The 72,089-nt window shown below is 36.1% G+C and overlaps 5 protein-coding genes across 6 annotated transcripts; 3 read left to right on the top strand and 2 right to left on the bottom strand.

The window, feature by feature from the left end:
* Nucleotides 1-4,514: 4,514 nt before the first annotated feature.
* Nucleotides 4,515-6,983, bottom strand: LOC131595822 (large ribosomal subunit protein uL4-like). The gene is made up of 2 exons (XM_058868306.1): nt 5,812-6,983; nt 4,515-4,832 (listed from the first exon to the last, which is right to left on the bottom strand). Exons 1-2 carry the CDS (start codon nt 6,910-6,912, stop codon nt 4,719-4,721), a joined length of 1,215 nt encoding a protein of 404 aa, XP_058724289.1. The 5' UTR covers nt 6,913-6,983; the 3' UTR covers nt 4,515-4,718.
* A 659-nt stretch (nt 6,984-7,642) lies between these two features.
* On the bottom strand, nt 7,643-9,543 carry LOC131600208 (plasmodesmata-located protein 2-like). Of its 2 annotated transcripts, XM_058872403.1 has the most exons (3): nt 8,608-9,540; nt 8,335-8,442; nt 7,643-8,219 (listed from the first exon to the last, which is right to left on the bottom strand). In XM_058872403.1, the coding sequence occupies exons 1-3, from the start codon at nt 9,365-9,367 to the stop codon at nt 8,212-8,214; spliced, it is 876 nt and encodes a 291-aa protein (XP_058728386.1). In that variant the 5' UTR covers nt 9,368-9,540; the 3' UTR covers nt 7,643-8,211. The 2 variants fall into 2 exon arrangements, with proteins under 2 accessions (XP_058728386.1, XP_058728385.1); XM_058872402.1 differs by lacking the exon at nt 7,643-8,219 and having other exon boundaries at nt 8,312-8,442; nt 8,608-9,543.
* A 17,640-nt stretch (nt 9,544-27,183) lies between these two features.
* Nucleotides 27,184-30,048, top strand: LOC131600206 (amino acid permease 2-like). Its single transcript, XM_058872401.1, has 6 exons — nt 27,184-27,262; nt 27,352-27,585; nt 27,670-27,763; nt 29,280-29,504; nt 29,593-29,717; nt 29,810-30,048. The coding sequence occupies exons 1-6, from the start codon at nt 27,184-27,186 to the stop codon at nt 30,046-30,048; spliced, it is 996 nt and encodes a 331-aa protein (XP_058728384.1).
* Nucleotides 30,049-32,482: 2,434 nt separating this feature from the next.
* On the top strand, nt 32,483-35,000 carry LOC131600205 (small ribosomal subunit protein uS3x). The gene is made up of 6 exons (XM_058872400.1): nt 32,483-32,634; nt 32,713-32,860; nt 33,115-33,286; nt 34,284-34,338; nt 34,426-34,557; nt 34,673-35,000. Exons 1-6 carry the CDS (start codon nt 32,605-32,607, stop codon nt 34,853-34,855), a joined length of 720 nt encoding a protein of 239 aa, XP_058728383.1. The 5' UTR covers nt 32,483-32,604; the 3' UTR covers nt 34,856-35,000.
* A 5,902-nt stretch (nt 35,001-40,902) lies between these two features.
* Nucleotides 40,903-48,513, top strand: LOC131598274 (uncharacterized). The gene is made up of 2 exons (XM_058870890.1): nt 40,903-41,251; nt 48,170-48,513. Exons 1-2 carry the CDS (start codon nt 40,903-40,905, stop codon nt 48,511-48,513), a joined length of 693 nt encoding a protein of 230 aa, XP_058726873.1.
* Nucleotides 48,514-72,089: the final 23,576 nt, after the last annotated feature.

Genomic DNA, 72,089 nt, shown 5'->3' with positions numbered 1-72,089 from the left:
TCCACAAAGCATGCAACGCCTACCACATGCATGTACCAGCACCGGAGAGCGCAGCCGCGGTGATACTGTGTGAATAGCTCGTCACCCTCCTGCTCGGCATCGGCCGCCGCGTCCAAGTGGTGCTCAAAATAAGTGCTCAGTGTGGTGAACCGGACATGAGGCCCAGATGTCGTGACGCACTCAAAGTGAGCAACCTCGTGCTCCATGCCCAAATAGAGCGTCATCCACTCAATGGCCTCGACCCTATGGATCCGGGAGTGGTGCAACAGTGGCCCCCTAATAGGCAGGTGGAGAAGACACTGCACGTCGTGCAAGGTGATCGTCATCTCCCCAACCGGCAGGTGGAAAGAGGACGTCTCCTTGTGTCAGCGCTCCACAAATGCCCCCTGCATGCCGGTGCTGATGGTGGTGTAACCCGTCATGCAGAGCCCGCAAAGCCCTGAACCTCGCACATGGTCGTTAAACCACTCAGCTGTTGGTTTAAACAGACTAAATATCTTCCGAGCGTGGTTCACCATTTTCAACGGCTCTCGCTCTTGTTGAAAAAAAAAACAAATAAACGACATATATTAAATAAGCGACATATATTAAATAAGCGATAAATAAACGGTTAAACTATAAAAAATGGTGACAATTAAACGGTTAAATTAAAAAAAAAAATACCTCTCCCTCCCAGATCCGCCGAGCGACGTGATCGTGGTAGTGAATCAGCACAGAGGTGTCAAAGGGCCCTCCCGGATAGTTGTCCTCCTGCTCATCCTCCTCCCCGGCTGGAGGGTCAACATCCGGTACCCCCTCCGGCTCGTGGTAAGTCACTGTCGCCACCTCCTCCTCCTCCTCCTCCTCTCGCTGGCGGGAAGAAGATGCCCGAGCCAGCCGACTCCTAGATCCTGAACCAGATGTACCCTCTCCCAAGTCCACGGGAACTCGCACACGGCGTCCCCGCCCTGCCCCCGTCCCTGGGTCGACGCCAGTTGCGCCGCCGCCCGCTCGCGTCTAGCCGACGCAGTCTGGGACTCTCTCCCCTGTCTGATGCGTGCTGGTTGGTTGCCTGACATGTTCCTGTAAACAATCGAAATCGATTAATATGCGAGGCAAATGAAAAAACAAAAAAAAATGAACTTCTGGTAAAGTTCGGAAGTTCATTTCCGAAAACTGGGATGGAGGTGTTTTCGGAAATGAACTTCCGAAACACCCCTGCGCAGACCTTCAATACAGCCTCCAATGGCAGACCCAAAAAACCTAAACCAAAACTACTTTTATGCCTACTAAACATCCTAATATCAGTACTAACCTATCTTAATGTGATTTTTTCAGTTTCTAAACACCCTATTAGAGTTTATTCAAATAGATCTAAAACTTGAAAAAACAATGATAAACTTACCAATTAGTGTTTGATGATGAGTTTGGTTGAGTTTGGAAGAAGAGTTTGGCTACTTCACACTTGCTTTTGCAGATTTTTTGCAGAGAGTTTGAGTTTGGAAGTGTTTGATGATGATTAGGGTAAATGATTAGGGGGAGGGGGGCTGTTTTGCTTAATCTGCAAAACGCGCATTATTTCGGAAGTTCATTTCCGAAATGCTGTTTTCAGAAATGAACTTCCGAAATAAGACAATTTTTTCAAAAAAAAAGGCGCTTTCGGAGATGCATCTCAGAAAACACCTTTTTCTTGCATTTCGGAAATGCATTTCCGAAGTTAGGGGTAGTTTGGGTTTTTCACCAGAGGTGACCAAGAAGACATGGGGGTTGATAAAGAAATTTTCCTATATTTAATATGTTTCGAGTTGAATATTTTAAGACTCAAAGTGTGTTTTGTTCAATGATAAATGATGATGATTTCGCTGCAACATTTTTAAATAAGAATTGATACCGTAAAAACATCATGAATGTGTATTTGCCTTGAAAGCTTAAATGTAATTTTGTGTAACCCGTGTTACGGAGCAGGAATGATTATGTTTTTATGAAGTGTGACACCATGTTGATGTGTTTTAATTAATTTATTTGCAAATTATACATGGGGTGTGTTACAATTGGCATGACCATCACCATAAAAACTACATCTAAGAAATGGAGCTCGTTGTACCTATTTTGCCTAGGGAAATCAAGTTCTTCCTCAAATCTTAAATATTTAACATCGTTCAATGTTTGCACGCCAACATCGTCCATGGAAATTTTATTTTGTAATTTCCAATGATAGTACATACTTTATCATCACCTAGATAAACATATCCAAAATTACCTAACCTGAATGTAATGAACAATTCCCAGTGTGGCGTCATGTGGTAAGGACGACCATACTGAAAAATCCACGCATAAGTGTATTTGTGGGATGAAACATGCTACATTTCTAGTTAACTTTAAAAAATCATTGGTTTGAACCACATTATCAAAACGGCATTGTTTTGTGTGATCGGATCTTAAGATACTGCATTGATTGACATGTTATTGTAAATCAGATTTTTTTCGCATCTCCATATCGTATAATCGTTACTCTCTAATTTGTATCAACCTTCCTTTTGTTTCGTTAGGTTTAAGATATGATATATCACCTCATTTGACACATATAATGAAATCAATCTTGTGACATTCTCTTTTATATATGCCTAATTAGTATCATATGCATCATTCAGTTTTTTCGAGAACAATACCTTTTGTAAACTTTGTTGAACCAATAGATCTTTAAGTTAGAACTGTGCAAGTTGGAACAGTGCAAGTACTGTATACTTGAAAAACAATGTCGTGTTCGGTTCAAGACCTTTAAGGAAAGAAGATGGATGAAAACAATAACATATTAGAAACCTTTAAGGAAAGAAGATCTAAGCCATGTTTGATGCTAATGAATATGGATATATGCATGAATGATTCCATAGAAGATGGATGAAAATAATAACAGAATAGGAACCTTCAAGGAAAGAAGATCTAAGCCGATACTGCAAAGAAAATGCAAATGAAAGACATCATGTTTGATGCAGAAATCTAGAGACCTTCTCTTGTTTAGTTAACTCTAACATTCTTCTTTATCACACTCTAAGAGATAGACATGCATGTTTGATGCAGGAATATGCATAAATCTAGAGACCTTCTCATGTATAGTTAACAATATTCTTCCTCCTGATCACATTCTAGGAGATAATTTTATGTTGTGGCCAAGAAGTGGACATTTCATGGTAACAACAGAGACCTTCTCTTGCATAGTTAATGCATCTACTTTTTTTTAAGAGCCTAAGAGTTTGTTTGGTAAGGCCATAAAAAGAGCTTTTAGTTTTTAGCTTTTCAGCTCATATAAATAAAAAAGCTCTGTTTGATAATTGTTTTTAGCTTTTTTACTAGTTTTTGTCTTTTTTTTGAAAAGCTATTTGAAGTAGTTTTTGAGCTTGTAGCTTTTAGCTTGTGACTTTTTTTTCCATTTATACCCTTATTAATTTAGAGGTGTGTTATTGATACACCATTTTTGATTACACCGTATATTACACCGTATTTCAATAACACAACAAAATCATCTTTGCACAAAAACCAAGAAAATATAAATTATTAAAAATTAAAAGTGGTATGTTTTTCATATACAATTACGGTGTAGTGTCAAATAGTAGTGTAAAAATAGTTTTTTCCTTTATTTTAACAAAAATCTATTTTTACCCTTCAATATATATTATGATTTAATGTTTAATGTTTTTTTAATCATTAATGTTTTTAATAACATCTAAAGTATACAATAAATTTTGGAATAGTGTTGATAATTCTCAAGTTAGTGAAACGTAATCGAAGAATCAATGAGATTAACCGAGACGAAGAAAATTAAAATTTTTGTTATATTTTTATGGTATAATATTAAATAATAAACTTATTTTTATCATTAATTTAAGTGAATTTAAATTTCATGTATTTCGTTAAATTTATTTATATAATTTATATACAAATTTAAAATATTTTGATGTTTTTTAAATTTTTCACATATATTAAAATTGTTTTGTAAGTTTGTATTAATATATTTATTTTTATCAAATATAAATTAATTTAATAATATAATAATATAATATGATAAGATAAATAAATTACAAATTTTTTAATAAAAATGTCCTTTTGTACAGCTAATTTACCAAACACTCAAATTTACCAAACACTCAAATTATGTATTACACCAGTTAATGCATCTGCTTTGCAGGTGCTGATAGAATGTCTCATGTAATTCGGTTTCATATGGCTATAACATGATGAAAATTGTGACAAATAGTAGGATAATTTAAAATGTGAGATGTAGTTCTTAATGTAGGCTTGATGTGCGGTGAATTTATTTGAGGGATATGATAAGGGAAGTGCTTATATAGCAGAACTATGCAAAGTTTAGCTTGATCTTAAATTGGCCCTTGAAAGACAGCTTTTATTGGTAGAGGTATGCATTATGCAACTAGTTGTGAAAATACTGGACCACTAAAACATTGCCTTTGTGGGTGCTCAACACTAAAGCATGGCCACAACAATTTTGATATTGGATAAAAGCAGAGTTGATTACTACATAAGAAAAAACACAATTACTAGATTATTCAGCTTCAAAAAAGTGACAAAACAGTTTGTACTTAAATAAGATAAACAAAAATGTAATGATGTCTGCAAAATATGTGATAACCTCAATTTGCAAAACAATGAAGACCCAAAAATAACCCGCTCAGGTAACCAACTTCCAAAACAAAAAACTAACACTAAAATATAAATGATGGCCATCACTGTGAAACACCCAACCACTTGGAGAAGTTGTCGAATTCGGTATAATCAGAATCTGAGACCATGGTGTTGTACCATGCTTTTCCTGCTGCCTTAATGGCAGAAGCTTCCTCCTGAAAGGATCAAGGAAAAAAAATGTCAATTTAAAACAATGAACAATATTGAGAGTTTGAGGACAAATGCTTTTTATTAAGCATAGATTTCGAAGTGTACAGCATAGCAAAGGCAACAATGAACAATACTGGTAGTTTGGGACATATGCTTAATTATAAAACAGATTTCAAAACAGACAGTACAACAAAGGCACATAGAATGATTAGCAAAGGGCGATTCATATTCCCAAACTGACCTGTCCATTATATAAATACACAATTGACTCTACATAATAGAAAAACTAAAGCACATTTATGTATTAACTGGAATTTAAAAGAGTTTAAACAAAAGTAGAGAACCACTTGCAATCAGGGAAGCACAATTCAAATTTACTTAAAGTTGCCATTAACTTAGCTCTATAACTATTAACTAAATAGATACTGAGGCTGATATTCAAAACTGCAATGTTAATTGAGTAAGACAGGACACAAAATACCAAATAACACAATTATCAAGCATAGTTAATTTCATTAGAGTCAAGTGGTTATCAATAACTAGCTACAGAGAAAAAAAACATAGATTGAATTGCACAATGATGGCAGTATGAAATATAGACGCTATGTGGGCATACTGAATATCCTAAATTGAATACTGCATGATCAACATCATTAACACTCAGATAATGGCAATTAAAAACAAGTCAATTTCAACATAACAACATTAGACTATAAGAGGAGTAGATAGAAACTAGCAAAGCACAATCCAAATCATATGACAAATACAATCGCAATTAGAACATACTTAAAATTTCAACACAATACTAAGAACAACCTGCATAAAGAATTTAAACACCCTAGCCCAAAAAATGGAACAACAAAATTGATAGATCAATAATAAAAGCATAGTAAAATAACATTCACAAAAAAACAAAAGATTTATCACCAAGGCAATGTAGCAATATTTAAGCAAAATATACAACAATTGACATAAAAGTATCACCTTAGATACGGTCTTCCTCTTCTTATCAAGCTTCTCCTTCTTAGATTTAAGACGCTGAGCCTCAGCAAGCAAAGCCATCCTTTTAGCAGTCTTGGCATAAGGATTAAGTCTAAGCATAACATTAAGATTCTTAAGAGGATTCTTCTTAAGAGTGGCTCTCTTAACATCCTTCTTAATAGGTCTCACAACAGATTGAACTTCATCAGAATTAATAATCCTAGTCAAATCAGAATTAGTCATCTTAGCCCTAGGTAAAACATAACCCTTTTTCTTCTCAGAAGGCTTATCAAAAGACCCATAAATAGAATCAAGTTTCTCAAATGCAGACTTAGTCCAAACAACAAATCTACCTAAATGCCCACCCGGTGCAAGCTTCAAGAGATTAAGTCTCTCAACATTGGCAATCTCAACACCAGGAATGTTCCTAAAAGCTTTAACAGCTTTGGCTCCTTCGGTACTGTAAACAATCAAAGGTCCCTTACGAGAGATATATCGACGATTACGCATTTTACCTTTTCCGGGACGAATTCCGTGACTATCCTTAGCTTTCTCAGCATCAGGAAAAGCTCCGATCTTTTTCAAAACCTTGATCGCTTCCTTTGTTTTCTCAACTCCTTCAGCGGAATCACCAACAACCAGAGGAAATTCAGGAACTGCCTCAATCCTGTGGCCACGAGCGAGAACAAGTGAAGGAACAGCGGAAGCAGCTATGGCTGAAACAACAGCGTAACGCTTCTGGTTGACATTGATCTTACGGTGCCATCGGCGCCAGATCCTGGTGGGAGCAAACATACGACCACCACGACACATGTTTCCGAAGGCAGCTTGACCTGCACGGTGGGTTCCACCACCGGCAACACGGGGAATACGGGAGACAGCACGACCGGTTCCCCATGATTCGGCGGAGGTTTGGTGACCGGCTTTGCGGCTGACGGCGTAGGGTTGGCGGCTGTTGTTGGAAATGTTGGAGTGGACGAAATTGACGATGTCAGGGCGGATTGAGGCGCGCATTACGTCGGGAATGGGTAGGGTGGTTGGGGAATCAGTGGCTATGTCGGAGTCCAGTGCCTGGACGGTGACAAGGGGTCTTGCGGCTGCCATTTCTGGGGAAGGAAATGGACGAAGCTGAAGTTAGGGTTTTGGTTACAGGCTGAAAGTGTTTTTAATAGTGAAAATGGTTTATATATGTTAGGGTTTTGTGGGAATTGGGCTTCGGGCTTATTCCTAACATTCTAACTAAAACTTTATCCTATACCCCCTACATTTATTCTCCTCATCCTACGTTATATTTTCTTTTTACCAAAATACCATCATATAAAGATTTTACTTATTTTATTTTTTCACCTTTTTTTCATTTAGCAAACTGGAAATGAATGAGTAAGTTAGTTACGAATTTTTTTCTCTTTTTTTCTTTGCATTCTTTCATTCCCTAACTTCTCTCCTTTTCTCTAATTTTCTCTTGTCCCCATCCTTTATGTGTTTCTTCCTCTTTATCATACCAAACAGATATTATGAAAGATTGATCTGGAGTAATGTGATCGGTTTCCTTGTCCTATTGCTTACAAGTTACTTCCTCCGTCCCAAAATAAGTGTCACATTTACTTTTTAGGTTCATTGAATATTTAATGTATCTAGTCTGTATACAGACTAGATACATTAAATATTCAATGAACCTAAAAAGTAAATGTGACACTTATTTTGAGACAGAGAGAGTACATATATGGAACAAAAAACCTATAATGCGTTATGTTATGCGAGTCCCCACTGAGTCAATATTTATTTTGGAGCTTCACGTTTGTTTCAATAATAGTAGTTTATGCTTTACAACTGTCCCAAACTGTTAATGCCAGCATTTGTACTTGTAAAAATGTCAAACATACAGTGTAACAAGTATCGCCAAAATTCCATTTTGTGTAGTAACATAGGCATTATATTGTTTCTTCATTCAAATATTTACCACGGGAATGTTAAAACCGAAGTATATTATAAATAATAACATAGACATTAATAATTTCTCGGGGTAAAAAGTATATATTCTTAATACAAAGTTGCTATTATATTATAGGAAATTCTGTGTATTTCAGGGTAGAAAAAAACATAAAACTAGGGAGAATGCAAGTTGCAACTTTCCAAAAGCATTGAAGTCAATGAAAAACTAGATAATGAAAAAGATAACTAACCACATGGCTCAACAACAAATATGATATGGCCCAAAATTTTCATCCGCTAATGATGACAAATAATACTAACCCTTCTAAACATTTATTACAATAATCATTACTATTTTGGAACACCTCATATGATTTTCCTACTAAATCAATCAAATTATTCACCATAAATATGTAAGAAAAAATTCATCAGAAGATAACTTTGCCTTCTCAGAGTCATTTTCTGCTTCTGTCAATAATCTGTGCAAGATACAATGAAATTGTAAAATGAGTAAATAAGAATCAAAACATGAAAGAATAAAATATAAACTTAGGACCTCATAATTAAACAATTATTGCAGCATATAACTCATACCACTGTGTTTCTTTCTCAAATTCCTAGCAAATAACAAGAATATAACTATAAAAGCCACTCCAGCAATTCCTCCTAGTATTATAGCAGCTGTTTTCCCTGGATTTTGCCCTGTCATTTGCATCAAATCAATAATCAATGTATATTGAATCACCAACCGACACAGACACTTGACACAATACTAACACTGACATGTTGATACATATAATAATTCAAAAAATTCAAAAAAATTAAACCTAATTATACGAGTCAAAAATCAGATACACTAAAATTAACCTGAAGAAAATGAGGAGTATGAAGATTGAGACGATCTAGATGGAACTCCATTAGGATAATAGCTAAAACTAACAAAACACTTATGCAAAAACACTTGTCCTGAAATTGATGAACCACATTCAACTTGAGCTCTCTGAACAGCATTTTTCACACACTGTCCACAATCAGAGTCACCAACATCACCTTCACACTGTCCCAAAACATAAAAAGCCATATAGCTAGTTGTATAAAAACCATGACCACTAGCCACACCATTTTCCATCACAGAAAAAGCAGCATCTCTTCTCTCTCCGAAACCAATTCCAGCAACATTCGTTGCACCACATGTCTTGTACAGCATCTGCATACCTGATATCTGAACATAACCAACAACTTCATAGAGTAGATAACAACCTAGTAGTTGAACTCTTGCAGCTATGGTTTTGCCGCATAGTTTGTTAGACAAAATTGGAAGCTTGTTTACACAGTTGTAGCAGTCAGAATTGGTGAGATCTCCTCTACACTGAAACAAACCTGTTATGCTGTTTTGGCCACTGCCAGAAGTGGTTTTGTAGAATTTTGTTTTGGTGGATTGTGAAACTAGTGAACCAAAGAGTGTGGAAAGTGTTTGGGAGTATATTCCACTTGGATCTGTGAAAGTTTCTTTTGAACAACCTTTGTAGATCAATGTAGTGTAATCAGATGAAGATCCTGCAAAAAGGGGTGTGTTTAGATTTGTAAACAAAAATAGAATCAAATAAAGAATTATAGGTTTCTTCATTTTGGTTTGTGTGTATAGTACTAATGGATCAAACCATGGCAATTTCTTTGAAGTTGAAAGGATTTGTTTTGGTTTCTGTGGATATGGGTGAGTTGCATCTACTTACTATAGTGAGTAGTACTATTTATATGTCTTTTGAATGAGTACAAATAATGTACAGAAGAAGATAGAAAAGTTTAGGTTTTAGAAATGGTGTGTACTATTGCTGTAAAAAATTTGTAATGTTTTACTGTTTTGCTTTAAAAAGTACATGAATGAGTGTGGAAAAGAAAGCTAGTGGAGGAGCCTTATGAGGTGAATGTGTGGATTATTGATAGAGTTTTGAATTTGACGGTTGGCATGATGCGACACCTACAACTCATAAACATTTGTAAACCGAAACATTGGAAATAATAAAATTGTGAAGTCTGAAAGAGCTTAGAAGTGACTTTTTTTTTAAGTCTATTTTATGAGATTGAATAAGATTTAACTCAAAATTAAATAATAGTATTTGAACATGTTTAAGCTACCGCTCACTTTTTCTTGGTGTTCTTCTTTCTTTTGCTAGAACTCTTGACTCATTCACAATTGTCCTTAATTTTATAATATTTTATTGGCAAAATATTTTTTTTCCGATATGTTAATCTCAGAGTTTATTTTGATCAACTAATATGTTGGTCCTTTTCGTCTAATTAGTGACGGAAAAATTGAAAAATCAATCTCTAAATCAATCGTTAGTATAAAAAAACAAAAAATAGTATCTTTTAAAAATGTAAGAGACCAATATGAAATGTTTTGAAATTAAAATAAACCTTGAGATTAACATACATGACCAAAAAGGATATTTGGTCTATTTTATTTTAATATTTAGACATGTATTACTTGAAATACTTAAAATTTGTAATTTTATTTTAGTTCGGTTGTTTTGCACTTTCAACAAGGCTCCATAAAATAAGGACTCAATTGTCATATTAATACATACATATATATTATTTATCTTTGATTTTTGTAAACAACTGTTAGTCTTTCGAAATTAATACTTCAGTTGTTTGTAGAATCGACTAGATTGATCATAAGACATATGTGTATAAATTTTTTTTGTTGTTTTTTTAGATTTCTTGGGTACTACATGTAGTGATAATCCTAAAGAAAATGTGAGTAAATGTAAAGACTAGTTTGTAAAGATAAAAAGGCAGAGGAATATAAATTTGGCTGAAAAGTAAAGAGTTCGACTGAAAATGTAAAGGACTTTGAATGCGAATAAATTGCTTTAGTAATGAAAACGATGTTTCAAACATACATTTCTCAAAGACTCGTTTCACAACACGCTTAGATATTTTGAGTAATTTGAGTACAGTACAATATTGAACACACAAAAATCTAAATACTAAGACCTCGATTTATACTAATTTGACGATAACAGTCTTCAGTTCAAAAGATGTCGCGTTTTCGCCAAAATATTGTTATTGGCCAATTTTGAATCTCTCTGTGTCGAACTCCAAGTCCGACTGATTCAAAATCTTTTTAAGTCCTATTGCAATATAAGCTCGCCAACATGGATAGGTTTTACCAATGTCCCGTCGAAAAACATCTAAATGCTCCATCGAAGTCAGTCTCTTTTCACAAAATATTTCCTTTGTTTCTTTTGACATCATTTTCTTAGCGAGCATTGAATTTGCAGCTAATAAATTGCCCTTCAAAAATGTCTTTTTAGACCATATGAAGAAATAGGCTTTTTTAGACAGTCTTCGACGCGACTGTTCATTCACTGCTATGATGTAATGGTTATTATGACCACCTTTCTCAAACATGTCATCGAGACGTGCTACTCTATAATCATCATCATTATTCCTATTACTTAGGATGATGGAAACGGAACAGGCAACCACTTAAATGTGTATACGTGCCCCATTAACATTTCTCTTTGTTTAAAAGGAGAAACGAGAACGAATCTTCCCTCTCTATATAGTCTTCATCTTTAATCATTCAAAATTTTCCAAACTCCGAGCTTCAAAACTCTACTTTCTCTCACGATTCTTACCCAGAAAAAACAAAACCTAGCAAATTCTTTCTTCTAAACTCCACAATTTCAACAATGGCGCCTTCAAAAACCAAGAACACTAAAGTTGGAAAGCAACAAGAGGATCATACGACACCTGTGACCCAAATAGCAGGTCCTTTGTGCACCACCGAGGACTGGGATTTATAGAAAATTGTTCAAAGTACTCTAACGCTACAGACAAGAGGGAACATCATCATTAGCTAGCATAGAGGCAAACATCATTAACCCCAACGAAACATTACTTATTGCAATAATAATATTAAATATGCTTGCTTTTTTAGGACAGTGACATCCCATCAAAGGCTTTCATAACCCATGGAGGATGAGTAAGTTGATTTTGGCTGCCGCCAATTTCTCCGCTCATACAACGTGGCTACTATCCACCCACACCGCACAAATCCGCGTACAAAGCAATTATGTCCAACCTGACAACGACAACACAACCCTCTATCCACCACACGCGACTGCGTCGGTCCTATTTCAGTCACCATGCTGCATTTTCGCATTAGAAGTCGCACAACAGCAACACGTTTTTCTTCTACCATCACGTTTTTCCAGTTGCCTGATCTTTGTCGACGCCATTAGTTTTTTGTTGTCCTTTAATCGTATAATTACTCTCTCTGTTTCAATGCATTTTAGTCTAATCAAAAAAGACTAAGTTGTCCTCGGTTATACCATATTTTAATCCTTAGGAATCTAATACTACAAATTTATTTCGTTTTTATAATTTATAATAAAGAAAATTAAAAATTCTTATTGGAAATGAAAGATATTTGGTAATTTTTAGGAGCAACTTAATATTTGAAATGCTTACAATTTTTAGTAATTATAATTAATCTTTTTTATAATTACATGATATGATTATAGAATACATTTATGTCATAAAATGATTTTTTTTTTAACCTATACATACATTTTTAATCAACATTCGTAACTACTATTTCAAAAACTCAAAATATTTTTAAAAATTTTAATAAATTTTACTGTAAAGACTATTCTTAATTATATAATAATAAATTTATACTTATATAAACTAGTAAGATATCTGTGTGTACGGGTAAATTTATTTGATATTTATTAAAATTTAATTAGATACGTATAAATTTAAAATGAATGGTTTAATTATAAATGATAATATAAATTCAATTATATAAAATAACCATATAAAAAAATTGTAAGATGGAGATAAAAAAATGAAATTTTAACATTTAAAAATAAAAATTATCTCTCAATTAATAGTAATTGTTGATTAAAATAAAATAGATATTATTTTGCAAATGACCCGTGAAATAAAAAAAAATCTTTGATGCGATATAAAATATATTTAAATATAAATGTAAAATGAACAATAATCATATAAATTTAATTGTATTAAATAATCATTAAAAAAAGAATTGTGAGATGGACAAAAAAAATTAAAAATGAGGATATTATCACTCAAATAAAGACAATGATTAATTAAAATAAAATAGATATTGTGTTGATAGTGTCCCGTGAGAAAACAAATTTTTTAATTTTATTAAAATTAAAAAATAGGTTTTTTTAAGAATAATAGAAACAAATTAAAAATGAAAGTAAGAAAGTATGAAAAAAATGTGAGAGAAATTTGAAATTTTAATTAAGATAGAGAAAGTGTGTAATGATCGATTAAAATAAATTAAATATTGTGTTGACAGTTGTAGCAACCTGCCCTAAAAATTAAAGATTTAGAGTCGCCACCTATTCTACCAAGACGAATAGGAAACCTTACGCAGTTAAGAGATCGTGGTAAGATTATTATAATCAGGTCGAGGGAAGGTGTTAGGCACCCTCAACCCTTTCCTAAGGTTTTGTTGCAGATAAGGTTTATGGCTAAAATTATAAAGTTAATAGCTAAAGAAATGAAAAGGGTGAAAAGTGAGATTTTGGGGAAGGGGGTTCGCCTTGGTTATCCAAGTGCCTACGTATCTCCTTAGGGAGAATCAGAGTCAACGTAGTTCGGGCACAGGGTTGTACGCCTTTGAATTTGATTTTATATGGTTTGAAGGCTTTTTGAATGGCCTATCGTAGTTTTGAAATGTGAAGTTCGAAGGTATTTTAAACTACCTTGTCGTAGATTTGAAAATCGCAGTATTGAAGAGATGAAAATCTGTAGTTTCGTGGTTTAGTGTGTTTTAAGATTTGGGCGTACAACCCTGATTTGATATGTCACCGTTAGATGCGATGATCAATAGATTTGATCATTATAGTTAACAGATTATACGGGGTATTGCTGGTTACTCTGACCGATAGATTCGATCGTCGCGGGCAGCAAATAAAATGTATTTTAAATTTCATATATTTTTTTTATCTCTTGTCTAATGCGACTAATAGATTTAGTCGGGTCGAGAAGAGAATTAATTAAGGGTTAATGTTTTCTTTGCCGAATGGGCAGTGGGATTGGACAAACCCTAATGTATTGGTAACTTTTATAGGGTTTTTGTGATTATAATTAAAGATTAATCATTAAAAATAATTTACTCAATTAAGTCGAATAATCGAAATAATCAAATAATCGGGATGATCCTAAATAATTATAATCCTAAGCCTAATTTACATCTAATCCTAATTAAATAAATTAACTAAATCTAACTATAAATAATTAAATCTAATCAAAATAATTAAATAAATAAAAATGATATAAGAAACCTGGTTTTGATCCCATGTGGCTCCCTTGTGAAGGTACATGATGCACCTGCGTTTCCTGGAAGTCAGATTTGACCTTGACGATATCAGATGGCAATGGTACGAGGTGCATCGTGGGTGTAGTGCAATGAAGCCGCATAGGATCTATGAGACAAATGTGACAAATAAATCTTAAAACAAAAGGCCCCATCCAGGGATCGAGCTTGCCCCCTCATAGTCACAAACATATGCCACTTACCATCAGTGCTATTTCCTTTTGCTGTCAACGAATCAACACCCAAACAATAAATAATAAAAGGTCGTTCTGTATACCAATCGCCAGCTGGAGTCAAAATTGGGGCCCACTTGTTTCACGTACAACCAATCAAATAGAAAGAGAAAGGTGTCGTTGTTGCTGTGTGTTTCCTCAACTATTGACTTTCTCTTCCCCATCGTGTTCTTCTCCCTCATGCTCTATTCCACCTATTTTTCTGCAAATCAAAGCCACAGACCAACATAAATAATAAATCAAAAGCAATTGATGGCGAATGAGTGGGACGACGCCGAAAAACTTCCGACGATAATGGGTGGTTTGCGATGAGACGTGGCACAGGTCTCTAGCAGTTGTCGCCGGCGGTGGATCTGGCGTTTTTGTGCGTCCGGACAGGACTTCGCAGAGAGGCGCAGCCGGAGGTAGTGGACGGAGCGGTTGAGAGTGGGTCTGCCAACGGTGTTGTTACGACGAAAATCCTTTTATGGTTGCTGAATTATTTTTCAGGCTATTCTAATTTGGTGATGTGCTATCATAACATTGGGGACCGATTTTTTTGCTTGTTACAGTGGGTATTTACTATTTGTTTTTTTAAATGTAATACAATGACTACTGCAAATAAAAAAGAGATTTAGACCAACAGTGGGTAAAAATTGGTGCAACATATATACGTGAAAGTGAATTGTGGCCTCCGTGAGAGTGTTCGTGATATATAATTTTGTTGGCCTCCCCTGATTGTCTAAAATTAGTCCTATTTATATTAGTTAAACTAAGTTTTCTTTCCTAATGGGCCTAATGCCCAATTAACCTAATAGTTATTCCTAATAATAATCAACAATACTCCTAATATTAATAATCCTAATAATATAAATATAAATATTAATAGTAATAATTCTAATTATACTAATAATCTTAATAATATCAAATAATAATATAAAATTGCCATAGGTAATAACAATTAATAAAATTACAAAAATAATCAGAAAAAACAAAAATGTTAGTAAAAGCAATTATATCTAAAACGACAGAAACCCTGTAATAATTGGGTCTAATGTTTAGATCCCCAAAACACCTGCTAATTACGCCCTTATTTTAACTCAACCTGATTTATAAGAGAGCAGGTTTGACAATAGAAATTTCAAACCCCATGACTCTTAATTTTGAACCTTGATGGATTAGCAGACGTAGATTTGATCGGGCAAATTTTGGGGTATGACAGCTGCCCCTGTTCAATCTTCTTAAACCTGGAGAGTCGGATAGGCACGTCTGCTTATCATGATCTAAAGGTAGAAGATGATTGAACACTGAGAATGCCCTGAAATTTGCATTTGTTGGGGAGAAGTTCTGTGGGAGATAGGCTTAAAGATGCCATCCAAGGTAAATACCCCTCTTTTTCTTGGATGTGAAGCAGATGCTTTTGAAAGGAACCACTGTGTTTTGGTTGTAGCACGGCCTAAAAAGGCAACCTGAATTTTATGCAATGTTATGATGCATACGATGTATGATGCAGTGAGATTCTCAAAATAAATGAGAGCGATGTATGTATATGCATTATGTATGAATGAGGCATGTTAATTGAATGATGCATGATTGTTAGTTATGTTAGTTGAAGTTAGTAACTTTGGAAAAGAAAAAAAGAACCTTGTTTGTTATTGATGAAATTTTGAAGAAGATCACTGCCGAGGGACTAACGTGATAAACCCAATTGAAGAACTGTTTGAGAAACCTTGTGATTAGGGAAAATAAATCCCTATTTGCAAAGAGACGTAGCTTTATATCACTGCCAGGGGACTAACGTGATATTAATCATCGAGATGATTTGAAGGAGATCACTGCCAAGGGACTAACGTGATGAATGTTGTGTAGAAGATAATTAACTTGCTATAGTGCTAGCAAGCTTTTGCAGTTTGTAGGTAACCCACTTACTATAGTTCTAGTAAGTCGTCGCGGTTGGTATACCCACTCACTATCGTAGTTTCAGTAAGTCTGTCATAGATGGTAGGGCCCACTTACTATAGTTCTAGTAAGTCGTCGCGGTCGGCCGTACTGGCTTACTATCGTAATTGGAGCAAGTTTATGGTGTGGCCCACTTACTATAGCTCTAGTAAGTCGTCGCAGTTAGCCATACCTCCTTGCTATTGTAGTGGAGTGAGTTTATCGTAGATGGTATGACCCACTTACTATCGTGCTAGTAAGTTGTCGCGGGCGGTCATACCTACTCACTATCGTAGTTTGAGTAAGCTTATCGTAGATGGTAGGGCCCACTTACTATCATTCTAGTAAGTCGTCGCAGTTAGCCATACTTGCTTACTATCGTAGTTGGATTAATTCCAAAAGGATCACTTGCCATAGCTCTAGCAAGCTCACCTGGACCAATGGGATCCACTTGCCCCGGTGCGGACAAGTTTACCTGCATAGAAGATTGTTTGCTAAAGTTCTAGCACGTTCGCCTGCATGAGAAAGATTCACTTGTTTGGAAACTCACGACTCGAGGGTCGGAGAAAATAGCATGTCAAGTATTCACGACTCGAGGGTCGGGAAGGAAATGATGTGTTTAGAAACTCACGACTCGAGGGTCGGAAAACAAACCTATCACAACACGAGAGTTGGAAACTCATGACTCGAGGGTCAGAAAACAAACCTATCACAACACGAGGGTTGGAAACTCACGACTCGAGGGTCGGAAAGCACCTATCACAACACGAGGGTTGGAAACTCACGACTCGAGGGTCAGAAAACAAACCTATCACAACATGAGGGTTGGAAACTCGCAACTCGAGGGTCGGAAAACACCTATCACAACACGAGGGTTGGAAACTCACGACTCGAGGGTCGGAAAACACCTATCACAACACGAGGGTTGGAAACTGGGCTTTTGTAGTATGTGAATGCGCTGAATGATATGCATATTTATATGTTTTTATGAGTGAAATGATCAGTAAGGTTGCTATCATCGGTAAGGTTACCGGGATGCATCAATCAGGTGATTGGGGTGAATATTTCCGTAGGGTTGGTAATCATCGGTAAGGTTACCGGGAAGCGTCAATCAGGTGATTAGAAATAAACCAACAGTAAGGTTACTGTCATCGGTAAGGTTACCGGAAGCATCAATCAGGTGATTGGAACGAATATCTCAGTAAGGTTACTGGCATCGGTAAGGTTACCAGGATACACCAATCAGGTGATTGGGAATGAACCAACAGTAAGACTACTGTCATCGGTAATGTTATCGGGAAGCGTCAATCAGGTGATTAGGAAGAATATCTCAGTAAGGTTATTGGCATCGGTAAGGTTACCGGAAAATATTAATCAGGTGATTGGAAATAAACCAACAGTAAGGTTACCGTCATCGGTAAGGCTACCGAAAAGCAGGTGGGCAATGTAGTTTAGCGCCAAAGTTTTTTTTGATGTTTTGATGTATGGGATAATGCTTATGCTCATGCATATGTTGAGTGGAATGAAATGATGTCTTTTACAAGACTACCTGAAAAGGTTTCTGGAATGGATATGAAAATTTGTCTTAAAGAAGGCTACCTGAAAAGGTTCTTAGCAAAGGATGAGGAATGTCTTAAAGAAGACTGCCTGGAAAGGCTGAAAAATGTCTTAAAAGACTACCTAAAAAGGTTTTTGGAAAGGAAAATGAATGTCTTTAGAGAATACTACCTAGAAAGGTCCCTGAAGGAGAATGTCTTAAGGAAGACTACCTGAAAAGGTTCTTGGAAGTGACGGTGATTGTCTTAGAGAAGACTGCCTAGAAAGGTTCTTAAAAAAGAATGTCTTAAAGAAGACTACCTAAAAATGGTGTGGTGTAATGTATCAACCGATGTATGTAATGCATGATTTATACGTATTTGCATGATGCTCCAATGCTGGGTTGTTGATAACCAAAGCGTATATAGCTTGTTGGAGTTGTAAGTTTGTTGGATGCTAGCGCGATTTCCCAATACCTGCTTTTGAACTTTGAAGATCGTAGTTAGGAGAAAGATTTGTTCGAGGTTGTAAAGTATGAAGACGCCTTTTCCTTTTGTTGTGCGTCTTTTGGATTTGATATCCATTGCCCTAATATTTTTGTGGGAAAAGATGCTTATGATCTCCAAGCCATGAAGGAAGTGCCCCAAGAAATAACCTTGTTAGATGCTTCGACATTTAGATTGAAGGGTATGCTCTTGATCTCCAGGATATGGAGGGCTATCCATAGTGTTCTATCCCTTTGAATTTGAATTCTTCCCATGTTTGACATGCCCCTGTTTATTGCTTCGAGATGTGACCCAAGTCGACTGACCCTTTAGGATGAATGCCCCTAGTTAATAGGATGTTTGATTGCATGCCCCTGTGATCCTTGAAATTTTGCCCCTGTTTAGGAGAACCCCCTAGATGTGGTTCCCCCATTCCAGGGTCTTTATTAGAAATGATCGCCTTTGATTAACCAATTTCGAGATCTTCTTGATGCTAAGTGTATATTCGTAGGTGACGTTGTATCCTTCGAGAAGTAACTCTAACGCAGTGCGTACGCAAGTTTTGGAATCGAAGTCTGTTATGAATTCAGACTAGATGATTAGAAATGAAAGTTTGAAGAAGCGTAGTGATTAGAAATAGTTTTAACAAACTTGGGAGTCAGGATAACAAAATCCTGCTTAATATGCTTTCATAGTTAACCTTGCCTCAATTAGGACTTTTGAATGTTGTAACTTGGCCTTGGTTCATGGTTTAAGAAACAACAAATATAAGGCTCAAAATTTATTTAGCCCACCCCTTTCTCCTTGATGTTCTCCAAATCCTAAGAATTCGCCTAATCCAATGAATATGCTTTGTTTGTAAGAGAACCGTTGCAGTTGTGGTGTTGAGTAGAAGCCTCAGTAGAAATCCAAGCATTGATGAAAATGTTGTAAAGATCCAAGCATTGAAGTGAAGCTTTGATGATTTAGCAGTCACAAGTTTATCCTTTGTTTTTTCGCCTTTGTTTTTATCCCTTATTTTTGCATGAACCAAATCCTTTAAGTTTGATTCATCGGGATGCCCTAATTTTGCCTGAGTCATTTTGTTTTCTTTCATGGAATTTTCCATTTAGACTTAGCGGGCGCTTTCCTCCTTTTTTTTGAATGCTCCTTTTGATCCTTGGATTTTGAATGTTGTGACCATCGTATTGACTTTCATTTGCAAGCTTCGATTTTGATACGTCCTCGATCTTGAATGATATGTTGAGGGAGGAGATGTTGTGAATGTTATCTCCATTGATCCCTCATTCTTGGACGAACGCGAGGAAGAAGATATGCTTGAACCTTTGCTTGGATTGACTGATTCTCTTGACAACCAAAACACACCATTGAATTAATTGAAATCTACCCTGCCCCTGGTTGAAATCAAGGTTTATTTGAAAAGTAGAAACAAACTCCAACTCCTGGCTCGAGGGGTGACGAGGGATTAACATCCTTATATCTCCACTTTTTGGGATTGAAACAATGCCTGTACATCCTCGGCTCGGTCTTACCTTGAAAGCATACGTTTAGAGAGATTTAGTTATTTGTATTCGTCATTCTCCCTTAAGTTTGTTAATGATCCTAAAACCTGGAAAGTCATAATAGTGAGCGAAATGAATTGACTCCAAAACCTGCATGGTCATCCCATTAGAATTGCTAATCCGAAGGTACAACTTTTTATCTTGAGTAACACTTAGCGATCGTAGGGGTTGAAATTCTGAGCATGATAAACATCTATTGATCCTAGGGACAACCTCCTTTGTAGATCCATTGACCTTGTTTTACTCCTTAGTTGATGAACTTGTAGAAGTGAAGGGTAACCTCAAGTTCTCCTTGGACATGTCAAACCTGTTGGGAATAAATCGTTAGCGGTGGGTTTTCGTCGTATCGGAACTTCATGAGTTTCCTTTGACTGAACCTCTTTTGCTTTTTCTAAGGATAGTATCACACCGTTCGCAATCTTCAAAGTTTGTAGATTGATGAAGAAAAATTATGACCCCTTTGCCCCTTGGTGTGGATTTAGCATATGTCGCATTCCCTCCATCATAGTCATGCATCTTTGTTCATGACATTGCCCCAGTTGGACTGACCCTGGCCCCGAGGTTATCGTAGAACATCCTTGTAAATTTGATATGTTCTAAGACGAACCCCTTTATTACTAGATACCCCTTGAGTGTATCTATGGGGGAACTTCTTTGTTGAACTAATCCTTCCTCGGCGATAACCTTTGTTGTATTTACAATCTTGTTACGAAAAGGCATAGACATATAACTGGCATGGCGAAAGGCATCCCCCTTTTTTTGTGAGACCACGTTCATATTTTATTTCTCCTTTCTCCATAGATTGTGATCCTTTTGTTTTTCTTCAGGAGTTTCGGGAAACCGGCTAGCACGGTAAGCGTGGATGCGGGTGAAGATGCAAATGTAAATGTATGAATGCATGAAGTTGCGAATGCAAGCGTATGCGAAAGACTCCTTTTTTTGTACGCTATGACTCCTTATATGCAATGCAGACGTGTGACATATAATCCTAGGGATAACCTTAGAGGCGACATTAGACCCTCGTGAAATTCTTGCAAGATAGATGTTATGACACGCCAATGGAAATCTCTTAAATCAGGGAGTACGCAGAAGGTAGCGACTGGTGACCGTTCAAGACAGTCGCCAAATCTCATGGCCATCGAGAGGCCGTTCGACGTGTGCCAATGAAGTTGTCCCTCGTGGGAAGGTTCTCTATGCGGAACACAACCTATCTAAGGACTATATCGACGAAGTGAAATCCCTAGGCTAGGGATGAAAGATGTATAGATGGAAATCCAACCCTACAAGTTAGAGGGTACGCGGGAGCAAGCACGGAGTGACCGTTCAGGACAGTCACTAGATCTCATAGCCATCGAGAGGTCAATAGAACGTATGCTAATGAAGTTGTCCTCCGTATGAGGGATGTGATTTTTTAGAAATAGAATCCCTACAGACTAGAGGATACGTAGATGTAAGCACGGGGTGACCATTCAAGATAGTCACTGAATCGCATGGTCATTGAGAGGCCAATTGACGTATGCTAACAAAGATGTCCTTCGTACGAAGGATGCGATTTTAGAAATATAATCCCTACAGGCTAGAGAACGCGTAGATGTAAGCACATGGTGACTGTTCAAAATAGTCACTGGATCTCATGGCCATCGAGAGGCCAATTGACGTGCGTAAACGAAAATGTCCTTCGTGGGAAGGACACATAGTTGTAAGAGTACAAAGATATTAAAGGAAACTCCCTACGGGCTAGGGAGTGCGTAGATGCAGGTGCGGGGTGACTGTTCATGACAGTCACTAAGTCTCATGGCCATCGAGAGGCCAATCAACGTGCGTAAATGAAAGTGTCCTTCGTAGGGAGGACATGGTCTTAGAAATAGAGTTCCTGCAGGCCAGGGGACGCGTAGGTATACCTGCAAAAAATAAAATGCAAGGCATTCGCAGTATATAAATTGCACATATATAATAAGCACGTAAGCACATAAGCCCTAGGTTCATAAGTTCGACGTAACGGCTTAGGGTGCCTACCCTTCCCATTGGTATGTTCTAGAAGGTCTCATGGGGTCGTTCGTAGCCGCCGAGACTTTTTGTCTCTTTGGATTTTAGAACAACTCATTTTATCCATGAGGTTCGAGTTTTAGGGGTAGGTTCCCAGAGAGATCACCTAAACACCAAGTCCTGCCCTCAACAAAGTCAAGCTTCGTATCAGACATTTCCGGATGTTCAACCCACTCTGAGTGGAATTATAATAAGACTTGCAGGCGATGTAATTCCCCTATGGTCTTAAATATATTTCCCACGCTTAAGTTTAACGGCAAATTATATACGACCCAAAAATGCAATAAAAATAACAAATATTCAAATAATCAAATATTTAATTAAAATTGCTATAAACAAATTAAATTGTAAATAAATAAATAAATAAAATTAAACAATTTAAATATTTATATAAAAACCATGAACCCTGGAAATTGCAAATAAATATATAAATAAAAATTTAAAAATTTAAATATAAAAGGAAAGAAATAAAACCTAAACCCTAATCCAAAACCCTAATTTTGGCAAATTAGCCAAACCCTAAAAAATTCGCCAAAACCCTAAATGATTCGCCAAAACCTAAACCCTGCCAAAACCTATAGGAGCATAATAATTCACCATTTTTAGTTATCCCCAGCAGAGTCGCCAGCTGTAGCAACCTGCCCTAAAAATTAAAGATTTAGAGTCGCCACCTATTCTACCAAGGCGAATAGGAAACCTTATGCAGTTAAGAGATCGGGGTAAGATTATTATAATCAGGTCGAGGGAAGGTGTTAGGCACCCTCAACCCTTTCCTAAGGTTTTATTGCAGATAAGGTTTATGGCTAAAATTATAAAGTTAATTGCTAAAGAAATGAAAAGGGTGAAAAGTGAGATTTTGGGGAAGGGGGCTCGCCTTGGTTATCCAATTGCCTACGTATCTCCTTAGGGAGAATCAGAGTCAACGTAGTTCGGGCACAGGGTTGTACACCTTTGAATTTGATTTGATATGGTTTGAAGGCTTTTTGAATGGCCTATCGTAGTTTTGAAATGCGAAGTTCGAAGGTATTTTGAATTACCTTGTCGTAGATTTGAAAATCGCAGTATTGAAGAGATGAAAATATGTAGTTTCGTGGTTTAGTGTGTTTTAAGATTTGGGCGTACAACCCTGATTTGATATGTCACCGTTAGATGCGATGATCAATAGATTTGATAATTATAGTTAACGGATTATACGGGGTATTGCTGGTTACTCTGACCGATAGATTCGATCGTCGCGGTCAGCAAATAAAATGTATTTTAAATTTCATATATTTTTTATCTCTTGTCTAATGCGACTAAAAGATTTAGTCGGGTCGAGAAGAGAGTTAATTAAGGGTTAATGTTTTCTTTGCCAAATGGGCAGTGGGATTGGACAAACCCTAATGTATTGGTAACTTTTATAGGGTTTTTGTGATTATAATTAAAGATTAATCATTAAAAGTAATTTACTCAATTAAGTCAAATAATCGAAATATTCAAATAATCGGGATGATCCTAAATAATTATAATCCTAAGCCTAATTTACATCTAATCCTAATTAAATAAATTAACTAAATCTAACTATAAATAATTTAATCTAATCAAAATAATTAAATAAATAAAAATGATATAAGAAACCTGGTTTTGATCCCATGTGGCTCCCTTGTGAAGGTACATGATGCACCTGCGTTTCCTAGGCGTCAGATTTGACCTTGACGATATCAGATGGCAATGGTACGAGGCGCATCATGGGTGTAGTGCAATGAAGCCGCACAGGATCTATGAGACAAATAAATCTGAAAACAAAAGGCCCCATCCAGGGATCGAGCTTGCCCCCTCATAGTCACAAACATATGCCAATTACCATCTGTGTTGTTTCCTTTTGCTGTCAACGAATCAACACACAAACAATAAATAAAAAAGGTCGTTTTGTATACCAATCGCCAGCTGGAGTCAAAATTGGGGCCCACTTGTTTCACGTACAGCCAATCAAATAGAAAGAGAAGGGTGTCGTTGTTGCTGTGTGTTTCCTCAACTATTGCCTTTCTCTTCCCCATCGTGTTCTTCTCCCTCATGCTCTATTCCATCTATTTTTCTGCAAATCAAAGCCACAGACCAGCATAAATATTAAATCAAAAGCAATTGATGGCGAATGAGTGGGACGACGCCGAAAAACTTCCGACGATAATGGGTGGTTTGCGATGAGGCGTGGCACGGGTCTCTAGCAGTTGTCGCTGGCGGTGGATTTGGCGTTTGTGTGCGTCCGGACAGGACTTCGCAGAGAGGCGCAGCCGGAGGTAGTGGACGGAGCGGTTGAGAGTGGGTCTGTCAACGGTGTTGTTACGGCGAAAATCCTTTTATGGTTGCTGAATTATTTTTCAGGCTATTCTAATTTGGTGATGTGCTATCATAACATTGGGGACCGATTTTTTTGCTTGTTACAGTGGGTATTTACTGTTTGTTTTTTTTAAATGTAATACAATGACTACTGCAAATAAAAAAGAGATTTAGACCAACAGTGGGTAAAAATTGGTGCAACATATATACGTGAAAGTGAATTGTGGCCTCCGTGAGAGTGTTCGTGATATATAATTTTTTTGGCCTCCCCTGATTGTCTAAAATTAGTCCTATTTATATTAGTTAAATTAGGTTTTCTTTCCTAATGGGCCTAATGCCCAATTAACCTAATAGTTATTCCTAATAATAATCAACAATACTCCTAATATTAATAATCCTAATAATATAAATATTAATATTAATAGTAATAATTCTAATTATACTAATAATCTTAATAATATCAAATAATAATATAAAATTTCCATAGGTAATAACAATTAATAAAATTACAAAAATAATCAGAAAAAACAAAAATGTTAGTAAAAGCAATTATATCTAAAACGACAGAAACCCTGTAATAATTGGGTCTAATGTTTAGATCCCCAAAACACCTGCTAATTACGCCCTTATTTTAATTCAACCTGATTTATAAGAGAGCGGGTTTGACAATAGAAATGTCAAACCACATGACTCTTAATTTTGAACCTTGATGGATTAGCAGACGTAGATTTGATCGGGCAAATTTTGGGGTATGACAACAGTGTCCCGTGAGATAAATAAAGATTTAATTTTATTAAAACTAAAAAATAGATTATTATAATTTTTGTGATAATAAGTAAATTGAGAAAAACTAAAATGAAAGTAAGAGAGTGTGGGAAAATGAAATGTGAAAGAAATTTGAAATAAGAGTGAGAAAATGTGTGTTTGAGAGAGAAAGTTGAATCTTAAATATTGCAATTGACATTTAGCAAAATCTTTAATTTTCATTGGATAATAGAAAAGTGGTAGAGTGATTTTGTTAATTACTATTTTGTCTAATTTGTAGTATAATATTTTTTAGTGGAAATGATAATTTTGACAGTTTGGTCAATTTCTTAGTAATAGTTAGAATAGATAGAATAGAAGAATAGAAGAAGTGAGTTTACAATTTTTTATACTATGTTTAATTTCTTAATTATAAATAATTATATTTTTTTGAACTTATGAAATTACTAAAACAAAATAAAATCTTTTTAAATGAACTTTATAATGGTAATCACGATAAAAAAAAAATGATAAATGGTATTCATGAAAAAATATGTTAAATGGTATTTAAGAAAAAATAATGATAATTAGAAAAAATGTATTGATATAGAAATAATAATTAAAAATAAGTTTATGAATTTATTTAAAAAGTATAATGGACGGGAAAAATCATATTATTTATAATATTACGGCATGATATAAGCAAAAAGAAAATATTTAACTCCTTTTAATTTAATACGACTTTTTTTTATATCAAATCTATTAAATAAAAGCAAATATTATTTAATATTCAACCTAGTTTACCTTAAATGTTCAAAAAATTAATTTTTTTTAAATGAGTTATGCTATATATAACGAATAAAAAAACATTCACGAATATCACGAGCGTTTTACTTTGTTTTTTCCAATCTTTATCTATAATTCTATGATTTTGTGCCCATTGTTAAAAAAATAATTAACAAAAAATACATGATAAAGCACACAAAATTTACCGCTTAAAAAATGAAGTTCTCCATTTGCCTTGTATTAAGGGCATTAAACCAAAATCATATTCTCATTTCAATAGAAAATTGAGTAGCAAAATTAATCTCGTAGTAAGCATAAAACATCAAAATGATTCATCACTAGCATACAAAGATGATCGGAAATGACATAAGCACAACCTAATATTACAAGAGGTTATGACAAATAAAGGAAATAGAGGGGAATAAAAGGGTACTTTTCCTTACTAAACACACTTCGTAATTTTTTTCACGAATTTAGCTTCGTGACATTTATCATTTCCCTAAATATAAATAGCACAAGAAGTATTGTGAGAATACATAGTCAAACCAAACAAAACAAAGCAGACTCCTATATGTTATAATTACTACTATAAGCTATAATCAAGACTTTACTAAAAAATTGGCCAAACTACCATATATGTTCTTCTTTCCTTAAAATTTATTTACACTACGGACAACAAAGTCATTGGTCCAAAATTGTTACTTTTCTGATATCATTCAACAAGTGTTCCAATGCGTCCAAATTAACTTATTCTTTTTCCCTCCAACATAGCAAGACTTTCTTTCGTTTTTGGCTTTCAAAAAAAATCAAGGCTTTCATTCGTTCAGAAAACATTGTCCAACATTTTTCTCTCTGCTCTGTTTCCTCCGCTCAACACTTTCATCTTCACCTTGCTCCTAGGTGACTTTCATCTTCATCTTGCTCCCAGGTGACTTTCATCCTCATCTCTCTTTTCATCAAGTTTCCTCGTTTATATTTGCATCTATGTTTCTTTTCATCCTCTATTTATCAAATTATTTGTCAAACTTTCACCTCATCATGCTCTGTTAATGTTTCATTTTTCCGCGCCCATGTTAATGTTTTATTAAGCATGATACATAGATTCCAAACTGCACCTCTTTTAATGAAAGTATGATACTATGTTTTCATGCCTTTTTAAAGTTGTCTTATTATTTTTGAATTTATCTTATTATTTTTGAACATGTGTTATATGTTGTGTTATTATTTGCGTTATGACTTTTGAACTCTTGTTTCTGTTGAAAAATTGTTCTCCGTTATTTAGGGTTTCTTCATAAAAATGATAATTTTACCTCTTTTTGTGAAGCTATTACATTTGCTTTCAAACTATGCTAAATTCTCATTTTGATTATACAAATTGCTCATAGTTCCTTTTATTCATATTATATGCAGAACACTTCATGAGCTTGAACTGAATTGATTCTTGGATAAAAATGAATGGGAATAGCTCTCTTCAAATAACAAGAACTGCTTTTGGGGCTTATGATGATGATGGACATACCAATAGAACAGGTAAAAACACTTGTCTATAGTAACATAAGATTCATATGTGTATAAAGACTGCTCCAATTGAATACTAGTGATTTTTTTGTATTTTGCAGGAAATGTGAAAAGTGTAATGGCTCACATAATCACAGTTGTTATTGTCTATGGTGTTTTGTCTTTGGCATGGAGTATTTCTTACTTAGGATGGATTGTAGGGCCACTTGCTCTACTTTGTTGCGCAACAGCTACATGCATTTCTTCATCCATGTTATCTGATTGCTATAGAAATCTTGATCTTGTGACCGGGAAAAGAAACCACTCTTACATCGATGCTGTTAGAGTCAATCTTGGTAATAACACTAGACAACATAGATACAATTTTCATGAACTACCATAACAATTACAACTTCTAATTGAGTTTAATGCTGATTCAAGTACGAAAAGAACATATGTGACTGGTTTGCTTCAATTCTCGGTCTTGTATGGGACTTTGGTTGCCTATGTAATTACCGCAGCAGCCAGTTTGAGGTACCTTGATAAGATCATGGAGTTATATTAGAAAATTTAAATATTTTACTTGAAAGATGAATTTAAGTTGAAGTTTTATTTGTATTATTATTGAGCTTTTATTTATATTTGGACATTTTAGTTAATGGCCCATTAGTATCATTATATGTCTTTAACACATTTTAGGTTTTGCATCAGACTTACGATTTTTTATTTCTAAATATAAAATGAATTTTGATTAATTAATTTTAGCTTTTAACTATCATTAGTATTAACTGTATTAGTGTATCTCACTAAAATATATGTTGCAATCATTTTAACGATTATGTGTTCATTAGTATTGACTATCATTAGTAGTAATAGTATTAGTGTACCGTCACTAAAATATATGCTGCTATCATTTCTATTAACTGGTATTAACTGTCTTAGTGTCTCGTCACTAAAATATAAGTTGTTCCGCTCCTTGCACCTGTTTCGTTCCCTTTTGGGGGATGCCCGAGCGTGACTCTATCTGAGATTGATAACAAATGTAAATATGTATTTGATTTGGTGCAAGTAAAAATTGGTTTTCTATTAAACTACAAGTAAAAGCTAGAAACGTTTATGTTAAAATTGATGGATTAGGAATTACAATCAAACTAATGTTTGTAAAAAACATAGATAACTCAGAAGCCATAAATTAAAATAGCTATGAACAAAAATTACAAAAACAAAACACTCAAACTTTGTTTTTTGTGTTGCTATTGTTATTAAGCCAAGAAATATAATATCATCAAGCACATGAAATATAATTTCATCTGGTTCACCTTCAAGTAGAGTGTGTAAAGCATCTTTATGGAGACACAATTTTTTGTCTTTCACTTTAGCTTTTTCATATAGAGCTTTGCTAGCTGATGGATCTGTTATTACATCAGCTTCCCCATGCATGATCAACAATGGTAGAGATACCTAAACAATTCAATGCATGAGTAGAAGTTCTTAACAAAAGTTTATATATGTAGTATCAAATGAATGAAATGAATCTTTATTTTCTTAATTAGCCTATTTGTTTCTTATTTCTTAGCCTTTTATTAGTTTTTGTTAGAGTTCCTAATTAGCATCCTAACATACTTCTTCGGTGAACCCCTCATTAATTTTTATTATATATTGAGTGCTCTCCCTAGTGATATAAACATTCATTTGACCCCTCTTTACAAAGTTAGTCGTCTGTTGGTGTATTATGTGTCGGAGTTGTAGTGAGGTTAAAGGATGGTGATTATGGTGGAATTATTGGTGGTTTGACTTATGTTATATGTGTTGTAAGTTTATAGGAGGATGAATTTTGGGTCTAGTTTGGGTTCCTGTCATGAGTTTGATATTGTCATGACAGTATGTCTTTATGTATGGGTGTGTTCTGAATCTGTTTTGAATTGGTGTTCTTTGTGGCATCACTTATGCCCCTTAATAAACTTGACTTTACAAAAAAACATTCATTTTACCGTTACCTACCTGCCAACAATCCAATGACACATATTTATTCTACTAATTCATAATACAGGGCTATTGTGAAGTCAAATTGTTATCACAAGGAAGGACGCGATGCTCCTTGTAGTTATGATGGTAACTTATATACGGTGCTATTCGGACTTGCTCAGATTCTGATGTCATTCATACCGAATCTCCATGACATGGCATGGGTTTCAATTGTGGCTGCTATTATGTCATTTTCATACTCATTCATTAGACTAGGACTAGGCATAGCAACTGTCATGCATAAGGCTCAATTTCCATCATAAAAATATTACTAATACTATAATCCATCTCATATTTGTTATTGATAATGTTTTGATTTCACTTGCAGAAAACATAACAAGTATGGGAAGTGTGACAGGAGCACAAACTGCTAATGATACTGAGAAGGTTTGGTTCATCTTCCAGGCACTTGGCGACATTAGCTTTTCCTATCCTTACTCAACTATCCTTCTTGAGATACAGGTACCTTCAATATTTCATATTCAGATTTGATGAGTAAAGGCTGATTATATATATACATTTTAAATAAATTATTGAATTTTTGCTAAGAATAATACACTTTAGTGTCTCCTCCATCAGAGAGTCTAACCATGAAAAAGGCCTCAATGATTTCAATGGCAATTACAACATCCTTCTACCTATGTTGTGGATGTTTTGGATATACGAATTTTGGAAATGCTGCTCCGGGAAATCTGTTGACAGGGTTTTCATTTTATGAGCCTTTCTGGCTTATTAACACTGCCAATGTCTGTATCATCATTCATCTAGTTGGAGGATATGAGGTACTATCATAATCTCTTACCAATCAATTTTAGTCAGTGTTGTTAAATATCAGTTATATCGTCGATATACCAATTTTTCACATCGGAATTTGGCAGACGATATTCCATTTCAATTTCGCTACGCTCAACATATCAGACGTTTTTCGGTATACCGGTATATCGGTTTTGAATTTGATATCGAAATTATTATTATTATAATCATTTTTATAATAAATCATATTAAAAAAAAATTAAAATATAGAATGAGAAAAGGTGGAACCAAAAAGTAGGTAGTCTACGAAGCGATGCACAATAGTGATAATTATTAGTAGGCTGCGAAGAGGTGGAGTATTAAGAAAGAAATTGGAAATGTGAAGAGGTGTGTAATCTCGAAAATAGAAGAGAATGTGAAGAGGTGTAGTGTAATATTAATGAGTTGGTGGGATTATTTATAGGATGAGTTATGCTATATATAACGAATAAAAAATATTCACGAATATCACAAGCGTATTACTTTGTTTTTTCCAATCATTATCTATAATTTTATGATTTTGTGACCATTGTTAAAAAAATAATTAACAAAAAATGCTTGATAAAGCACACAAGATTTACCGCTTAAAAAATGAAGTTCTCCACTTACACTGTATTGTGGCCATTAAACCAAAATCACATTCTAATTTCAATAGAAAAATTGAGTAGCAAAATTAATCTAGTAGTAAGCATAAAACATCAAAATAATTCATCACTAGCATACAAAGATGATCCGAAATGACATAAGCACAACCTAATATTACGAGAGGTTTTGACAAATGAAAAAAAAGGAGAATAAAAGGAAACTTTTCCTTACTAAACACACTTCGTGATTTTTTCACGAATTTAGCTCTGTGACATTTATCATTTCCCTTTTTAAATGTCATTTTACTTTTAGTATTTAAAATTTCCATGGTTATTGTTATTAAATTATTTAAATTTTTCTTTTTAAAACTTTAGTAATATATTAACTATAATTAAAACTATTATTAAAATATAATAAATTATATTCAAATTTTAATTTATAAAAAATGTTAGTATTTTTTTAAGAGGAGGTTACTGATAAAACATTATTATTTATACTAAAAAATGTTATAAATATTTATTTTCGATAAAAGAACATGAGACAATTATGATAGAAAAACACATAAACTTTTTATGAAAAATATAAATTTATTATTCTTTATACATTTCTACAATGATGAATTATCATTTTATTTAATTAATACACATAACATAAAGTTCTATCACCGCATACAAAATAATTTTTGTTTATTTATAATAATATAAAAAATAAATTTTAACAGGGTATTGTCATACAGTTTATATCTGTAAAATTTATAAATTTGAAATGTGACGGAGAGCTGTCATATATTTTTGGTTTGAAAAAATGAGCTAATATATAAAATAGATTTAATAAAATTTTTGAATTAACTCATTTGGATTCAACTATGGTTTGTTAACTCATATGAATTTACGATAGATGTGAACGTATATATGAGATACCATCTTTATTTTAATGTCCATCTTTCAAATCTTTGGTTTGCTGTTGTTTAATATAATTTAAGTTAGAGAATTAGTGGTACAATATATTATAAGTACGAATCAAAACTTTAAAAGCAAATACATATTATTAGCCTATATTTATGACTATGTGAATGTTAACCAATTGAAAAATAAATTCAAAATTTACTAATGAAGTTTGATAGATGTGTAATGTGAATCCCAGATAAGACCCGTGCCGTGCGGTAGCACATGTTTCTTACTAGTTATACAAATAAAATTAACATCCTATAAATTTCAATCTTATAACTTTTATTTTATTTTTATATTTTTTATTTAAAAAATATTAATTTAAAATGTCAAATATATGTGTAAAAAAATATATTTTAAAAAATTACTTTTAAGTCTGAAATAAGCGAGTTGAACCTCACAAGATAAGCCTAACGAGTTGTACCGAGATGTTTGTGAATTTCTAACAAGTCGAGTTTGAGATGAAAAAAAGTTCGTGATGAACTCAAACTCGGCCAATTCTTAACGAGTTGAGTTTGAACTCAAAAAAAAGTTCGTCATGAACTCGAACTCAGCCAATTCTTAGCGAGTCAAACTGAGTTGAGACGAGTTCGACTCGACTCATTTCCAACCCTAAATGTAGTACAATTACAATTTGTTAATTAGCCAAGTGTCCAAATTATAGTGGTAGTGAAAAAAGTTGTAAAGGATAATTTGGGATAAATGGTGGACTATTATTTTTATGGGTAGGTAGTTGATATTTAAAAATTTAATTAAAAAAATTTAAATATTTTTTGATAACAAAATAATTAAATCTAAAAAGAATAAAATAACTTTTAATCATAAGTTAAAGTAATATCATATCATCCGTAGATTGCCCAAAACTACTGTCACCGTTGGATTGATCAAGCCATCCCATTATCTCATATAAATTCCACCCTTAACATTTTTCAGCTCTCATCAAACACTAGGGTTTTTGCGGTAGTTTTCATTTGTGCCCCTTCCCTTCGATAGCTGCGGATTGCAGTTTCCTTCCGTTTCACAATCATGGCAACTCAAATGAGCAAAAAGCGAAAAGTTAGTGTCAAGATTCGTTAATCGTATTCGAATTCATCTCTGTTAGTAAATCCTAATTTGATTTGATTTGTGTTGCAGTTCGTCGCAGACGGAGTTTTTTTCGCTGAATTGAATGAAGTTTTGACCAGAGAGTTGGCCGAGGATGGTTATTCAGGTGTTGAGGTTAGGGTTACCCCGATGCGCACTGAAATCATCATCAGAGCTACTCGTACCCAAGCTGTTCTTGGTAATTGATTTTGTCCAGCTTCGAAATTTAACTGATTTGGTTGAATCTGAATATATGATAATGATTGTAAATTTTTATTTTTGGTTTTATGTTATATGATATTATGATAATGTTGTAAATGGTTATGTGATTTCTGTTTTATGTTACATATGATATGATTTTTGTGTCGTATTGGGTTTTAATCTTCTGATATATTAGATTAAAATCTTATGATATATGGTTTTGGTTTGATTTTGGATTTTTATGATATTTAGGTGAGAAGGGAAGGAGGATTAGAGAACTAACCTCAGTGGTACAGAAGAGGTTTAAGTTTCCTGAGAACAGTGTGGAACTTTATGCCGAGAAGGTTAACAACAGAGGACTTTGTGCCATTGCTCAGGCCGAGTCTCTTCGTTACAAGCTCCTTGGTGGTCTTGCTGTCCGCAGGTATGTACAGAGAATATTACATGTGGTTTTAATTTAGTAGTTGTTTATGAAATCAATCTCTATGTGCTATATATTGATGTATTATGGCAATTTGATTATTGAAAGAGCCGATGTTGTATACTTGAATTCCAAAACACAACATAGAGAAGTTATAGGAACTGAATTTCTCCCCTCTATTTATAAATTGGTGCCACCATATTGGATTATGTTTGCCACGTGGGAAAGCTGGTTGTTTTTATGCTATGATTTATTATATAGTGGAAACCCATAATTTATGCTGTAAAAAAAATCTGCATCCAGTTAAGCTATTTTAACAGATGCAATATATAATAAGAGGCTTATGTTTCTTAGATCTTGTAATTTTGGGACTATATTAAGTCTTTAGCTTGATTTAATCTAGACTTCCTTCGAGTGGAGTCTACTCTAAACTCTTGTGGGTGTTGTTCTCATCTACGCGTGACTACTCGCTACTTTGATTAGAAATTAGGCAGGTCCTTAACCATTTTTTAGCTTGATTTTCTCTTGCTCAAAGCATTACAGACCTTCTCCATATTCCTGAAAAACATAAATGCTATACTGAACTGTTATAACGTGTTGTATGACTACTGTCTGATCTCTGACTCATGTTTTATGTTGATTTGTAAGATTGAATCCATGTTTATCTTTTTATTTCTATGTCATTTGTTGACTAATCTTATTGCACTAAATGTGCATTAGCTTCCATTAGTTTTAACATAATATTATATCAAATGACACAATTATTCTTCAACTATTGTTTAATGGTGTCTAAGTTTTAGGGGAATGTATGTGGTAGGTCCAAATCATAACTCTATCTTTCTATAACAGACACATTTCCATTTTCCTATGACCGGTGTTAATTTCAAACAGCGGCGGCTTAAAAGTTTGGCTTTTTATTTTCTTAAATGAAACAGCAAATACTATTTGTGTGTTTGTGACAACACAATGAACTGTACTAACTATTATCTATTTGCTTCAGGGCTTGCTATGGTGTTTTGAGATTCGTCATGGAGAGTGGTGCCAAGGGTTGTGAGGTATATTATACTTTAACAACTCCAAACTTCTGTTCATTTTGTTGCTTTCTATAATGACTGGTTGTAACTGTTGTTTCATTTGAGCAGGTTATTGTCAGTGGAAAATTAAGAGCCCAAAGAGCCAAGTCCATGAAGTTCAAGGATGGCTACATGATTTCATCTGGACAGCCAGTCAAGGACTACATTGACTCTGCAGTGAGACACGTGCTCCTTAGACAGGTTGGCTTATGATCTATATACCTGATTATTTTTCTTGCGCTGATAGCATCTGAAGTTGTCATTCAATTGGTTGTGGATTTATATTACTAATAATATTTTCCTTTTTGTTGTATAGGGTGTTCTCGGGATCAAGGTAAAGATCATGCTTGATTGGGATCCTAAAGGTAAACAAGGTCCTAAAACTCCCCTCCCTGATATCGTCACCATTCACACTCCAAAGGAAGAGGAAGAGTATGTCCGGCCTGCGGCTGTTGTGGCGAATGATATTGAGGTTCCTGTCCCAGTTCCTGTTGCTTAAAAAAGTTTTGATTGCTTTGAAGTTCTTAATTAGCTAAGAACATGTTTTACTCTTGTTACATTCAATGTTGTCAAAGACTCACCTCCCAATTTTTGTAGTTTCAGACTGTCTTAAGATATTGTTATACTTATTTTTAAGTATTTAAGCATTGATTGTTCTTTTTAATACCAAACAAAGGCATCTTTTCATTTTTATAGCTATGAGCCTTTTGGTGTAGTAAAAGGCTTTTGTGCGCATGAATGTTTTGATGCTAGAATATGGTTTTGCTGGTCAATAATTTCCAAACATTTAGAGCAAATTCTTGCTTTCATCTGTTATCTATTGCAACATATTTCTATCAAGGCCCAAGTGAGTTCCCGAGCATTCCAATCATATACTTTCATTCAACGGTGGATACTTTCATTCAACGGTGGGTAATACGTGGTAGGGTGCAATGGGGTTGGCCATCTAGTATGTTGTCATGTTTTGCCCAGATGTTGATTTCTTAAAAGTGTAAAAGAAAAAAGATATATGCGGTTAGTGTTAAGCATTTCACAATATCTTAACTAAAGCTTCAAATATCAAGATCTAGCATAAATTACCAATCACAAGGCCTTCGGTAATGCAATTGATCATCGATTTATTCTTTCATGTAATTTGCAAAAAAATATGTATAAATGGGAGCATACAACTTAATAGGGAGAATAACTGTTAGATCCCCTGCAACCTCGATCGATGAAACCACTTGATGTCAGAACTGGACTTGATAGGGTTCGATCCCTTGGGAGGGGCAAGCTCGATCGAGAGGTAGAGATTGAAATTCTTTAACGAAGTTATTAAAATTGAAATTTAACTTGTGAAATTATTTCTCTTGTGTATTTAAACCAAACTTAAGGTGTTTCTTTATTTGAAAAAAAAAAAACTTTAAATGATAGTATACAAATTAAATTTAGAAATGAAGGCTATAATTTAGTGATTAAAATTCTGAAACAGAGTTGTTAAAATTGAAAGTTAACTTGTGAATTTTTTTTTTTAAAACAAAGTTGTTCATTTATAAATATAACAACCTGTTTACAATTTTTTTTACATTTGAAAGAAAATACAAATAAATGTCACTCTCTCAAGTGTCAAGAATTAAACTTTGGACCAACAACTTATACAACTAGCAATTACTTGCGAAATTATTTCACTTTTGTGTTTTTAATCATACTTGGGTCTCTCACTTGTGAAATTATTTCACTTTTGTGTTTTTAATCAAACTTATTAAAGTGTTCTTTAGTGTTCAAATACATTCAAATTTATGCAAATATAAAATATTGAGTTGTTTTACCTTTTAATTAGGAATTTAATTGGTATGCACCGACAGTGTAAAGTAGTATTAGACCGTCACTGAATCGTGATCGTTAATTGCTTATTAAAATTTAGTTTTTATTTTAATTATTTATAAAATAATATTTGTGAATGGTTGTGATGTACTGACTGTGTGAATTTTACACTGACAATGCATAGTAATTAATCTCTATACTAATGTGTTATAGCTTATACTCAGAAGTGTTTATATATATATATATATATATATATATATATATATATATATATATATATATATATATATATATATTTGACTTAAATGCATTTTTGATCTTTGTAGATTGATAATTTTTAACTTCTATTTTAAAAATTAGTTTTTTGGTCCTTCAATTTTACATTTCTTAGGATTTTGTTGGTCTCCTTTAATTTAGCTGAATATAAAATTAATTTTTAATGCCGTGATATTGATGATTAGGATATAAAATTAATTTTTAATGATGTGACAATGACTGATAATTTATTACATAAAATAATATATGGTGCGAAAGCAACATTAACGATTCCTGCGAATTGTACTGAGTTCAAGAGGCTATTACTCTTTTACCCTTCATTAAATTTCTATTAACCCATAGATTAATGCTATTTAGTACGAAAGAATTTAAACAAGAAACACAAGAATGTACACTTGTCATTAATTTAGTGGATAATTTTTAATTTATTATAAATTAAATTTCATTTTTAATAGGGATCATGGGGTGGTTGTGATAAAAAATGGTTGAGATTTATTCTTGTTTTTTTTGTTTTCACTTTTTCTTACCAATAAGCATTTTCCTAACCCATATTACCATTGTATGGTAAGCATTATATCGCGTCGTCGAATTTTGTACGTCAGCATTTTATTCTCAATAGCATCACTCATTTATTAATTAATATTTTTAAAGAATAAATAGATAATTAATAACTTTAATTAATTTTTTTAAAAATTAATTAATTAAAATTTCAAAAATAAATTTTTGGGCTTCAAGCCCATTTCATTTCAGAATAAATCCAAACATAAGATAGGCATGGATGAGTAATATAAACATTAATTCTATTCGATAAAAAATTGATGGGAGACTTCAATCTTTTCCATCTTCATTAAATCATTGTTCAGTGGTTCCTGGGCCAACAATTAATACACATCCAAGAAGTTTACTAATTCTTCCACTTGCAAGTGCTGCAACAGCATCATTCTGAACATATAACCTCACAAATTTCAGGTGTTGAATAGTAAATTATTTTGGTTTGCAATATTTTGGTTTGCAAATTTCAGGTGCAACAACAACATCATTATGAAAATATATTCTTCCATTTTATGAAGAATATTATCAAATAAAGGATGGAGCTACTCAAGGATAGATAAAGCTAACGAAATTCATCACTGCAATCAATTTACACGTGAAAGAATTAATTATACCGCAAGAATGAATAATTTTCATCATGGCCGTCTTTAAAGGCGTGCAAAGCGGATTACCGCACAAGATCTCATATTTATCGAAGTTAAATTATGTTAGGATGCTAAAACTCTAAACCTAATAAAACTATAAAAAGCTATAAAACTAAGAGAAGGGTAAAATTAAGCTATCAAAATTAAACTTGATAGTAGTGCGTAGTAACATAAAGACCTAATGGCTAAAAAACCCATCTAAATAATATTTGAAATAAAGACCCAACTATGATAAATTTCTCTTTTAACTTAATAGTCTAAAAATAACTTCATATTCTATTATTACTCACACCTTCAAAAACAACATTGTCTTCAAGGTTGTACAAAATAATTGTAGAACCAAAAAGTCCCCTAAGATAACTTCAAGGGGTTCAAAAATCCTACAAGTACTCCATTTCACCAAGAGAAACTTCTCAATTTGAAAGATAAGGAGCATTTGGCATTGAAAAATGTAGCAAGCACATTTGTTAAAATCAAACACAGTGGTGCTAGCTTTATAAGAAAGATGCAGACCATTTGATCCATTTTCATCCATTAATTTGAAAACTTCTCCAAAAAAATAGTAAATCACTTGAAAGAATGGAAGCAAAAGACCATCCATGACATTTGTTGAAGAGACATTCAACAACATTTATCACCTCTTGGTGGTAAACCATTGCTATTCTTTCAAAGCCACACATCAACTTTACAATTGTTGCAGAAAAGAGACAAATCACATGTTCAAACCATTGTGCAATAGTTGGTGCAGTGAATGGACAAGTGAATGGACACGTCTCTAAAAACACAATTTTGTCGCTGAAGGAGGAGAACGACTCAAGCCAATATGCGATTGTGAGATTTATCAAAGAGAAATACAGACGATTTTTTTCCCTTTCTGCCACACCCCCCAAAATATGATCCCCAAATGCCACAATCTCAAAAATATTTCCCTGAATGCCACGGTAAAAGTCCATGTCGCTATTTGGTCTGGCGGAAGGGCCCACTTTTTTCAGAAACAAGGCCATGTCGCCAAACAGGATAGCGGAATGCCATTTTATTTTTTTTCTTCATTTTATTTATTTAAATGATTTTATTTAATATATTTATAATGTATAAATTTAATAACTAATTTTAATTGGTTAAAAATTAGTTTTAATTATTTTTAAATAATAAAAAAACAAAATAATTTTTTTAAACTTTAATATAAATAATAAATAACAAAATTCTAATTTAAAAACAAATATTACTAAACATAAATTAAACTAAATAATATTAATACAACTTAATATTTAAAGCAGGAAATAAATCGTAACTAGTTAGAAGGGCCTGCAGCATTTGGCTGATGCGAACATTTTTTGCGCATATGGGTTCCTTGAAAGATTCCACATCATCTTTTTTATGAATATGCAATGTGAATCATCTTTTTTATGAATATGCAATGTGTAGTAATATAATAAGTATGTATATCTCAATTTCATAGATTTCACAATGTTAGGATTTGTGTTGAATCAATGGAATTTTATGATTTTGTCATGTTTAATGTGTTATATGGATGACCCATAGTTATAAACATGAATAGGAACCCATAACATGTGATAAATTGCTGTTAGAATGAGTTTTGGTTAGTAAAAATCGAAGTTGGGTTGGTGTTGGGATGTGCTGAAACGCACAGTTTTTCTGTTTCAGGTGTCATTCGCCGGTCGAGCCTGTTGCTCCGCCGGGCGAGTGATTGCTTCTGAGTCTTTGCCGGACGAGACCAGCTGGCGAGATGGTGGTCAAGTTTCTGCCTTGAACGCCGGGCGAGACAATTCTTCCGTCGGACGAAAGTGTCATGTTTTGGCTAACTTCTAAACTTCATAACTTTTGATCCGTAACTCCGTTTTATATGTCATTCGAAGCATTAGGAAGCTAATGTGATTATCTATATAATAGGATTGGAATGGCTAACACTTGATGGATTAATTAAGATGTTGTTGTGCGAATGAAATATAATTATTGTTATGTGTATTTTGATTTGGTGAATTGTGTATAGCATTTGTTGGCATGCTATGTGATATGATATACATGATGTGTGTCATTATGTGTGATAATTTAATGTGTGAATTATTGTGGTATGCGGTATGTTAAGATTGTATGGATAATTGCATATGTTTGATGATAATTGTACATGCATTCATGGTGGCTTTGATCCTTGTGTGGAAACAAAAGCGGGTGGCTTTGATCCTTGTGTGGAAACATAGGCATGAGTTTGTTCCTTTGTGGTTCGGAAGCGGTGAACTAAAGGTTCATAATTTTGGAAATTATGTTTTGTGCGATAATTGTGTAACTTATTCAAATTATGAAGTGTGAAGAATGATAATGTTGTTCTATGCTATGTTCATTGTACATATATTATGTATTTATTATGATGTGAATTCTCACCCTTCTATTTGAATGATGTTCATTGTGACATCGTGCAGGTTTCAATGAGTAGTGAGCTTGTCTGAGGATTTAGCCAAGGATCTTTCAGATTATCTTTTGATTAGGTAGAGAGTCAAATGCTCTGGTCATGTAACACTTGGGGGTTTATTTGAACTCATGTTTTGCTATTTGGATATTGTTGTCTTTCTGGTATTTCAACATGATAATTTGGATATGTTTGTTGAAGGCTATGTTGCCTAGTTATTGAATCTCATATAACATAGTTTGATTATGTTACTTTGAATTGGTAGATAAATATAGTATGAGATATATTCATTGAAAATGGTTTAATTGTAATTATGATTCCGTTGCGTTTGCATATTATCGAAACATGAAGATTTCAAATGTATTATAAACATGATCATGTGCATGCTTGAAGGTTTTGTTTTGGTTTTCAATTGTTTTAGAAACGATATGTGACACCCTTTTTTTATATGCTTATTACTCTGTTATTATATATGTAATATTTGGGGTTAGAAAAGGGGTGTTACATTAGTGGTCAAGGTTATCAATGTCCTTTATTCTCATTGTATTAGATTTGTGTATCTGACACGATCAATACTATTTTGTCTGTTTTGGTTTTTGGTTGTCTTAGGACGATGGTTGCGGCCTTGCGGGAAGGAACGATTATGCCATTGCTGATGCATTGAGGACGTTGGCTGGATCTCTTGGTCAAATTCTTCAAGTGAATGCTGGTAATCAGAATGGTGATGATGATGAGTTTCGTGCTTAGGGGAAGTTCCAGAGGAACAATCCTTCTATCTCTGAGGGAGAACAAGAACCTGATAAGGCACAAGCATAGTTGAAGGCAATTGAGAAGATATTTCAAGTGATGAATTGTATTGATGCGCAGAGGGTGCAGTTTGGTACCCTTATGCTCGAGAAGGAAGTTGAGGATTGGTGGGGTAACACTGCTCAGAGGTTTGAAGAAGAGGGTATTCAAATTACTTGGGATCTTTTCCGTGATGCATTTTTGAAAAACTATTTTCCAAAATATGTCCGTGGAAAGAAAGAGGTGGAATTTCTTGAGCTGAAGCAAGGTAATGGTACCGTAGCGGAGTATGTTGTGAAATTCCAAAAGTTGATCAAGTATTGTCCTCATTACAATACTATGAATGCTGAGAGGTCTAAGTGTTTGAAGTTTGTGAATGGTCTGAGGCATGACATCAAGAAAGCTATTGGTTACCAATAGATTACTCGTTTTGCGGATGAAAATTTTGGTATGACAGACTCGGATGTCAACCCTGATGTCAAGACATCTGATCTGTTATTAATGTAGCATCAGCAGAATACAAGGATCCCTTATTATTTAATTACTCTTAGGGAAGAGTCAATGAGACCTGGGATCACACATGTTCAACATACATAACCAGATTATAATTTTTACATGGTTCTGTACAGGATCAGCTAACACTTCTGAACCTGATGTTATAGACAAAGTCATAACATTCATAACTGAACAAACAATGCAGAAGATAAATAACACAGTTAATTGTTAACCCAGTTTGTTTCTAACTAACCTACTCTGGGGGCTACCAAGCCAGGAAGAAGATTCCACTATCAGTAGTACTATTTTATATAAACAACCTCTGGTTTACAGATAAACCACCTATGGTTTACCTAGTCACTACCCAATGCAATCTCTATCTCAGAACTCCATCCAAGGTAAGAAAACCTATGCTCACTCCCTGGTGATACCTAACTGTTACAACCCTGCAATAGCTATTTACACAATTAACAATGAACACATACTTGATCTGCTTCACAGCTTCAATGAAGCTTACAATACTCAACTCTTACCTACAGGTTTCGAGTGAGGACAATCACTTCTCTAACCTATTGGTTTCGAGAAGGACAAATCAGTGACCTTCCCACAAACCGGGAGGTTCACCTACACGGCTAACCCTAATGGTTACATCTTTCTAAATGTTGGCTAGCTCTCTAAACTAGGTTACAAATATGCAGAAAATATTCTGCTACAAATAAGGTCTTTTAATCCTGAGTTTCCTAAACTAGAAACTGCTGAATCCAATCTTCTGATATGATTCTTCCTGAATCTTCAATCTTCTGATCTGATTTTTCAATTATTCTTTTGACCTTTAAATATGTGCCACATGGGATTACATAATATTCACATAGAATATTCTGTATCTGTTAAATACAAACTGAATCTTTCTTCTAGTTCTGCAGGCGCGATGTCATGAGTTGATGTCATGACATTCCATCTAACATCTTGTTTGTACCTGCTTTCTTCTTTATAAACTTTCAAGATTCACATTAGTATTATGTTTTACTGCTATTATGTTTTAACCAAATATAGATGCCAGTCAGCCAATAAAAGCACTAACAATCTCCCCCTTTGGCATATTTTGGCTAAAACATAAACATGCAGTAAAAACATAAACACTTCAAGACACCAAGGAAGAACAAAATTTTACATTCTCAGAATTGGGTTTACCTTCTGTTCTTCAGGACTTGAACCACATCATAACATCGTCAGTCTGCTACACAACTTTTTACAGTAGCAAAATCAGAAGATGGTATTCTTCTCCCCCTTTTTAGACACAATATGACAAAGAAAGAACTGATGTCATAATATGCAGTGGAACATCTTCATGCAACACTGAGGTACACGAGGAAGATGATGGGAGAAGCCCTGCGTCTTGGAGGACCAATGGTGGCATAAGAGACCCCTTCCTTAGTCTTGTACCAGAAACCAAATCCTAGTATAGACCTCAAGAGAGGACTTGAGTGGAAACTATCCACCAGTCCTAGTAACTCAGAACACAAATCACAATTGTGTTCATAACTCAGATCATAAATCACAACGAAAATGATTCTTATACTGAAGGTTGTATATAGTGGAACATATTTGTTGTTATTGCAGAAAAAGCCATGGTAGAGACCATCAACATCCCCAACCCATGTTTTTCTTTTTTTGAGATGGTTTTGGTACAACAACCTGTCACAATACCAGACCCAGACTCGACTCACAAGAACGCACACAAACGGCATTTTGAGAGAGTTTGATTTCTGCAATTCACGGAGATGCTATTATATAGCAAATGAAGATCGTAGGAATTAACGAAGATCTTTGGTCTTGTTCAATGGTCAAACGGTTAATTAGGAAACAGTTCCAAAAGCTTTTACTCTTTCCAAAGCAGTTTTTGACTGTTTTTTTGATAGTAGTTATCTTGAATTACCAGTGCATGCATAGTCATTGAATGAACTTTACACCGACCGCTGACATGTAGATAAACTTCAATTCAGATTTCCTTGTTTGACTGTGAAGATTCAATGTCTTTAAATATGTCATGACATTATGTCAGACATTATCACTTTTCTTTCCTTCAGGCACATAGCCCAAGATTCCGTAAAAGATTAAGACAGAGCATCATTTAGACCAATTAACAGACTCCCTACTTACTCACTAGTCATAGACATAGACTTCTGATGTTTTTGAACACCTTGAGATTGTTAGCACACAACTACCTCATTAGTGTAGAGAAGTAATAGTGGTTACCAGTTGCACATGGTTGACTTGAACCATTCAAATAACTGACAAAAGTATCACATTTTATTCATGATGTAAAAGTATTTTTAACCAAGAAATTTCTCTTGACACAAGAAGTTACTCCCCCTATCTGAGATAGTTTGAGCTCCCACAGACAGAATAAGCTTGAAATGATGAATGGAAAATATAAGACACATCTTCATATCTTCAAGAGCTGCACCCTCTGTTCAACAATCTTGCTGAACACACTCATTATAGCAAATTTGTTCCTCACGATAAATACTTACACCAGAAGTAGAATGTCATAACATTGTGTCTGACATTTGTACTACCAGTATTCTCCACAAGTTTCACCCCCTTTTGTTTTCAACAGACCCTTGCCTAAGAACTTATCTCCTTCAGAAACGATCAATAGATGACCCCTTGATACTAAAATCATTCACAGAGAGGTTGCCAGAATCTCAACAAACAGAACTGCCACTCCTGGAGTTTTGTTGAGCATAACCCTACCATGTTTGAATCAGATCATGGTCTGCTTAAGATACTTTGAAACCCTTCTTGATAAGGTGTTTTTCAATCTCACACACTGATTAACATACTCCTTGAACAGAAGAGATTCTCCTTTATCCTTAGCTATGTTGACCCGATCATTGAACTTTTGTCTTCATAGTCATATTCACTAAGTGAAGTCTTCATCATGAAAGTAATTGTGTATGTCCAGAACACATTACTTACATCCAGATCAAAACCTGCCCATTCTAATCCACATTATGTCCAAACTGCCACTCTAGACAATAATGTTGCTTTTTCAAACTTCTATATATTCCCAGTCCTTCTACTAGGGAATATGTGCTTTGTGATGTTGATACCTAAGGCACAAGTTCATCTGAACTCAAACAAACTCTCGAATATCCATAGAGATAACTCTTCTCTATAGAGGACTTGGAACACAAGAAACGATTTGTGTTCACGACTCGAAACAAGACTCTTTATTCTTTACCAAACAGTTGTAAAGAATGACCTCAGACTTAACAATGCCTGAACACTACCCTTAAACCCTATGATTGACTCAAATAGACAATCATAACCTAGACTCTAGACACTTCTCATATTCGAAAGAAGAACATGAGGGACTCAAATAAGACTCAAACAAAATGAAAAGACTCTATAATCCTGAGCAATTTAAACAACATACCTGGACTTCACCCAAAGTATTAATCAAGAAATGTTATTTGAGAACAAACTGCACCAGGTGGACTCGTGCATATGTTGGATCATGCACTTAGATCAGAACAAGTGATACACCCCATCAATTCATGTAATTAGATGATAATGCAAAGAATATTCTTTGCCGGTCTTTGAGAATACACATGACTTGAGTTATGTTCTGAGGATTTTGTGTGACTTTGTTCTTCTTTCTTCAAGATTAGTCTTTGAAAGACTTTTCAAATGAAAAGAAGTAGAAAAACATTGTCTTTACTGATCTTCATACTCTTTTACTCCCCCTGAGATATACAACTTTAGGACATCTTTGATGTTCGTCCTTGAAGTTCCCTTCATTTGGAATTTGCCACAGATTCCAAGTTTAGAAACCTCAGTTTGCTTGTTACACAAGATCCAGATTGCCACATTCTGTAACTTGGAATAGAAGAAACTATGATTGTATAACCATAAATTGATCTTCAATATACATGTCTGAGTTGTTTTAAACAGACTTTGTAAATATCCAGCTCCCATCAAGATATTTAACAGAATCAGTATCCCACATCAGAGACTCTTGCCTTCTTCTTTGATGTGTGAAGATAATTGAGAACTCATGGTTGTAAGAACTTCTTCTCAGCATCCAGGTTCTAAACCTAACAAGTACTAAGCCTCCCGTCAAAGTACTTACCAGCTTTTCAGTTAGAATTTGCTACTCACACTAGGTCATTCTGACTGATTACCTCTTCACATTTATACTTTATGTTCTTGGCAAATACATAAAATAACATAAGACCTTGAGATGTTGTAACATCAGATGTGACATCATCCTTCATGGTTCTTGGTTAACATCTTTAGTGTCAAATTGACAATACTCAGGTTAGTAACAGAATAATCCAATAGTCAGCAATATCCAGACACATCAAGGGATAAAATAGCCAGCATCTCAATAAACTTTTCTTCAAACTTTAATTCTGATTTTGAGATGAAGGATGCCATGGTCTGTACCTATAGAGGAGATTCCCTCAGCTAGGTTTCTGGAACAGACTTAGTCATAACATAACACTGAATTAGTCAGATCCATCTGACTTCCTTGATTTAAAACATACTACCCTTTTTGGATAACAACTAGGGCAGTACACATTCTTAACCATATTTCACTGTGATAGAGACACAATATTCAGCTCCAACAACTGCTCTATGGTTATGAATACTTATCTGGTTTTGTTGATCAGAGGAAACTTACAGATATAGGCTCTTCAAAAGTACAACATAAAGGATTAGAAAGGAATACCTTTATGCGTTTTTCTTAGTGGAACTGAGCACATGTTAATCGTGTCCTGATTAACTTAGCCAGATGTCCCCTCTTCCAGACCAGGAGTAGGTTCCAAACCAATGTTCTCACACTACATTAGTTCAGCACCAAAACATCTGTTCTTCAGCTGGTAGCTGCAAACCAGTTCTTAATGTCCCAAAATCAGATAGGACATCTGTTCCTCCTTCTAGGAACACTTCAACCTTTAAGATTTCAATGTACACACTTGTAGATAATTATGAATATCATTGATCAGGTGACATTCATCAGCTCTAGTAAACCATGCCATTATGAGTGGACTTGAGAGATTACTCAAGTATCTTTGACACTTTAATTCTAGCTGTCAATACCTGCCATACATTCTGTTGAACCTTCATAACCCTAGGGTTTCTTAGAGACTATGCAGCGGAAAAATAGTCATATATCAACAGAATTCACACAATGCGTACTTTAAGTGTTAGTAGTAAGCATGACAACTACAGATTAATTGTTACTCAACCTTGCACAATGCTTGCTTCTGCACCAAGCAACTGATTAGACCAAACCAAAATCCTGACTTGATGAACTCACAAACAACAGATATTACCTTATCAATATCTTCACTCCCGCATGAAGGTTTTGATGAGCTTCTTCTCTATTCATAGATACCAGTTGAATTTGTATTTAAATTTAAGTTCTTCACTCCCGCATGAAGTCCTTGGGCACTCTTCGTTCCAGCATCATAACTCTTAGGCCAGGTTGGTCTAATCATATAGGTCCATCCTCCACTTCAAGGGACCATACAATATGAATATTCTTTGTTCAAACACTCTTCAGCTTTTACCACAACCAGAATTTATCCCTTATGAATCTCATCCATAAACAGACAGGATGTCTGCTCTGATACCAATTGAAAATTCTGGTATGACAGACTCGGATGTCAATCCTGACGTCAAGATATATGATCTATTATTAATGTAGCATCATCAAAATACAAGGATCCCTCATTATTTAATTACTCTTAGGAAAGAGTCAATGAGACCTGGGATAACACATGTTCAACATACATAACCAGATTATAATTTTTACATGGTTCTGTACAGGATCAGCTAACACTTCTGAACCTGATGTTATAGACAAAGTCATAACATTCATAACTGAACAAACAATGCAGAAGATAAATAACACAGTTAATTGTTAACCCAGTTCGGTTCTAACTAACCTACTCTGGGGGCTACCAAGCCAGGAAGAAGATTCCACTATCAGTAGTACTATTTTATATAAACAACCTCTGGTTTACAAATAAACCACCTCTAGTTTACCTAGTCACTACCCAATGAAATCTCTATCTCAGAACTCCATCCAAGATAAGAAAACCTCTGCTCACTCCCTGGTGATACCTAACTGTTACAGCCCTGCAACAGTTATTTACACAATTAACAATGAACACATACTTGATCTGATTCACAGCTTCAATGAAGCTTACAATACTCAACTCTTACCTACAGGTTTCGAGTGAGGACAATCACTTCTCTAACCTACTGGTTTCGAGAAGGACAAATCAGTGACCTTCCCACAAACTGGGAGGTTCACCTACATGGCTAAACCTAATGGTTACATCTTTCTAAATGCCGGATAGCTCGCTAAACTAGGTTACAAAGTGTCCTATTTATAACCTGATCCCAATTGGACTTGGGCTTACAAATCGCAACACTTTTGCTGTTACAAATATGCAGAAAATATTCTGCTACAAATAAGGTCTTTTAATCCTGAGTTTCCTAAATTAGAAACCGCTAAATCCAATCTTCTGATATGATTCTTCCTGAATCTTCAATCTTCTGATCTGATTCTTCAATTATTCTTTTGACCTTTAAATATGCGCCACATGGGATTACATAATATTCATATAGAATATTCTGTATCTGTTAAATACAAACTGAATCTTTCTTCCAGTTCTGCAGGCGCGATGTCATGAGTTGATGTCATGACATTCCATCTAACATCTTGCTTATACCTGTTTTGTTCTTTATAAACTTGCAAGATTCACATTAGTATTATCTTTTACTGCTATTATGTTTTAACCAAACATAGATGCCAATCAGCCAATAAAAGCATTAACAGCGGAGTTGGTTAACAAGAGTCGGATTTATGATGAGGATAGTAGAGAGAGTGCTTCTCACTATAAGTTTTCGAGTTATGGGAAAGGAAAAGGACAATATCGTGGAAAACCGTATGATGATAAGAAGAAGAAGAAATCTAGTTATGGAGGAAAGCCAAGTTGGGGAGGATCTAGTGCTCTGGTTAAGTGTTTCAAGTGTGGTGTCGAAGGACATCGTGCTAATGAATGCAACAAGAAATCTATTAAGTGTTTTAAGTGTGACAAGCTGGGTCACAAAGCTGTGGATTGTAGGAGTGGTTCGGGTGTGACTTGCTAGTTGCTACAATTGTGATGAGCAAGGGCATATTAGTACCAAGTGTGACAAATCAAAGAAGGAGCAAGCAAAAGGAAAGGTGTTTGCATTGTCTGGTTTTGAGACCACTGCTGATGATAGGCTAATCCGAGCTACATGCTTTATTAATGGTACACCTTTGATTTCTATTGTTGATCGGTGCAACGCATTCTTTCATTTATTTGGATTGTGCTTTGAGATTGAATCTTGTGTTGTCTGATATGTTTAGAAGTATGGTTATTGATACACCTGCTATGGTTACATGACTACTTCTTTTGTGTTTTTGTATTATTCGTTGAGTATCTTTGGTAGAGATGTCAGAATTGATTTAGTTTGTCTTCTATTAAAGCAACCTGATGTGATTTTGGGTATGAACTGGTTGGAGTTTAATTGTTTGTATATCAATTTTTTTTTATAAGACGGTTATTTTTCTTAAAACTGGCATTAAGGAGGACATGTTTTTGTCTGCTAAGCAAGTGGATGAATCGGCGCAAGATGGTGCGACATTGTTTATGCTGTTGGCAACTTTGGATGTTCACGAGAAGAGAACAATTGAATAATTGCCAATAGTTCGTGATTTTGCGGAGGTATTTCCTGAAGATGTAAGTGATTTACCGCCGGAACGTGAAGTTGAGTTTTTTATTGATTTAGTTCTTGGAACTAGTCCTGTATCGATGGCTCCATTTCTGATGTCAACTTCTGAGTTGAAAGAGTTGAAGAGTCAACTTGAGGATTTACTTGAAAAGAAGTGTATTCGTTCGAGTGTGTCCCCGTGGGGTGCGCCTGTTTTGTTGGTTAAGAAAAAGGAGGGATCCATGAGGCTTTGTGTTGATTATAGAAAACTGAACAAGGTGACGATTAAGAACAAGTATCCACTTCCGAGGATTGATGATTTGATGGATCAATTAGTGGGTGCTCGTGTATTCAGTAAGATTGATTTGAGGTCTGGGTATCATCAGATTCGTGTGAAGGCGGAAGATATTCAGAAAACTGCTTTTAGAGCAAGGTATGGACACCATGAGTATTTGGTTATGCCTTTTGGTGTGACTAATGCACCTGGTGTATTCATGGAGTATATGAATAGAATTTTTCATGATTTTCTTGATAAGTGTGTGGTTGTGTTTATCGATGATATTTTGGTTTATTCCAAGATCGAAGAGGATCATGCTGAGCATTTGAGGATTGTATTATCAGTGTTGAAAGAGAAGAGGTTGTTTGCTAAGCTTTTTAAGTGAGTTTTGGTTGAAGGAAGTGAGTTTCCTTGGTCATGCGATTTCGAGTGGAGGTATTTCTGTTGATCCTTCGAAGATTGAGGCTGTATCTCAATGGGAAGCTCCTAAGTCTTTTTCTGAGATTAGAAGTTTTATTGGTTTGGCTGGTTATTACAGGAAGTTTATTGAGGGATTTTCTAAGTTATCTTTGCCATTAACTTAATTGACTAGGAAGGGCCAAGCTTTTATTTGGACTTCGTAATGTGAAGCTAATTTTCAAGAGCTTAAGAGAAGGTTAACTATGGCTCCTATTTTAATTTTTCTGGATCCTTTAGAACCGTTTGTTGTGTATTGTGATGCTTCGTTAATGGGGTTGGGAGGTGTGTTGATGTAAAAAAGACAAGCAGTAGCTTATGCTTCTAGACAACTTAAAGTTCATGAGAGGAATTATCCGACGCATGATTTAGAGTTGGCCGTCGTTGTGTTTGTTTTGAAACTTTGGAGGCATTATTTGTTTGGATCGAGATATAATGTGTATAGTGATCACAAGAGTTTGAAGTATTTGTTTGATCAAAAAGAGTTGAATATGAGGCAAAGAAGATGGTTGGAATTCTTAAAGGATTATGATTTTGGTTTGAATTACCATCCCGAAAAGGCAAATATTGTAGCCGATGCATTGACAAACCAGATGTCAACACCAATGTCACAACATCAAGGAAACAAAAGAAGGAGCCAAACAAAGAAGAAATTCCAAAGATGGAGGTGTCACTACTGTGGAAGATTTGGACACGTAAAGGCATTCTGTTCCAGACTAGTTGGATATCCCAACCAAACACATCAAACCAAACCTAAACATGATACTCCTGACAGGAAGCAACAGTGGGTGGCTAAGAATATTGCTCTAGTAGCACACACTTCTCTAAGAATGCCTGCCAAGGAAGACTGGTGCCTTGACAGTGGTTGCTCAAATCATATGAATGGAAGAAAGAACTTATTAGTAGACATCAAACTTGATAGAACCAGTTATGTGACTCTTGGTGATGGAGAAATAATGGAAGTCAAAGGGGTTGGCAAGTCAGGATGTCCGGGTGTTCCTAATCTGAATAATGTCTTGCTGGTACAAGGACTGGCTGCAAATCTCATAAGTATCAGCCAGCTGTTGCACCCCAAAATTTGCCCTCTTTATTTGAGCTATAAGTTAATAATGATGTTTATTTCGTCATTCAAAAATTGAAGAAAAATAATAAAGAGTTTTCATGGGTTCAAGAAGAAAGGCGTGAAAAATGGTTTAAACAGTGGAAATACGAGAAAAAATTCGCAAGTCATATTTGGAAGGTGATATGAACTAAGTTCCCGCGCTGTCCTGACTGTTTCGACGATATCTACAACTTTCGTGTTCGGCTCGGAAGCCAATTCTTTGAAGAAGGTTGTCAAATTTGCAAATTACTTGAGGTTTCGCAGTGAAAAATGGTGCTGAATGTAGGATTTTCGGACAATAAAAAATTCATATCTCACAATCCGCTTGTCGGATTCGCTTGAAAATTTAACTGGAGCTCCGCGACATCATTACCAAGATTTTATATGTTCGGACCGAAGACCAATTATGCACCGAAAATTCCCAGCATTTTGAAGAACGCCTTGATTTTTCAGTGAAAAGCGTGTTTTCGAGTATGTCGCACCTAGTTTGAAAATTCATAACTTCTTCGATTTTTATCGTATGAAGTCCATTCCGGCGGCATTTTCTCAGAAATTTCGGTAGCTTCGTTTCTTCGTCACACATGCTTGTTCAGATTTTGAGCCGAAGATAGAGTTTTATCGAGTTTTTTGAGCGGTACTCACAAAATTCTGCGCAGTCGCACCAGATGAATTGACGTTTCTCGTCATTCAAACGGGCGTGTTTTCTTCATCGCTTATCGGATTGAGGCGATTATCGCGGCGACGGGTCACAAATTTGGTCATCTTCATAATGGCATCGGTTTAGTTCCGAAATTTAGAGCCGAACCGAGTTTCCTTAAACACGAGCCAAAATAAGACGCACCGAGGGCAATTTGGACGTTTCGCGTTGACAATATATAAACATTTTGCTCTTCACAAATGAAGGGGGAATTCTCATAACTTGAATTCACCAAAAATATCAAAAAAACTCTTCTCTTAATTCTCTCTCAACTCTTAAAGATCAAAACTACCAAATTGCTCAAATTCTTCAATCTTCATCACACATTCATCAAGAATTCAAGAACAAAGTTCAAAAAAACTCAACTCAATTCCTCTCTCTCACTTCAATCCGCGGCCAGCCACCACCACTAAGCATCTTCATCATCGGATCATTTCTCCTCGCACTTCATATCAATCATCCGTTGAATTCTTGAGGTAACACCGCTACTTTCATAGTTTTGAGTATTCAATTGAAGAATCTAGTCTTAATTGTGATAAATGTCAGGACTTATAGAGAGTTGTTGTGGTTGATTGCATAGATTTAGTTTCTAACTCTTGAAATTGGATAGAACTCATGTAATTTCTACGTGGCAATTTAGTATACTTTCTTTGCACATTACGTGTTTGAACAAAATCCCCTTAGAATTAACATAGAGTATATTATTAACAATAAACTTGTGATTATGTTAATTTTGGATAGGCTTTGATGTGTAGAGTTAATTTAGGTTGTAGTCGATTACTAATTCTTTGAGAAATTGTGGTTACGTAAATACTATAGTGCTGTTTTTTTTTGTGGTGTTTTGATGTTGTTTTTTACACTTAGAATGCATAGAAACCATGGTGATACAAGTATATGAATGCTGAAATCTCGACATGGTTTTGGTGGTGTTTTGATGATATTTTGATGCTATTTTGATGATAAATTGTTGCTGGAATTTCAATGATGTTTTGATGTTGCTTTGGTGCTTTAAATGTGCATAGAACATGTTAACATAAGTGTTTAAGTGCTGGAAAATTTGGCTACTAATTGGTGTTGTTTTAGCATGAAAATGAATTGGAAAATAGTGTGAGTAATTGGATTAAATGCTGAAAATGTTTTGGTTCATGATTACTTGGATTTTTGAGCATTGGAATGAGTTTGGTTAATGGATAATAGTTGATAATATGTGATGTTAATTGCTGGAACTTGTTGTTATTGACTATGTTGAACAAGTGTGGTGTTGGTTGAGTTTGTGTTCATAACTTGTTTGTTTTTATAATTGTTAGAAATGTGATAAAAATTGTTTTGGTTGATACTTGTTTTTCATGATAATTCAATGGTTGCCTTGATACTTGGATTTCACCACATACAAAAATGCTTCATAAAAATTGAGTTGATTTTGATTGCATTTGTGTTTGTCTTTATCACTTGAAACTTGTTTCTATGCACTAAGTTTCCACTTGCAAATATATGCCATCCCTTGCCATGCCTTGATGTTTTCTCTTGTGTTTATGAGTGTTTTAAATAGCCTTATGGGACTGGTTTTTACATTCTTTAGTGCAACAATCAATTGATACTACATATCACCTTTCACTTCCTCTAATTCATGAAATTTGGTTCTTTAAAAAAGAGATTTTGTCATAAACTTTGTGTTAATGTTTGTTGTGTGTTTCTAAGTGACAAATTGTTGTTTCCTTGTACTAATAAATGACATTTGATGGCTGGAAGTTTTCTGTCTTACTTGTTCATTATGTTTTGTTTGGTTTTGACACTTACACGCGCGGTATGTCGGCTCTATCAAATTGGCCGTATCTTTTGATTTAGGAAGAGTTTTTGAGCATGTGAATAATGTTTTTCATACGTAATAATATTTTCGGAGCTGTTTGTGCAGTTTATTTTCGGTTTTGACCGATTTTTTTTACCGTTTTTGCTTCTGCCCCGTCTTGAAAGTCGCGCTTCCGGGCCGATTTTGTAAATTCTGATTGCATATTTGATTTCTTTAGCACGTTTTAACCTTGCAATAAAATTTTGTATTAATTCTGACGAGTTTAGTTTTCACTGTTTTTACCCGGTTTTGTTGTTTCAGTGTACCGTTGTGCATGTAAATACTTGCTTTTGCTTCCGTAGTTTTGGTGTACATATTTGATTTGCTTTTGAATACTATCCCATGTTTCTTCTTGTTTGCTTTTGTTATGTTTTCACTTTCTATTCTGTTATCCATTTCCGATTCAGCTTATAATTCAATAACGCTATTCCTATTGCGGATTTTTGTTATCTCTAACTTGTGTGCTAGTGTGCGAGGCTTTTGGATAGTCACCGATCGATGCTTATTCTATGAGTGTTCCGCTTTACTTGCGGGACACGATTTCATTCGCTTGCCTCGTGTTCTCATCCTGGAGACACGTCTCTATTACTTTATATCTGCTTGTTTGGTTTGCTTGTTCCTCTTGCAGGTGTATTGTGATTATGCTCGACGCGCATGTCGACCTTTGCGTGCTTTCATGGCTAATCGGTGTGCTGACTATTTGCCTTTGTTTTGCTAGCTCGCTCGCGGGATCCTAGTTTACTCACTCTCCTCGCTTTAGCTTACGGATCATCATCCGTTTGGTATTGATTCCTTTTCATTTTATTTCTCTCGCACTTTATCGCTTTCTCGCATCATCCTTTAACATGAGAAGTAGGACCTAGACATGCATCTGGCCAAGCCCTCGAAAGAGGCTCTGTTTTTGTTGGTGTGTTTATATTTGTGCTTTGCGGCAGGGAGTCACGGTGTAATAAGTCCTATATGGCACTCCGTTAAGTCCTCATGAAAGGCATGCGGTCAAGGGTTCGTAATCAACCCCCGCCTAGTCTCATCGAGTCTGTTTGGTATGCGCACGCCTCGCATTGCTCGCTTCCGAACATGCAAAAGATCTTGTTATCGAGTATGTCAGGAAAAGGGTTCATGTAGCCGGACCCCCGCTTTTTCTATAGCTCGCGTCGCTCGACGTTGATGCTCGGTGTACGCACGCACCGTTTTCCTTTACGATCCGTGACGGCTTGGTTGGTGAGAGGGGTCCGCCCTCTTGTCTATGGCCCGATCATTTTCACGAGGTCTAATGCTTGGTTGACTTGGGTTGAGCTGCTCCCCTTGGCTATGGCGGGACCGCTTTTCTACCACTCGGTCAGTACCGTTGGTTTGTTTGCTTTACGAGCGGATGCTCGTTTGTGTGATATTATTGTGTGCTTCCCCTTTTTCCTCGTAGGTTGATTAGTTTAGTTTAGACTTGTACCCTTTGTATGATAACATTAGGTAGCAAGCTTTCCCTTTTAGCTTAGGTTTTCCTCATGCATTCTTTAAAACACAAACCACACTCTTTGATTTTCTTTTCTTAAGAGCTTGTTATTTCCGCTCCATTCCCAAGCATAAGTCTCCAAAGGTCGAGCAGCGGAGTGTGAATGTAACCTGTTCACCTAAAAAACATAAAACAAACAGAAATTAGTTAGCCGAGCTACGGTAGCTCTGATTCTGCAAAACAGATACGTAGGCAGCGGGGTAGGGCCCGTGCGAGCACAATCCTTTCTTTTCCCTACATTCTGCATTCATTTTAGTCCAGATTAGCGTAGATTTGTTACACACCCATAGATTTAGACACATGCGTGGATACCATCGAGTACGATGGGCGTGAGGGGTGCTGATACCTTCCCCTCGCGTAACCGACTCCCTTACCCTCTTCTCTGGTCGTGAGACCGTTGTTTTGTTTTGTGATTTGCTGGCATTCCCTTCCTTTTTAGGATAAATATGTTAGTGGCGACTCTGTTAATTTTCGCGGTAGCGACAGCTGGCGACTCTGCTGGGGACGTCTTGACCTGTTGCTGGTCCGGACCTAGCGAGTCGATCCTAGCGCTTGTGTGTTTATCTTTGGGTGTTTTTACTGCTTTGCATATTTACCTGTTTGCATTGCATTCTATGTGCGCTTTTACTTTTCTGCATCATATTCTGGACTGTCTGGATTTCTATCTGTGGGTGGGTGTTCCAAGAGGTAAAAGGCCCAATACCCAGGCTATGAGTGATACCATAGGAACTAGGAATAGAGTGGCCGTGACGGACAGAAGGCGTATGCCTGATTGATCTGATCACGTATCCACGGGCAGAGCTTGGTGGAATGAGGCAATATCGTATGATAGCGCCTACATTCGATCCTCTGTTGGCTTTTTGACCTACCTTGGCCTAGATTTACCCGTGAGTGGGGCGGGAATCAATCATTGCTTAACAGGTACATTGATGGTGACTTTGGTTCTTGTTCGTGGGTTACCGTTGATCTTATTCGAGTGTACTATTGGTTCCTGTTCGTGGGGTACTATGGTTCTTGTTCGAGTGGTAATCTATGTTCTATTCCAGTGTGTTGGTGATTACATGTTCTGGTTCCAATGGTAACTTGTTCCGTTGGTGACTTGTAGTTTGTGTGGTGGTCCGAAACTATGCCGAACCTTTGAACTTGTGTCGTGTAATCTCTTGGCATCCAGATATATCCAGTGTTGTGGTTCCCACCACTTTGCATCATTGCATATTTACCTTTCCAAAAAATGATGTACAAAAAATAACTAGCATACATGTTCCTCCCATTTCAAAGGAATCATATCTTTAAGCCTCGTGTCGAGCTTTTCCATCTCTTGCTTGTCAAAAATTAAAACACGAGGATTCCTTGGAAATCGAATAAACATGGCATTGCACGCATATCATGCATCCCATACATTCCATGCATAACAGGTATTCAAGACCGAGGATCTCTTATTCAGACTTGGTACTCTCACCAGACTCAGAGACTTGATTTGTCCTTATTGTGTGTTCAAAGATTAGTCATGAAGCAACTTTGTGGGGTGACCAAGAGGAAAGCTTAGTTGAGGTTCTTTTTGAAGACTTATCTTATGCTCATTTGCTTCCATGCTTGCTTTATTTGCAACTGGTTAAGCTCCGTATTATGTGGATATCTACAGATTCTATGCTTGATGACGATGACACTAGGTGTGAGTTCTATTCTGGGGCACCTGGTCGTGATGTTATGATCTGCAAGTATTTGAAATTGCTTGGGGCTCCCGCACGAGGGATAAGCAAGACACTGTCTATCTTGAGCATTGCACCATTTGCATTGCTCGAATCCCTAAAGCATTACAAATTCCGTGTGACTTCACCAGAATTTTCTGCCAGACAGTAATTAAGAGTGATCTGCAAGGGCACACCTCTCATTCTCAAGGTTCTGCTTCACATCCTGAGTCATCTCCTCCTAGAGTTTCCTTTTCAGCAACCTTTACTTGTCAACAGAGACGGAAGGTGTATAAGAAATAAGCTGATGTGATCCTAGTGCCATTATGTTCAGTTGCTTCTGTGCTTGATGGAATTTCAATCGGTTAAGACTCGTGCTTTGGGTGTTTCTCACCACAAATAGCTCTCTTGATTTCAATGACAATACTTGGTGTTTTCCATTCTGGGGGCACCTGATCATAATGTCAAGCCTTACAAGGTTTTGAGGTACAAAGAGTCCAGGACTTGCTCGATACAGAGATGTTTGAGTTTATGGTTTCTACTGGTCAATCCTATTTCATCCGCTGGAAGTAGAATGTTTGATCCTCCTCGAGGAAGTAATTCATGAGAATCACTTGCAACTTGTACTGCCAGAGGTTTGTTTCACAACAACTATTGTGTGTTCCAAGTAATGACTTCGATAGCCAAACGTTAGAGGTTGTTGTTGTTCGCCAATAGTAATACAAGTTTCCTCCATTCATGATGGTGTTTTCTGTTTCAGCAGTTATATTTAGGGCTCCCGACCGAGGGATAAGCAAGACTCTGTGTTCTTGAGTTCGCATCATTGGCAGCTCAAATCCCTAAAGCATTCTACAAACTCCAGTCGCGATATTTAGGGCTCCCGACCGAGGGATAAGCAAGACTCCGTGTTCTTGAGTTCGCATCATTGGCTGCTCAAATCCCTAAAGCTGAGCACTTGCAACTTCTGTATGACTTTGCCGAAATCTTCTTCCAGGAAGTAATTCAAAGTGTTCTACAGGAACATATGTTGTTGTTGGGTGTGCTTTCCACTCTAGGGGCACTTGGTTATCTGATTGAAGGCTGTCAGCCATTCAAAGACAAGGTTCAAGACCTGATTTACTCAAAGGCTATCACATTCACACTTGAGGGCCAGAATTGAAGTTCTCCTCCGACTCAGTGGATCTTCTGAAGCAATAAGTCCATATGGAGAGAATCTCCTCAACATTGGCAGTTCTTGAATCATCATGCATGTTCATGTTTAAGCTTTCTTGCTTTGTTCAATACTGTTGCATGCAAAACTTGTTTATTTTTGAACTATAATCATAATGCATTGGATATGTTTGTCTTAAAAAAAATCCATTCGCTTTTGCTCTTATATGTTTTTATGCTTTTTGTGATACTTAACTCTTGCTACATAAAGCATGATAACTCCGTAGGGAGAATGATGAACATAATACCAATAACCTCAAATGGTATGCTTTTGAATAGAACCTTGTTGATGATGTACAGGCATTGTTTCAAATTCCCAAACACTGGAGATATAAGGGAGTGAAACCCTCGTTAACCCGTCTGAGCCTTCGAAGTAGGAGTTTCTTTTCTATTCACGAAAAAACCCTAACATTCAACCCAGGGCCGGGTAGTGTTCAGTTAACCTGATCAAGCATTCAAAATTCATCAGGAGCACACATCTAAGGATACAATAATGGCTGTCTTTCGAAAGGTTGAGGAAAGTCAAATCCACAACAGTTATCCCTCGTCTCAAGAGGTCGAGACATCAAGATTATCCCTTACATCAGGAGGACGAACGATGACGATACCACAATGGTAATTCTTCATCTACCAAGAATTTAGGCAGTCACGATCACTTCCAATAAAGCAAAGGTAGTGCGGGATCACACGACTTGTCAAAAAAAAAAAGGGGAAAGAAAGAAAGAAAAAAAAAGAAAAAAAAGAGAAAGAAAAAAAAGAAAAAAAAGAAAAGAAAAAAGAGAAAGAAAAAAAAAGAAAAAAAGGAAATGATAATGAAATTGTTAATCAAGGACAAAGTCGTGTGATGTTAAATCAGGGGATCAAGAAAGGTGAAGTGACTGTCGTGTCCGAATGCCTCATTGGCTCCTCAGTCATCTCAAACTCCTCTTGAAAGATGAATCCTCGTGTCAAGTTAACTGAACTTAGGACTGGAGAACATCACGAAGGGGGTGGACACCAAATAATTTGAGCCTAAAAATCCTTTTTCTAAAACCGTGAACCTGGCCACGTTACAACCCTGAAAAGTCCTAACTGAAGCAGGGGTTAATTCGAAAGCAGACTATAAACGAGAATACGGTAAGCTGACTCCTAGGAGATCCGCTAAATGCTTGGGTTGGTATCACACCATCTTTCTTTCCTAAAAAATCGATGTTACGACATCCCTTCATAAAGTTTCTTTAAACTTCAAGACAAACATACTCTTTGCATTAGAATTATATTTCTCATAATAAACATTCTTTGCATATGAACAAGTGCTTGACATCAAGAAAGTTTCCATCATGAACTTCAGATGAAAAGTTTTATCCTCCCGAAGGACAAGTTGTCTTCCGAACTCCGTTGAGTAGAGGCAACAATATTTCAAAGTCTGATCACCCTCATGGGCACAAAAGCATTTGATTACTCTATCGAGTAAGTTTTCAATCAATCTGAGGCAATCAGGTCAAGATTCGAAGAATCTCTCTAAGTGCTAGGCAATCAGGGGCATTCACCCAAGTGCAGTTGAAGTTACCTCCAACACTGATCAATCAAGGCGTGGTTCTAACATTCATGATACTGGGGCAAGTTGGCTATGATTGCATGAATATCAAGAAGTCCTTACGAGACGAATTTCTTTAAAGTCCCTACAGGCTGGGGCAAGACACTATGCATTGGCATTCTTTCCTCATCAGGAGGTGTTCAATTGAAAGTTCAGGTGTTAGCTAAACAACTTATGAACTCGAAGGCTGTTGAAAGTTAGGATCGTCATCCTTAACATTGATCTGAGATTGAAAGTCCAATACTTGTTGGCATCCTCACAATCAATGAGAATCTGCAGAATTCTTTGAAAGCCAATGCTTGTTTGGTCTCTTTGAAGTCGATACTTGCTTGACCCCTTAAGCCCACTTCCTGATGGCACTCTCTCAGAAAATCAGTGCCTGTTGGATACTCTGGCCGATGCTTGTTTGGTGTTCTAATCACTGCTTGCTTGTCAACTCATTGAATCCATTGTTTGTTTGGGAAGTTTCAAAGCCAAGATGATTGACAATCTGTTTGCTCTTGCATTTGCCCGTTGTGGGTGAGCATCACTATCCTCTGTCATGTGAGGAAACCCCGTGAAGATGTTATGCTATATCCTGGGGCATTTTCATCTGTTTATCTCACAGGTACATCATTTTGAGCGCATCACATCAGCACGGTGGCGGACCTAGCCATGAGAGATTCTCACTTCCCAGTCGAGTGCATCCTGATGAGAGATTCTCATTCCCCAGCTGAGCGCATGCAGATGAGACTTTCTTTGTTCCAAGATTCTCATATCCTCAGTAAAGCACATCTTGATGCATTCTCCGTGCTTCAGAAGCCTTATTCCCGGCGGAATTCTTTCTCCCCAGTTGAGTCATGATTGAATGGTATCTGATTCCCCAGCAAGCTCTTAATGAGGTTCTTTGCCCGAATGCCTCTCTTTCCCCAGTAGAGCGCTTCTCTCTCCATCAGATGGATCTGTTTTCCCCAGGAGAGTCATCTTATTCCCTAGTGGAGTTGCCTTAATAAAAGGTTCTTATGTTAAGTTCCTTATCCCCGGCGGATCTCTCATCTCCTCAGTGGATCGTTATGCAGAAGTATTCATCTTCCCCACTGAATCTTTCCTCAGCAGAGGTTCACATGTATCCTCAACATAATCTGTTTCCGTCAAGGATTTCCCCAGCGGAATGCGTCCTATACAAGCAAGTTGGTCACTCCTCATCAGAGTTATCTTCACGACTTGCTCATATCTCCTCATCCCCAGTGTGTCGAGAATTTGCTTCTCCAATGAAGTTGCAAAGGTCTTCCCCAAGCAGTTAAGTGGGATGTTCTTATCCCCAAGCAGGATTTATTCCCCAAACAGAGCTCGCATCCGGATTTGATCGTCTCCAGCAGATTTCTGATTCATCTCTGTCAGCTCGTAGTTTGTGACTTCTAGTCACTCATCTTGTCCTCCCCGCAGAGTTCTATAATCTCTCCAGGACTACTTCAGCAATTCAGTGCTCTTCCGCTGTTTCCCCAAGCAGCGTCCGAATCATGCATCATTTGCATAGCATTCTCAAAAGCGTATAACGTCTTCTTTTCTCGGGAACGTTATTCTATAAACATTCATACATGCATCATGCATAAATCATATCATATCTGTTTCTTTCTGCAGGAAAGTTATCCAGATACGAATGCTCCCTAGAGAGCAATACTCGCCTAATCATTATGGGCGTCATCCTGATGTTGAGGTCAGAAGAGGAATGTCATTTCATCCGTTGAAGACATTTCGTTCCCGGCGCACACAGTTCGGATGAGATATCTGTCCTTATTCTTGATATTCAGATCAGTTGAAGTGACCGCCTCCGGATCTCCCCAAGATCTTACTAAGGAGCCAGCCACTGATATCTAGATCAGATGGAGATGTCTGCCTGGTTGACTTTGTCATTCAGAAGAGGATTGTTCTACTTATTTTCTGACGCAGCTCAGATCAGTTCAAAGACATTCCTATTCCCGATGCCCCCAGATCGGTGGAAGATATTTGTTCCCATTCATGATAAATCAGACTTTCAGTTGAAGGAACCGCCTCCGGATCTCCCAAGATCTTCCGAAGGAGCAAGCCCTCTGATACATCAGATCAGTTGGAAATATCTACTCCCTGACGATTTAGTTCGTTCAGAAGAAGAAACTCGTTTGCCCAGTCCTGATACCTTACTATCAGTTGAGGACGTTTTCTTTACCCGGCGTACACAGTTCGGAAGAAACATCTGTTCCTATCCTAATATTCAGATTCAGATTAGTTGAAGGAACCGCCTCCGGATCCCCGTGGTCTTACGAAGGAGCAAGCCACTGATATCATCAGATCAGATGGAGATGTTTGCCTGATCGACTTTGTCTTTCAGATGAAGATTGTCCTACTTATTTTCTGGCATCATGTCCAGATCAGTTTAAAGGCATTCTTTCCCCGGCGTACACAGTTCGGAAGAGATATTGTTCCTATCCTGATTTCCAGTTCAGTTGAAGGAACCGCCTCCGGATCCCCGTGGTCTTACGAAGGAGCTAGCCGCTAATTCCCAGATTAGTAGGAATATCTACCTGATGATTTAATTGCATCAGAAGAGATGTCTGCCCAGATTCCCAGATCAGAGATACTTATTACCCGTTGATGCCCAGATCAACCGGCGTATCTCCTTCGATTCCCAGATCGACCTAAGACATCTATCCCGATGCATGTTCGGAGACATCTGCTACGTCTGATACTCAGATCAGTCGAGATGTTCCTTCTCTTGATGCCCAGATCATCTGAAGTGTTTTCCCCTTCCTGTGGGTGCCCGTTCCTCCTTTTTCACAAGGTGGAGCATATTTATTATCCGGATCAATCGAAGTTTTTCTCCTCGCCTGCGGGGTGGTACATTCCTTCTTGTTACAAGACGGAATCTTCTATTGATCAAGAGCGCAAATTTTCGAGTTCATTCTGGTATTCAATCTCCTTCCACCTCAACGATTCGAAACTTTCGTTTCTCACTCGTCAGGTTCAAGAAGTTTGAATAGGGGCAGCTGTTGCGACCCAAAATTTGCCCTCTTTATTTGAGCTATAAGTTAATAATGACGTTTATTTCGTCATTCAAAAATTGAAGAAAAATAATAAAGAGTTTTCATGGGTTCAAGAAGAAAGGCGTGAAAAATGGTTTAAACAGTGGAAATACGAGAAAAAATTCGCAAGTCATATTTGGAAGGTGATATGAACTAAGCTCCCGCGTTGTCCTGACTGTTTCGACGATATCTACAACTTTCGTGTTCGGCTCGGAAGCCAATTCTTTGAAGAAGGTCGTCAAATTTGCAAATTACTTGAGGTTTCGCAGTGAAAAATGGTGCTGAATGTAGGGTTTTCGGACAATAAAAAATTCATATCTCACAATCCGCTCGTCGGATTCGCTTGAAAATTTAACTGGAGCTCCGCGACATCATTACCAAGATTTTATATGTTCGGACCGAAGACCAATTATGCACCGAAAATTCCCAGCATTTTGAAGAACGCCTTGATTTTTCAGTGAAAAGCGTGTTTTCGAGTATGTCGCACCTAGTTTGAAAATTCATAACTTCTTCGATTTTTATCGTATGAAGTCCATTCCGGCGGCATTTTCTCAGAAATTTCGGTAGCTTCGTTTCTTAGTCACACATGCTTGTTCAGATTTTGAGCCGAAGATAGAGTTTTATCGAGTTTTTTGAGCGGTACTCACAAAATTCTGCGCAGTCGCACCAGATGAATTGACGTTTCTCGTCATTCAAACGGGCGTGTTTTCTTCATCGCTTATCGGATTGAGGCGATTCTCGCGGCGACGGGTCACAAATTTGGTCATCTTCATAATGGCATCGGTTTAGTTCCGAAATTTAGAGCCGAACCGAGTTTCCTTAAAAACGAGCCAAAATAAGACGCACCGAGGGCAATTTGGACGTTTCGCGTTGACAATATATAAACATTTTGCTCTTCACAAATGAAGGGGGAACTCTCATAACTTGAATTCACCAAAAATATCAAAAAAACTCTTCTCTTAATTCTCTCTCAACTCTTAAAGATCAAAACTACCAAATTGCTCAAATTCTTCAATCTTCATCACACATTCATCAAGAATTCAAGAACAAAGTTCAAAAAAACTCAACTCAATTCCTCTCTCTCACTTCAATCCGCGGCCAGCCACCACCACTAAGCATCTTCATCATCGGATCATTTCTCCTCGCACTTCATATCAATCATCCGTTGAATTCTTGAGGTAACACCGCTACTTTCATAGTTTTGAGTATTCAATTGAAGAATCTAGTCTTAATTGTGATAAATGTCAGGACTTATAGAGAGTTGTTGTGGTTGATTGCATAGATTTAGTTTCTAACTCTTGAAATTGGATAGAACTCATGTAATTTCTACGTGGCAATTTAGTATACTTTCTTTGCACATTACATGTTTGAACAAAATCCCCTTAGAATTAACATAGAGTATATTATTAACAATAAACTTGTGATTATGTTAATTTTGGATAGGCTTTGATGTGTAGAGTTAATTTAGGTTGTAGTCGATTACTAATTCTTTGAGAAATTGTGGTTACGTAAATACTATAGTGCTGTTTTTTTTTGTGGTGTTTTGATGTTGTTTTTTACACTTAGAATGCATAGAAACCATGGTGATACAAGTATATGAATGCTGAAATCTCGACATGGTTTTGGTGGTGTTTTGATGATATTTTGATGCTATTTTGATGATAAATTGTTGCTGGAATTTCAATGATGTTTTGATGTTGCTTTGGTGCTTTAAATGTGCATAGAACATGTTAACATAAGTGTTTAAGTGCTGGAAAATTTGGCTACTAATTGGTGTTGTTTTAGCATGAAAATGAATTGGAAAATAGTGTGAGTAATTGGATTAAATGCTGAAAATATTTTGGTTCATGATTACTTGGATTTTTGAGCATTGGAATGAGTTTGGTTAATGGATAATAGTTGATAATATGTGATGTTAATTGCTGGAACTTGTTGTTATTGACTATGTTGAACAAGTGTGGTGTTGGTTGAGTTTGTGTTCATAACTTGTTTGTTTTTATAATTGTTAGAAATGTGATAAAAATTGTTTTGGTTGATACTTGTTTTTCATGATAATTCAATGGTTGCCTTGATACTTGGATTTCACCACATACAAAAATGCTTCATAAAAATTGAGTTGATTTTGATTGCATTTGTGTTTGTCTTTATCACTTGAAACTTGTTTCTATGCACTAAGTTTCCACTTGCAAATATATGCCATCCCTTGCCATGCCTTGATGTTTTCTCTTGTGTTTATGAGTGTTTTAAATAGCCTTATGGGACTGGTTTTTACATTCTTTAGTGCAACAATCAATTGATACTACATATCACCTTTCACTTCCTCTAATTCATGAAATTTGGTTCTTTAAAAAAGAGATTTTGTCATAAACTTCGTGTTAATGTTTGTTGTGTGTTTCTAAGTGACAAATTGTTGTTTCCTTGTACTAATAAATGACATTTGATGGCTGGAAGTTTTCTGTCTTACTTGTTCATTATGTTTTGTTTGGTTTTGACACTTACACGCGCGGTATGTCGGCTCTATCAAATTGGCCGTATCTTTTGATTTAGGAAGAGTTTTTGAGCATGTGAATAATGTTTTTCATACGTAATAATATTTTCGGAGCTGTTTGTGCAGTTTATTTTCGGTTTTGACCGATTTTTTTTACCGTTTTTGCTTCTGCCCCGTCTTGAAAGTCGCGCTTCCGGGCCGATTTTGTAAATTCTGATGGCATATTTGATTTCTTTAGCACGTTTTAACCTTGCAATAAAATTTTGTATTAATTCTGACGAGTTTAGTTTTCACTGTTTTTACCCGGTTTTGTTGTTTCAGTGTACCGTTGTGCATGTAAATACTTGCTTTTGCTTCCGTAGTTTTGGTGTACATATTTGATTTGCTTTTGAATACTATCCCATGTTTCTTCTTGTTTGCTTTTGTTATGTTTTCACTTTCTATTCTGTTATCCATTTCCGATTCAGCTTATAATTCAATAACGCTATTCCTATTGCGGATTTTTGTTATCTCTAACTTGTGTGCTAGTGTGCGAGGCTTTTGGATAGTCACCGATCGATGCTTATTCTATGAGTGTTCCGCTTTACTTGCGGGACACGATTTCATTCGCTTGCCTCGTGTTCTCATCCTGGAGACACGTCTCTATTACTTTATATCTGCTTGTTTGGTTTGCTTGTTCCTCTTGCAGGTGTATTGTGATTATGCTCGACGCGCATGTCGACCTTTGCGTGCTTTCATGGCTAATCGGTGTGCTGACTATTTGCCGTTGTTTTGCTAGCTCGCTCGCGGGATCCTAGTTTACCCACTCTCCTCGCTTTAGCTTACGGATCATCATCCGTTTGGTATTGATTCCTTTTCATTTTATTTCTCTCGCACTTTATCGCTTTCTCGCATCATCCTTTAACATGAGAAGTAGGACCTAGACATGCATCTGGCCAAGCCCTCGAAAGAGGCTCTGTTTTTGTTGGTGTGTTTATATTTGTGCTTTGCGGCAGGGAGTCACGGTGTAATAAGTCCTATATGGCACTCCGTTAAGTCCTCATGAAAGGCATGCGGTCAAGGGTTCGTAATCAACCCCCGCCTAGTCTCATCGAGTCTGTTTGGTATGCGCACGCCTCGCGTTGCTCGCTTCCGAACATGCAAAAGATCTTGTTATCGAGTATGTCAGGAAAAGGGTTCATGTAGCCGGACCCCCGCTTTTTCTATAGCTCGCGTCGCTCGACGTTGATGCTCGGTGTACGCACGCACCGTTTTCCTTTACGATCCGTGACGGCTTGGTTGGTGAGAGGGGTCCGCCCTCTTGTCTATGGCCCGATCATTTTCACGAGGTCTAATGCTTGGTTGACTTGGGTTGAGCTGCTCCCCTTGGCTATGGCGGGACCGCTTTTCTACCACTCGGTCAGTACCGTTGGTTTGTTTGCTTTACGAGCGGATGCTCGTTTGTGTGATATTATTGTGTGCTTCCCCTTTTTCCTCGTAGGTTGATTAGTTTAGTTTAGACTTGTACCCTTTGTATGATAACATTAGGTAGCAAGCTTTCCCTTTTAGCTTAGGTTTTCCTCATGCATTCTTTAAAACACAAACCACACTCTTTGATTTTCTTTTCTTAAGAGCTTGTTATTTCCGCTCCATTCCCAAGCATAAGTCTCCAAAGGTCGAGCAGCGGAGTGTGAATGTAACCTGTTCACCTAAAAAACATAAAACAAACAGAAATTAGTTAGCCGAGCTACGGTAGCTCTGATTCTGCAAAACAGATACGTAGGCAGCGGGGTAGGGCCCGTGCGAGCACAATCCTTTCTTTTCCCTACATTCTGCATTCATTTTAGTCCAGATTAGCGTAGATTTGTTACACACCCATAGATTTAGACACATGCGTGGATACCATCGAGTACGATGGGCGTGAGGGGTGCTGATACCTTCCCCTCGCGTAACCGACTCCCTTACCCTCTTCTCTGGTCGTGAGACCGTTGTTTTGTTTTGTGGTTTGCTGGCATTCCCTTCCTTTTTAGGATAAATATGTTAGTGGCGACTCTGTTAATTTTCGCGGTAGCGACACCAACTATGTGATGAAGGGCTCAATGTCAGCTTCACTAAAGAAGAATGTATTGTTACAAATGAAGAAAATGAATAAGTCATGAAGGGAGTTAGGTCTAAGGATAATTGTTCCCTATGGGCGCCTAAAACCTCAAGGTTTCCGTCTACTTATTCCATGGCCAAAGAAAAAATTGAGGGTAATCATCAAGAAAGAACTATCAAACTAGAGGTTCCCGTTCCCAGAATAAAGAATCCTGTTGATGAAATGGATGAGTCTGATGACGACTCTTATGTTTAAGAACTCACCATTAGTGAACTTGCTGTTGGATATTCTGAGATGTGTCTAATAAATGAAGGACTATGTACAAGATTGGCAGTGTATAAAAATGTTTATGCACTATTACAAGAAGAAAAAGTAAGTCTAATGTGTCATACCCCAAAATTTGCCCACACAATTTCTCTTACACAAATTCATATCAACACACAAAGCTTCCAGACACTTTCCCCTACACAAAGGCTCTGAACTAGGGTTTGGTTCTTTCAAAGGAAAATCACTGAATCAATGGCTCCAAGACATCTCATATGGCTCAATGTATCCCAAATTACTTCCATGACAAGTATCAAGGCCTATCTCAAAGCTCTGGTCACTCAAAAGTTCAGAAAGTCAACAGTCGACTGGTTGACCTAAAAGGTCAACTGTGGTCAAAATAAAGTCAAAACTCCTGATTTTTTGTCAAGACCCTCACATTGAAGTATCATTCACCATTTGATCAAGAATTGATCATGGTTCATCAAGGAAAGATCAGAAATCAACAAATCAAAAAGTTTCTAAATTAGGGTTTTGTATAGGAAAAGTCAACTGAACTTTGACCAGCCATAACTCTCACATGGAACATCAGAAATTTTCCATTCAAAGCTCATTTTGAAGGAAATTTGACTCTCTACAAAATTGTCTCTCACATGCCAAGTCCAAAAATGTTTCATTTGAGAGATATGGGCTAAAATATTATAGGTCCTTTTCAAAAGTCAACAAAAAGACACTTTTTTCAAAAGGACATAAAATAAGCATGGAAAATGATTTTGATATGAGACCAAAGACACTGGTCAGAGGACTCTCCAAGGTTTCTAAAAAGTCCTAGAACACTTCCATACCTCAAAAAATGAGAGAGATAGACCTTGTCAAAGTTGGACTATGTTGGAGGGAAAAATGTGAAGGAATTTTGAATTTCTTGCTAATGGGCCTATATTTTTAAGATCCAAACTTGTTCCTCATGACATGGAGAGCCCATAAACCAATGGCCACGAAATTATGTGATTTATTTGATTTATTATAAATTTTTATTCATTTAAAAATGATTAAAAATAAGTAAATCAATAGAAAATCAAAGATTTGGTTTATAGGATCAATTTGAATCAATTCAATTATCAATAATATCTCCTAAATTATATATTTTCGTGCAAAAAAGAATTAAAGGAGATTGGATTGAAATTGGCCTATTTTAGAAGGTTTTACAAATCAAATTTCCTAAAGATTGCAAACCATTGATTCAAAGAGATTCACTTCAATTCTTTTAACCTAAATACTCCTAATATATAAGTAACACAATTGCAGAGCACAAGGGGAGGATTTCTGCAGCCAAAGAGTTCCAATCCCGAGTTCAAAAGTTCACAAAGATCTCAAAACCAAACTGTGCTTCTCAGGTCAATTCAAAGCATTTGATTGATTCAGACGCGTTGCTGGATCACCATTGAAGCTATTTCAATTGCTAGCCAGGTTGGGAACGTCTAGAATCATCAACAAATCACCACGGTTTGCGTTTTTCTTTTATCCTTCAATTACATTGTTTCATACATCATCTTTGTGTTTGGACTGCATATTTGTGTTTGGTATGATGCCTCGAACGATTCTGGATAGTTTATTTGCTTATTACGTGTGCATCTGAGAATTTACCATGTTAGGGTTTTAAACTTTGAATTGGGGGGTTTTCGTTCTAAGCAAAATCAGGGTCGATTGTGGTTGCTATGAGACTCGTCGTGTCTGGACGATCGTAAAGATGTGGTCGCGCCAAATTTTTGCTTCGTTTTGGGTATTCTCTGATTTTCGCAGGAGTAGAAAACTAGGACCTATTATAGCGCGCCTGCAGAAGCGGTGTAAAAGGTGAATTGCAGGTTTGGGATGGAGAAGACGATGAGTTGTCATCGTCCGATTGGCTGGTTTGAACCAGTTTTGGCGCGTGCGTGCTGGGAACGTCCCTGGGATCCTGCGCTTTATGATGTACCATCATACCATGTGCTATCACTCTACAGCCGTCAGATCTTCGCCTGATCTCATCCAACCATCCTGAAGCCGCGACCACACCATACTCCTCCCACGCCTGCCACACGCAATCACAAGCTAAGATTTTCTTAATTTTTTTTATTATATAACTTGTTTTTTTATTTATATATATATATATATATATATATATCATTTTAAATATTTTGTTTTTCTTATTAACAATAAACTATTTATTTTCTTTTATTCTAAAACTTCTCTTTATAATAATATTATTTATTTATTTATTGTGTTTATATATTTGTTTTATACATTTATTTATAATTAATTTGTTTTACCTATATATTTTTTTTAATTATATATTTTATTACCTTGTTTATTTATTTTAATTTACATTTAATTATTTATTTGATTGTATACATATCTTTAAAAAATCATATTTATCTTGTTTTATTCCAAAAAAAACCCTAAAAAATATATTTCCTACTCAAATTTTATTTTCTCGACTCGATTTAATTAATTAGGTCGTCAGACCAATAATTAATTAAATTATTTTCTTTTTTTCAATTCGTACCCTAATCAGGGTTTAGGAAGATCGTGCCATACACTGATATATTTCTTTTGTGCCTTTTCAGGGTTATCAACATGGTTCCTTCCGACTACGCGCCACGCCCGTCACAAAGCTAAGTATTCAATTTAATTTAAAGTCTATTTTGTTTCCTTTTAAAATTAGGGTTTGTCTTGCCTTCATTCTTCTGCCTTTGCCATTTTTTAGGGTTACCTCCGAGGCTTCCCGCCAACCATATCAGATCAAATTCGAAGCTAAGTGCCTGTTTATTTGGTTGTTTTAATTTCTGTTATTTTCTTATTTTAGAGTTAGTTTCGTTTGCTTCCGAACTGATAATGCACTCACCCTTCTGTTTATTCTTTCTTTTCCAATTTTTAGGGTTTGTCGATTGCCAAAGCTACGAGTATTGGTAACCCTAATCCCTAACCCTGATATTTTCTGTCTTTTATTATTACTTATGCCAAACCCCATTGGGGATCCGCTGGTTTCATTTTCCCCTTCCCCATATTGCTATTATACTGCGTGGTTAGTAATTTAGGGAGTGCAACTTTGAACTGAATTAGAGTCATTAAGTTATAAGATAATATATTTCGAATTGAACCACGTGATTGTCGCACACACGCACGCCTTTGGGGTAACCTCTCTGTTGCCTTGTTGCCTGTTGCCTGTTGCCTTTGTGTTTTTTGCAGAATAAGCCATGTCCCTCGAATACGAGGATACCTCAGCCATGCTGCCTCGATAAATAAAGGTCATACGACCCTAATGATGCTGCCCTCGATACACTATATGACCTCGACCCTCGGAAGTTGCCTACGAAAAAGGCTGAGGTATCCTCTGGTTGCCTACGAATAAGGCTGTTATGGTCTTTCCCTTAGACTACCTGCCTCTCTATGGTATGGGTCAGTCTTATGGCGAAGGATATTTCGATGACCCGTCTACCTCCAAATGAAAGGCTTCCTGCCCTCTATGGCATGGATAGACCCTTTCACCCTGAAAGGCTAAAAGAACTCTTTTTTTTCAAATTATAAGGTAATTGCTTTTAATTGCCTTGCTCTGGCTAAAATGTCTTTTATCAACTTTTTCTTTTCTAAACACTTTCAAGGCTACGCTCATTTACGAGCTAAAGTCCTTGTTTCTTCATCTTCTATACATTTCTAAACTTTTGGTTTCAAAACGAGCAAAGCAATTAAGAGCCCATGGAAAACCATGGATGCAAAGGGTGCCTTACACCTTCCCTTTGCATAATTACCCCCGAACTCAAAATTTCTTTTAAAGGTGTTTTCCTGTTTCTTTTAGCCTTTCTGATAAATTTGGATAAAATAAAAGTCGGTGGCGACTCATGCTTTACCGCACATCTCGATTATAAAAGTCAGTTCACCGTATTACAGAACTGGCGACTCTGTTGGGGATTTCTTCGAATAAAAGAGGGGTTACCTTAAAAGTTTAGGATTCACTTTAAATGTTTTCTATTGTTTGCTTTGTTTGTTTTATTTTTCAGGGGCGTTTTGGGAATTAACTGAAGGACGAATCCTATACCCGGATTCAAGAACACTTAAGATTAGGAGTGGCATAGTCATGGCGACCTCTTTCACATATGTGGGAGATGAGTCAATATGAAGTTCACACTTGAGTTAGGACTCCATATTCATATGCACACCTTTCTCAAATGAGGGAGGTCTATGTATGTGTCTGTGGGTGCGCCGGAGCTCAAGGACCTTTAGTTACCTTTAACCCATCCTGGCCTTTAGGAACGTAGTGGGGGGACTACTCTTGGCAAATGTCGAGAACTAGTCGCTACCCGATGCTACAATTCAGATAGGTTCTTTCTCAAAGTATCACTGCATGATGCGAATGTATCATGACCGAGGGTGCTTTAGAAGGGCTGACAATTCTGGATAACTTTTAGAACCCGTTGCAGAAAATCTCCTTATCCATAGAAATGCCCTTGGGAAGGACACCTGATGATACTCCATGCAAGCCTTAAGCAAAAAATTGTGTGACTTGTGTGACTTGCGTGACTTACTTGTGCGTGCTACTAACCCTTCTATTTCCTTGCAGGATTTGCTTGTAGGACATTTCGTCCTTACTACCATATTACTTACTTAATGCATTACATGTGCATGACATCATGACATCATAACATATCATATTAACTAACCCTTTCAAGGATCCTTGGAATTTAGGGCGCACAATTTCAGGCGCCCTAATCAAAGACACCGTACCT

Source organism: Vicia villosa, linkage group LG4 (genome assembly GCF_029867415.1).
Source record: "Vicia villosa cultivar HV-30 ecotype Madison, WI linkage group LG4, Vvil1.0, whole genome shotgun sequence".
NCBI lineage: Eukaryota > Viridiplantae > Streptophyta > Magnoliopsida > Fabales > Fabaceae > Vicia > Vicia villosa.
The sequence above is the reverse complement of the archived record's forward strand: the minus strand, read 5'-3'. Positions and strand labels throughout refer to the sequence as shown.

Bases quoted from the DNA above. Each gene is read 5' to 3' on its own strand.
- LOC131600205 (XM_058872400.1), top strand. From the start codon at position 32,605: ATGGCAACTCAAATGAGCAAAAAGCGAAAA. The intron at 32,861-33,114 runs GTAATTGATTTT...TATGATATTTAG, and splicing joins TCGTACCCAAGCTGTTCTTG to GTGAGAAGGGAAGGAGGATT. The intron at 34,558-34,672 runs GTTGGCTTATGA...TTTGTTGTATAG, and splicing joins GACACGTGCTCCTTAGACAG to GGTGTTCTCGGGATCAAGGT.
- LOC131595822 (XM_058868306.1), bottom strand. From the start codon at position 6,912: ATGGCAGCCGCAAGACCCCTTGTCACCGTCCAGGCACTGGACTCCGAC. The intron at 4,833-5,811 runs GTGATACTTTTA...TGATCCTTTCAG, and splicing joins AGAGGAAGACCGTATCTAAG to GAGGAAGCTTCTGCCATTAA.
- LOC131598274 (XM_058870890.1), top strand. From the start codon at position 40,903: ATGAATTGTATTGATGCGCAGAGGGTGCAGTTTGGTACCCTTATGCTC. The intron at 41,252-48,169 runs GTTACCAATAGA...AACCAAACATAG, and splicing joins TGACATCAAGAAAGCTATTG to ATGCCAATCAGCCAATAAAA.
- LOC131600206 (XM_058872401.1), top strand. From the start codon at position 27,184: ATGAATGGGAATAGCTCTCTTCAAATAACAAGAACTGCTTTTGGGGCT. The intron at 27,764-29,279 runs GTACCTTGATAA...TTCATAATACAG, and splicing joins ACCGCAGCAGCCAGTTTGAG to GGCTATTGTGAAGTCAAATT. The intron at 29,718-29,809 runs TACCTTCAATAT...GCTAAGAATAAT, and splicing joins TATCCTTCTTGAGATACAGG to ACACTTTAGTGTCTCCTCCA.
- LOC131600208 (XM_058872402.1), bottom strand. From the start codon at position 9,367: ATGAAGAAACCTATAATTCTTTATTTGATTCTATTTTTGTTTACAAAT. The intron at 8,443-8,607 runs GTTAATTTTAGT...TGCAAATGACAG, and splicing joins ATACTCCTCATTTTCTTCAG to GGCAAAATCCAGGGAAAACA.